We start from the raw sequence: 72089 nt of genomic DNA on the forward strand, positions 1-72089 counted from the left end.
CTGAAAGGTCAACGGTGACTAACCCTGACTCTGAAGGATCCACGAACCCCTGACTCGACTCTGGAAGGTCAACCGGAATCTGACTGGGCTCTGGAGGGTCAACCGGAACCTGACTGGACTCTGGGGGGTTCACTGGAACCTGACTCGATTCTGGAGAGTCAACAGGAACTTGACTCGACTCTGGAGAGTCAACTGGAACCTGACTCGACTCTGGAGGGTCAGGTGTGACTTTCATCCTGTGCAGCGGTGTTGGGCAAGCAGCTATCTTGGGCCATGACTCTGGACCAGTGGCCAACTTGGGCATTGGCGCTGGGTGAGTGGCCATCTTGCACTGTGGCACTGGACTGGCAGCCATCTTGTGCTGTGGAGCTGGATTGGCGGCCATCTTGGGTCGTGGCGCTGGCTCAGCAGCCGTGACGTGAACAGTCTTGGGCATTTCTAGGATCTTTGACAGCATGGAGAAATACTCCAAGAATGAGTCAGCGGCCATCTTGGGCGTTGGCGCTGAGCTGGCGGCCATCCTGCATCGTGGCACTGGATTGGTGACCACTTTGTGCTGTGGCGCTGTGCTGGCGTCCATATTGCCTCGTGGGGCTGGGTTGGCGGCCATCTTGTGCTGTGGCGCTGAGCTGGCGGCCATCTTGTACTGTGGTGTGAGGCTGGCTTCCCTCTTGCCTCGTGGTGCGGGGTTGGTGGCCATGCACCGCAGCGGCGCTGGGTTGGCGGCCATCTTGTGCTGTGGCGCGGGGCTGGCTTCCATCTTGCCTCGTGGCGCTGGGCTGGCGGCCATCTTGTGCAGTGGCACTGGCCCTGCAGCCATCATGGGTCGTGGCGCTGGCCCTTTCCATCCGCCATGGTGAGACGGCGGCTCTGGTCCCTCCCACATGAGCCCCGAGTCGAAGGGGGGCCATGGTGGAGAGCGATGCTGAGTCTCCTCTCGCCCACTCCCTCCTCGGCGACCTCCCCTGGTCCCGCGAAACACAACCAGGCGGGTTCCCTCAAACCGATTGCTTCTGTCCCGCTCGGTGGCTGGAGAAGAAACATCACTCGACATACCGCTGGATCTCGTGTTGACGGAGTCCTTCTGTCACGTTCGGTGATACAAGAAACACGGAGAGATCCAAGTGAAGGTAAGATATTTATTAAGGGGCAATCCAAAAGGGTAAACAGTCCAGGCAGGGTCAAAACCAGAGAATCCAAATAAACAAGAACAGACAAAACACAAGGCAGGATCAAGACTACGGAATGACAAGACATTAGACAAGGACTCCGTGACACATACTCAGACAGACCGGGTATAAATACACAGAAGGTAATGAGGGAACTGGAGACAGCTGGGGACTAATCAATTAACCCAAACAAGGAGGAAGGTGACCAAATAAGGGAACAGAAGGTTCATAAAGTGACAGACACCGTGGGAAAGGAAGACATCTAGTGGAAACCCAGGGAACACAACCCAGACACTGTGACAGCTTATCTAACTTGGTATTTTTGTCTCATTTCTAGTCAACATATCTTACAATTTTTAAATCAAGATACTTTTACTAGATAAGCCAAATGACTTAAGATATTTAGACTTGTTTTCAAGGGGAAAAAAAATAAATAAAGGGCATTTTGCTTAAAACAAGTAAAATTATCTGCCAATGGGGGACAATGGGGGACAATCCATTTCGTCTATATGAAAAAAGAGAAAGCCAGTCCACGATGTGAGAGACTTGGATATAAGCACTGATTTCAGTTGGATTCACCTGGATGAGCGTTGACATGGATGATGGTGAATATTAGGAAACATCATATCTCTGTATGATGTGATAACTAATCAGAATCAAGGATTCCAGAGAGCCATGAAATGTTCATTTAGTTATTCAAGATGGAGAAAATACAGAAAAAATCAAAAGCTGGATAATGTTGTTCAACTATTGAATAAATAATTTCTGAAAGCAATAATTGCTGTTGCAAAAATGTGCTGTTATTATAATATTCAAACGTCCTCTCACACCAATTACCTGATCTATTATTCTTTCCAAATCAACTTTAAACAGTAGGCTGTATTTCCCTCAAAATATCAATACACCAATGGTTGGCAAGAAAGATGTTATTTAGTACAAACGAGAGCTCCCAGCAGCCCGACTCCCTGCAGGAGGGTCCCCTCAGAGATGCCCCACTCTGACACCAACTCCTCAATCACAGCCAAAACTAATCTCAATATCACACAATGGCAGGTGCATTTATTCTCTCAATTGAGAGGAGAGGGGAAAACAGTTGGATGGCTAAATGAAAAAGCTGGCTCTCGCGTTCTCTAGTGGCCTCTCTGCGCTTCGCTTTAGTCCAGGCTGTGGCTGTTGGCCAGGCTTCAGTTGACTGGCTGGCGTCCAGCCCCTGTAGAGTCACTTTGGGCAGCCCCTGCCAGCAATGTCAGCGTGCCAAAGCCTCCTTCAGCGTTAGTGGAGGGCACAGCTACTGTCACCAGAGCCCCAGTGGACCCGACCTGGAGCACTGTGTTAATTCACTCAGATCTATTTAAAAGCAGGCAACAGCTCTGTTACGGATGGAGAGGTGACAAGGGCAGCTGTTCCTTTGCACTAATACACAAACACTGCAGCAAACATTCAAACTACATAAGGCCTGCGTGTTGACAAAGCATGCAGATCAATGTATACAGTGACTTGAAAAAAGGTCCATGAATTTAGATGTATATTTATATTATTATCTATATTTAAATATGATATAAAATATATACTATTTATATGACAGTTTTTATTATAAGTCTATTATGCTTGGTTGCATTGATTAGATCAAAAATATACTAAAAACAATAATATAATGTAACATTTTTACAAAGCTGCTTTCTATTGCAATATTATTTGAAATGTAATTCATACCCGTGATGGCAAAAAGTTGAATTTCGAGCAGTCACATAAACCTTTTTGATGAATAGAAAATGATTCAAAATAGAATACATAAAATAAATAATACACATAAATAAGAAATATGTAAATGTATTTACTGCCACTTTTGAGCAATTTAATGTATCATTGCTAACTAAAATCATTAAAAAAAACAGCGCAATGCAATACAATGAAATTTATTTTTAAGTGTAGCCTAAGTGTCTAAAAGTGTCAAAATACACATGTGTGATCTCTTTGGGCAAAACAGAATGGTAAAAGTAACCCCTGACATATACGCTTTAAATCCTAATTCAACCCAAATCATAAATTGAGCAGCAGAAAACTGAGAATTGAAGAGAGAAAAAGTGGCATAAAGAGATAAAGAAAGGGCCTCCTGTGATCTTGATTTATGAGCTTTGTTAAATTAACGTGTGGTTTCCAATCAACAGAGGCACGCCACAGGGCTTCTCATCAATGCGGACAGAAAAAAAAAAAAACCTCATCTGTCGAAGTCGAGCAGGGAGAAGCTGGGAAATCATCCAAATTTTGACTCATAAGTTTATACGCAATGACCTACTCCTGATGGGGGCCTCCAAGCACATCTAGGCCCTTTATCTTCTCTCTGGTGGGACCCCAGCACCATCTCCATTGGACCGGTCCTGTTATTGATCATTAAGGTACTACAAACATTTTTCAGTTATCATTCAATGACAATAACAGCAATATTACATGACAACAATCCATTAGTGTTCAATCTGAGCGCAAATGGGTACGCATATGAATGTGCATGTGTGTGTGTGTGTGTGCGCAAAATATGATGAGCATGGCGTAAACATAAAGAAATATCTGCTTCTTTTAACATGTCTTCACACGTTGGCTTATTTTTTTTCCGCTCTGAAAATGAAATCAAAATAGGCTGGAGAAGCTTGGTAACATGCAAATGTTCACCTATCACTTCTACGTCTGATGTGCAGTGAGCAATGAGACCTTGCCTCTGTCATATGCTGTGTTTAATTACATGGAAACTTTCCTTTCCTGAGGCCACGGCAGCACGACGGCAGCATAGTGTTTTGACAAGCAGACCTTCACGCTGACAACGTTTCTCATGGATGATTTGGGATAAACTACACTCAGACATAAAAGATTAGGCTATTAAGAGCAGCAAAAGGAGCTGTCTCATTGATATTCAACGACGAAAATTAAAACAGGTTATCGGTTGATGGAGCCTTCATTAATTCAGTTCAGTCTTCAGGTTGCCCGTGTCCTGTTTGCACCACAATTGTTACTAATCTAATAAAATCATGAAATGCAATGATGAAATAAATAAATACTTGAATGTATCTGACTATGACATAAGCCGACACCAGTGAATTGGAAATTAGCCACAAAGGCATAGTAAAAAATGCCATCGCTGACATTTGATTGGACTTAACATGTCTATGAACAGGTGCAAAGTTATCTCAGAAGTAAAATGTACCTACTAAGTATAAACTTTATTGTGATTTATTCAGAGTTGTTCGAAAAACTTTGATCAAGGGAAGAAAAAAAAAAAACCATGCAACACATTTAGCTCTGATTGTGCGAGACATTTTTCTTCCGTGGCCTTTTTGATATTCTAATAACAGGCAGTGAGCTGGACGCAGGTGTGGTGTTCTGAGCAATAACAAGGCCTGAATAATTACCGCCGCCATATCCATAACAGCCCCAAAGCTCAGAAGTGTGTTCAGTCTGTGGAGCCCCTTCTCTCTGGTGTGGAATCCGCCCCTTCGATGGTAAATGGCAGAATTGGGATCTCTTCCAGATTTAGTGCTGCCCAGTTAGAGATAAATAAAGCTGGCAATCCTCATGAGAACTCTCTAATGTCTCTGTTAATTGTGAGTTATGGGTAAACATTGCAGGCTTTCCGAGGTCAGACCTGTCAGCAATAATACTTTTCAGGAGGAATTTACGAGATGGCCCTGTTTATTCTGCTATAAAAGGAAGTAACAGAAGGAATTAGACACGGTTTGTTGTTGTCGCTTCTTTTCGCTGTTGTTTGCTCATGTCAATCCCTCTTCCAGTCATCTCCTGATTCCCATTACGCAGAGAGAGCTACTTATCTACACAGTGTGACAGTGCCAGTCTGGCTGGATGAGGTACTTGGGCACAACACGGTGGAGAACGATCTCTCACAGACATGTCCGACAATCACAGAAATAATGATAATTCAGAACTTTAGCCTCATTTGCAAAAACCTGTTATTCATGGGTCAATGACACGTAGCTAATTTTTTGTCTGTTCATTTATACCAAAAAAACATTTAAAATCCAATTCATTCATACAATGAACTGAATGCACTGCTTGATGAACAATGTAAATGAGCAATTTAAAATTAATGTGAATGAATGAATGAATGATTTTTTTTTTTTGATGGGAAATATCAAGTGAAAAATGTCAGGGTGTTAAACTCTCATTATATCATAATAAAATAAATAAATAAATAAAAATATATATTTTTCTTTCTCAGAAAACATATAATGTGATAACTTATCAGCCAACTCAAAGTCTAAGTATACCAAGTTTCCTAAAATATACAATTTGAACTTATGAATTAATGATTCAATGCATATTTTTCAAAACGATGATTAAAATGTATACACACGTGTACTCAAGATGTAAGATGTGTAAACTGCATGTGCCAAGTTCTTAGAAATGTATCGGTATATTATTTAACTAAAAGAACTAAACTAGAAAGTTTTCATCATAACGGACACCCATGGACATTAGCTGTGCTTACATATTCATACAAAAACATGGACGGAGAACACAGTAGAAAGATGCTTTAAAGGTACAATTTGTAAGATATTTGTAAGTTTATATTACCACTAGGCTAGTGTTATATATTTTTTTCAGCTGTTTACTAACAATATCTCTAATGTTTTCAACTACTTGTAGATCATGATAAAATTTCCATTTTAAACAGTGACACGGGGCAGTGCAGTCGCCTGTCAATGGCTACGTTCACACTGCAGGGCTTAATGCTCAATTCCGATTTTTTGAAAAAATTTAATTTTTTTGCAAGGCCGTTCACATTTCCAATTAAATGCGACCTTTTGTGATCTCCTGTGTGAACGTGAAATGACCCAGAAGTGACCCGCATGCGCAGAAGAGTACTCAACGCTCAACGACGTCACTCGTTGTTTGCAGAAGTAGCTAACGTTAAACATGGATGTCAACAACAGTGTAGTCAACAGCGGAGCTCTTTTTGCAATATTAAAGTTATTTTCCCAACGGAGCCAGCACAATTACAATCTCCTCGTTTTAAGAAGAAAATTAAAAAGAAGGAGGAGAGCAAGGTTTTTGGCCATGGCGTTTTGTGGAGCAGTGTTAGCAACGTCAGTACAGAGAAACGTGTGGGTGCGGAGTCGCAGCCAGGAGTGGTGGGATACTGATGTGAGTGGCTTCACTAATACAGAATTCATCAGTTTATCTTCTCGTTCCCGCCTACTTCAACGCAGAATTATGACGTTTGTAGCGTATCAATGACGTATGGGTCAGATACATGTGGCCTGGCCGTTCAGGCGGAGGTCGCATTTCAAAAGATCGGATACGTATCGGATTCAGGACCACATACCCAAGTGGCCTGGGTCACATTTGAAAAGATCGGATCTGTGTCGTTCAGACTGTCATGAAAAGATCAGATACAGGTCGCATAGGGGCAAAAAAATCGGAATTGGGTAGTTTCAGCCTGCAGTGTGAATGTAGCCAATGATGTTAGTACCCCTTTGTTACCACCTTTACTGACGTAGAAACCACATGACAACAGTGTATGGACAAATGCGGAAGTAGCTTCACAACAAACTTCAACTAGAAAGAGATGCCGATTTCGCTTGTGTTTTACTTGACAGGTGAGTTATTTTGATTCGTATCTTTACAGAAAACGTATGCTATTATAACGATCAACAAGATTAGTATTATGGGGTATACAGGCCAAACGCGGGTCATCGCATCTCTAGACCCGCGCGAAGATGTGTCTGATCCATCGTCTGATCGCGTCTTTGCATTGACTTTGTATGTAATCTACTCGCGCAAATCGTTGAACTCGCGTTAAATCCATGATTTATTTATCTATGGCTGTCAGCGGTTGGGTAGAAGACAACACATCCCATCATTCCAAGCTCCTTCTTAGCGTCATCAAACCACGCGATTGTTATTGTTTTGATAGTGCGCCCTCTTGCGGCAGGTCCTACAACCTGTACCTTTAACATGAAAAAAAAAAAAAGTATTGGCGTCCCTATTCAAAGTAGACCTACATTCTCACACAAAGAGTATTTAGGTGTGTTAAATGTTGGAGACCAAGGGACTAACGTGAAGCCTTGAATTGTGTTCGCTGAGGAGGCGAGGGCGGTACGATCCCTCTAGACTGAACCAAATAGAGAGATCTGAGGATATATGGTTATTAAGGGAACCGGTTCTTGGAACTCTTTCGTGGGGCCATCCTCTGTGGGAAAGAGTAGAATTAGAGGCGTCAAGATTCAGACCCGAGCCATAGAGAGGCTCTGTATGAGGTAGCAGTACTTTAACAGCTGTGTAAATAGCTTTAATTCCATTGCTGGCTGGGCTACTGGCTGCTTACCAGCTCACAGAGTCAACAGAGGGCTAACGATATCAAAGCCCTCCACACTTTCACTCAGAGCCCAGAACGGACAACTATCTCCTCTCCACCTCCTCCAAAAGAGTCCAGGCCATGCTGGCATGAGGTGCCGATGAAGACGAGAGCACACGGGAATTGTTAATAAACCCAAGGACACGAAGAACAAGTGTCTTTCCATCCATCTCCATTAGCTGCGGGACAGCAGACGACTGCATGAAAGACAACAGCCCCATCTATATTATTATTCCAAAGGTGCTCGATTTAAAGGTGTGTGTGTGTTGGTGGGGGGGTTAGGGCAACTACGAGAGGGGGAGACAAAGAACACAAAGCACTCTAGTGTGTGGATGTTTGATTAATTTGCTAAATATGTCACCAGTAAGGAAGTACACTACAAAAAATGCATGATGACAAATGTGGGTGCCATGCTACATGATATAAAATGCCTTGTCAATTGCCTAACAATAATAAATCATAATGAAATCTTCAGCAGACACAAAGTTATTGTGAATCTTAAGATAAAACTCATCGTGAATGCATGCCAGTGTTCTAATGTATGCAGGTCGGGTAGGAGGGTCGACTATCAAACTAATCAGTTACTGAGGATGACTAGTTAAACAATAATAATAATATAAATAAATAAATTAAAAAAGTAACAAACTGCTGTAAATGGCAATTTTGAAAAGTGAGTATTATCATACTATGTTAATTTTGACAGACACACACACACACACAAAAAAAAAAATATTATTATTATTTTTTTTATTATTATTTTTTTTTTATTATATATACATTTACTTTCATCTTTATGGTGATTTTTCACACTCTCCATAAAACCATTTTGAAAAAGAAAAAGGAAAAAAAAAACAAATAGAAAAAAAAGAAAAAAGAAAATATGTAGTTGTAAAAATTTACATTTGTTTAGTTATTTAACAATTTTGGTGTAACTACAAAGAATCACTAGCTTGTCAAACATACACATACAGTGACATAGAACAGACACAAAGGCATCACCTGTTCTTATGCTCCAATCTCATATTAATCCACAAAATCAACTCCATAAAACACCAAAACCCAACCCCTCATCACCCTGTCACCCACGTGTCCATCACAGGTCAAATTTTCCCAATCCTGCCTTCCTGCCAACCTCTCCCCCCTCAGAGATGAAAGAGACACTCAGGCCTCTAAATATATAAAAGATGCAAATGACTGACACAGCATAAATAATCCATAAAGGCACATGAGAGGGAATGTGAGCAGCAAGACTGACTGTAATGATAAATATCTACACCCTTTTCTCTCTAAATTTTTTACACTCTCCCAGACAAATTATTCCATGTGATTGAGAGCCAACCATAATTATCTGTCAGAATTTTTTTTTTTACATTGAAAATATCTAGTTATTTATCTTTACAGGAAAACTGATTTATAGGCAGTTAACCATAGTGGTTAGATTTATGCTTAAAACAGGAAAACTTTTGCAAATACGGTAATTCTCTCAATATGTTTGGAATACATTTTATATAATTAAAATTTTAAATAATAATATGTTAATAACAATTTAATATTTTTTTTCCTATAATAAAAAAAATATTGGTTCTCAATTAAATTGAATTTGTTTTAAGGATGGTGGAAGGATTTGTACTGGAAAATGAAATAAAAACTGAGATTAACATATGCATTTGAAAAAGGCAAGACAAACGCCATCTCATGACAAATTCATATGTATTTTATGAGGTGGCTAATTCGTATGAATTTGTACGACCTCGTACAATTTTGTACGATTTGTCGAGACCCCAGTGACAGGTAGGTTTAGGGGTGGGGTTAGGTGTAGGTCATTCATACAAATTGTGCAACTCATAAAATATGTACGATTTAGCACAAATCGGATGAATTTGTACAAATGAGGTCGTACAAATACATACGAATAAGCCACCTCACAAAATATGTATACGAATTGCCATGAGATCAGGCTGGCAAGACATAAAGAATCCAAATTCTCACTTTCAAATTGTGAAATGTAGGTGATAACTCATGTAAAATGTTCATGGGGGATGGAAATGAATACTGACGGTGATTGAAAGAATATTTATGTTGTGGAAAACAACCACAACAAAACATCTCTTCACAGAATTTAATTTACATCCCAAGGGAGCAGTATCTAGGTAACCACATCAGTCTGTGACTCTGAAATAGTGCTGATGGTGACAGTGTTAAATAAGCCCAGTGAAGTACACCTCAAAGGCTAACACACACACACACACACACACTTGCCACTCTGTGGCACGTCACTACTATCCTGGACACCCGGAGGTGTGAACCACGCATTAGGCTGAGAAGCAGAAAAACTGTGAAATGTCCATACAGAATTAGCAACAGCAATTAGTGGCATTTCAACACAAGGATGAAAAGAAACAGGCCGGACCTTAAAGAGCCTCATCACACAGACTGACAGCTCTGAGACAAGTGTGCCGAGTGGAAGGGATGTAAAAAGGCAAAAGCCCCTTCTTTGTCTATGATCTCATTAACAAAATTAGTGACGAGAATGTATATAGACAAAAGATTATTTGATTTCATGCAAGACTAAAAAGAAAAAGCCTGCGAGAACTGATCTAAATGATCCAGTAGTGTAGTTGGACCTGCATGAGCTGCACTGGATATCTTTGCATATAAATGTGAATACTGTGACTATGCCGCAGCACAGAAAACGTCATTTCGTGCTCACTGAAATGCATGTATGCTGAGAATTAATCACATGTACCCACAACATAAACATAATATTACACAACTCACATTTGCATCAACAGAAACAAATGGCCAAATAAGCTACATCCTAGTCAGAATATGAACAGTTGTGAACATGTTATTGCATTATGTGTAGTGTGTTGTTATTGCAACATTATAGAAAATATATTAAAAAAATTAAAATTCATGACAGTCTCTAAAATGTGATGAATTGTAACTGTAACTGTACAAACAGTCATTATATGCAGTATAGTCAATATATTATTTTCAGGAGCTTAAGTGATGTACAGTATTTTAAATAGCAATATATTTTCATGTCTGTTTGTTAGGCTTTTATTAATGATATAACTGATTAATGTAGATACAAAAAATACGTAATAAGAAAGGAAGAAAGAACAGGACATTTATACTTTTTTTCAGCAAGGATGCGATACATTGGCCTAAAACTTAAAGTAAAGACATTCATGTTACAAAAAAAATTATATTTAAAATAAATGTTTATTTTGACCTTTCTATTAAAATAATAGAAGAATAGAAAAATATAGTGCCATAGTTTTATATTATAAACAATATAGCTGTTTTCAACACTGAGAATGAGAAAAGAATGATATATTAGAATAAGAAAATATTTAATTTATTTTAAATTATAATATTTTTTGTCATCGGTTTCTTTCTTAACTGTTTTGTATTGTAGAAAAAAGTAAAAAAAACAAACAAACTATTACTCCAAATTTGCATATATAATAGCTTATATCTGTGCGCTTGGTAAAAAAATAAATATATTTTTGCACATTACTGACCAAAACTAAATGCCATTTTAATTTATTCAGTAGTACATTAGTAAATGTTAGTAAGAATATGCCAAAATGAGAAATAGCTAAATGTAAAAGACATTTATATTAAAAGTCTGTGTAAAAACACTATTTCTAACCAATCATTCTTAGCAAAGGGCAGCTAAAGAGCTCCTGAAGAGAAAATGGAGTTGAGAAAAACAGAGACTAACTAGATGCATTGAGCTGATTAAAAAAAAAAAAAAAAAAAAAAAAAGTCAACACACACAAAAAGAGAAGCAACAACTCCAGTAGGAAAAAAAATGGGGGCGTGTGTGAAATAAATCTGAAAAGAGAAGCATTTGAAAAGAAAGCATGCATGTGTGCGGGGGTTTGAAAAAACTGAGACAGAGAGAGATGGTGAGAGATTAAGAGAGGAAGAGAGTGAATTCCATCAACGGAGGGGTGAGATGATGGGGGGATATGGGGCAGTGGAGGGAGGGGGCACATCTTGGAAGGGCAGAGCAAAGCGTGCACAGGTGACTGTCATGTGTGATGATTATTATTACTGTACACCTGCTCCTCCACACTAATTAACTTTGGATATGCAAATCAGCCGTATTGCATCATGGCCTCTCTCCTCCCCTACAGATAAGAGGATGTTCAGCTGCTGGATTTAATTAGGATAATGAACGGTCGGACCGCTGAGGGAAAAAGAGAGGAGAAGGAGAGGGAGAAAGGGATGAAGAGAGAGAGAGAGAAACGAAGAGGGAGAGAGGTAGATGAATGAAAGTGAAGCTGGATGAGACGGAAAAGGAAGAAATATGTCAAGGGAGAGACAAAATTAGACAAAAGATAGCAACAAAGAAGATGATGAGGGGGAAAGTCTGGAGTTTTGATCGAAAGAGAGATGGATGGAGGCCGAAAAAGAAAGAAAAGTGAGGGCAGGAGGGGCCGCCCCCACACAGAAACCCCTCCCCAGCTTGAATTCAAACGATTTGTTTGAAAGAAGAACAAACAAACAACAAACAATACACTGAAGAGTGCTTTGACATACTTTTACAGATCATACTCACTAATGCACACACTTTGTGTCATGCTCTGATGTCTCCTTGACGGTGGGTTCGTTGAGCCCACAGAGCTCTGAAGGGGCTGGATTGATGAGATCTTTGGGGGAGGACTGGAGTAAGGCTGCGGAGGAGACGGCAGGTGTTCTGACAAGGACAACAGCCCTTGTGCCTCCATTACAAAGGAGAAGCGCAAAGTCTAGGGCTGACAGGCTACACCAGGCCTAGACTGTTAGCCAGTTACCCACTGCAAAAACAAACCTGTCAGAGTGACACGTCCGCATTTCCAAACAGCCAAGTTCAGGACCTCATTGTCCAGTTTTATAGCACTGGCTTTCTTTTTAATAGCAAATCTGCTGATGAACTGACGGGCTGCAGAATGATAGTGTTGCCGGGAGTTTAGAGATCTGGTGCTCAGACTAATTGCCCTGTCAACACCAGGACTGGAAATAGCCCTATCTCTGAAATGGCAAGAGAGAGGATGAGACTAGGACCAAGAGGAAAACGAGAGAGATGGAATGATAGACGGATTAGGAAGAGAGAGATGATGTGTGTTAAAGGGTGAGAGAGGAGGGGATGCCATTGGTTTCAACACTCTCTCATTCAGCATGACAAACGAAGCATCTCCCCCCCCCCCCCACACACACACACAGTTCACCCAAAAATGAAAATTCTGTTATATGTTGTACTATACCTGTATGGAGTTTTTTCTTTCTGATTTTCATTAAATAACAGTAATCCAATATGCCCAATATGAAAATTCCTAGCTGCTGTTAACTGTAAATATGTAAAACTGTTAATAGGTTATGAGACAAATGAGAACCAGTGACATCTGAATGCATTGTGTGAGTGCACATCTAACGTGGGATAGTTTTATATACACAAACACAAATCATACTTGTGAGAAATAGCAGAGGGGAAATTTGGTGAATATCAACTTGAATACAGTCTTTTTCTTCAAACAATATATATATATATATATATATATATAGAGAGAGAGAGAGAGAGAGAGAGAGAGAGAGGGAGAGAGAGAGAGAGAGAGAGAGAGAGAGAGAGAGAGAGAGAGGGAGAGAGAGAGAGAGAGAGAGAGAGAGAGAGAGAGAGCTTCATAATTATTTGCATATAGTGCAAAAGTCATTAACTTTTATTATACTTTTATTTTGTGACATTCTAAACCTGTAACTTTCTTATGTGGAACATATTTTTTATTTATTTTTACTGTCCATACAATGGAAGTCCCTCTTTGGTTACTAACATTTCTTATATTTTTAATATATTATATATATATGTTTGGAATGGTTTTTTAGCCTAATGGAAAAAAAGAGCAAAATTAACATGCTGCCAAACCTTTCCATTTTGAGTTCCATGAAAGAAAGAAATTAAACAATGTGAATAAATGAAGCCAGAATAGTTTATGGATGAATTATCCCTTTAAGACATTTAACATGTTTATTAACAGGAGGAAAATTGCTCTACTCTACATTCTGAGAAACATATGATGACAGCATGTGACTCATAGGTTATTTGAATGTTTTCAGAAGTTTCACACCAACAAACTCACTATTACAGAAAAAAATAGTATAAAAAAAAAAGTATATATCATCAACAATAATGTCTAATCAGAATTCCCCAAAAAACTGTTCCAGATCTGCTGTTATTGTTCTGCAGGAGGAAGATGGTTCAGATTGCCTTGCACCACTGCCTCTCCTGAGCGACCTGCAGCCCGGAGTTCCTCTCCCCCACTTTTAATCTTTCTGCTTCAGGTGATTGATTGGAAAAGGAATGAGCTGTTTATTGGATGCAAGGGAAACAAATTGCTGTTTTAAGTGTGTTGCCTCGATACCAGACATGACTTAAGATGAAGCATCTAACTCTCTCACTTGTTTTTTTTCTCCATCTCTCCCCGGTGTGTGCTATGCACAACCTTCATTTGGAGAGCTGCCAACACAATCCCACTTTCACCCGCTGCATAAGTTTGCACTCTCACATAGCAGCCATTTAACATGGCATCTGTTTCAGATGCCTTTTATCAACGTATAAAATCAGCCCTTAGGTTTCCTGCACATGCAAACAAACTTGTGATCTGGGTGAACGGTGGATTTTGCTTTGAAAATAGAACCGTAACCATCCTGAAGTCACTCCCAAATAATCAGAGGTTTGATCGAAGAGTAAAAACCGTGGGACGCAGAAACACTGATAGCCAGTCAAGGGTTATCATACAGGACAACTGCTTAGCTGTACAGTACATCCATTAACACATGTTGGCAGAATTCATGACTACTCAACATATACCTGTCTAGACACCTTGATTGTCTTGGATAACAGCCAGATCTCACACATTACAGGCCTTGTTGTGTGAAGGACATGTGGCACCATCTTGGCACGTGGTTGGCATGCACTGTGAGGGAATGGTGCACTGTGGACTGGCCATAATTACACAACAACGAACAGACAGGAAGCTGACTGGAGATGGACAGAACTCAGAATAACAGGCCCATTAAGACAACTACTAATAGACAGATAGAACTTTTCCTCACAATGACAGTTTATAGTGACTGTTAAACTCAAACTCTCTCTTTCCTACACATATGCAAAAACAACAACAACAGCAACAATTTAAAAGTTCATATCTCTTTTTCTTCACATCCCAACTCCATGAAAAAAAAAAAAAAAAAAAAAAAAAAAAAAAAAATATATATATATATATATATATATATATATATATATATATATATATATATATATATATATATATATATTAATGTGGTAAAACCACACTTTAAGTAAAATACACACCCTTATTATGCTCAAGAAACAAAATATATTGAAATGAAAAAAATATAAATTAATAAATTAATAAATAACAGTATACTTTTAAAATCCATTTTAGGAGCACTGTTCCTTTAAGAAAACTGCACCTGTTTCTACTGAAGTCCCATTTTCAACTATAGACAAATGTGGAAACTTTTCAAATAGGCGTAAGACCTGCAACAACTTGGGCAAGGTTATAACAATCGTGCATTTAGATGAATCACAGTGTCATTGTCAATCAGAACACCACCAGTTTTACGTTCATCAGATTTATGAGAAAACTCGAATGAACGAATGTGCCCGTTCTCTTGAGGAAATCGCCACGTGACCTACTTAATGACAATCTGTCTCCATGCTCACATTTCTCCACTCGGCTTATTTATTTGATAAAGTGTGATGCCTTTCCTTTTGTTGCCCTTAATCGGAGCTTAACGTCTTTACTCTGAGATCAATAAACTTTATGAATTATTTTGCCGCCGTCTATTTTTATGGTTCCTTTTGCTCATTAGAATGGCTGGCTTTATTAGCTGAGGCTGCCAGTGTCTTTAGCCGGTCCTGTGTTCCTTAGGTACACTAAATATCACTCATGTTGTAATTAATATGCACACCCTCAGCACTAATTAAAACACAGACCCCTCCAACCAGCTGGGCCCAAGCAGAAAGAGCGGCAGTCATGCCGTAATGAACTTGTTGTAAATGTGAGCCCAGCCATCGGATATCATATCCCTAGGAGCTGACAGCATGCAACGGAGGGAGAAAGTAATAAGATCCATGAACTTGTTAATACCCACCCAACCATCCAGAAGCATACCCCCACCATCTCTGGAAAGAGAGGATATTTTAATGACACATCTCTAATTAAAGCCTTACTTTATCTCCTGTGTTTGCTTAAGAGAGACTGAACACCAACGAGAGAAAGAGTGAGAGAGGAGACAGATCTCTAGCAATGAAATAAATGTTCATGAAGTTATAACTTTGTTTAAAGTGAAAAATTACTTCCAAATGAGTTGCAATGGATGCATATAGTAGACCTGCTATATGCATATCTTTCTTATGCATTAAACTGAAATATCCCTAGAGTTAATTAACACAGAGAAAGTGAATACACAGAGGTTTAACCCAATATATTAAAATGCTAATTATAACTCTAGAATGGCAGTTTTTCATTAGTATAGAAAGTTAACTTTCTGTGTATATAGTGTGCGACCTCTCCGTAATGACCTCTCCCTTACAGCCTAATGTGTTGTAAATGTATCTTAGATCATTGAGCAAACAGTGGGAAAGATCAAGGCTATAAAAGAAGAACAGTGGAGAGTCTGGAGAAAACCCACAAATGTTCACAAAGTTCATTTCTCGCCACTAGTCTCTGCTGTTGGATCACTTTTCAAGCTTGCTTTTTACAACCCACACAAAACCTCTGCTTTCCTCTGCCCTGAAAACGTGTTGTTTTACTCCAGAGTTTGTTTGAAGCTTTGAGGGGTTGAGAACGTATGGAAGAGAGAGAGTTCATCTGATTCAGTTATGGTCTTAAAGGAAGCAACATACAGCTATTTAGCTTAGACTTTTTATAGTTAAAGACATTTTCCTTAAAGCACACGGAGACAACATCTATCTGACGTCTGCATTTACATCTGCAAGATGTTTTTTTTTTTTAATGGTTTGCTCATCTGCAATGCCTCTATAGGACGCTTCCTATCAGATGTCAAATTGACACTTAGAAAATGTATTTAAGATGTTTATGATATAGAATACATCATCTTAAAGGCATATTTCAGATGTTTGTATACAGCAGATGTTTTCCAGATGAAGCTATCTTTAAAAGACATCTTGCAGACATACATGTGCTATCTAAGTGCTCACAAAACATGTTCATGTTTAAGGGTTAATTCAACCCAAAGTGACAACTCTGTCATTTACTCACCCTCTTGTAATTCCAAACCTGTAAGACTTTTCTTCTGTGGAACATTTTGAGAAAGTGGAAGTCAAACGTTCTGAAGAAGAGAGAAATACAGGTTAACGACACAAGGGTGAGTAAAATGAAGAAAGTTTGGTGAACTATCCCTTTAACCGATTTTACCAGCATTCTATTTGCTCAAAAACTTATAATTAATTTCCACCCTCTGAAAGAAAACTTTCCTCACGCAAACAAAATGCTAGGAGGTGCTGATATCACAGCAGTTTAATTCATGTTGCAGCTAAACATGTGGTCCAAGCTGAAACTAATGAAGTCTTTCTAATTCGGTTATAGTTTATTAATGTCAAAGACACAAGTCCATTAATCAAGTTATAACGCAACTTTATGCTGAGAGAAATGGCTGGATTTGGTGCGGTAATAAGATCACATACATTTTAAAGGTCTACAATTATCACCGTGGGTTCCCAGGCTCAAGTAAGAACTCCAAAAACGATTTTCATTCAGCACTCATTAATATGCAAAATTATTCAAATGAGATTGTAATTAAGCATCTACTCAGTGGAAACCCTTTTCACAATAATTTATGATAAACTCTGTAGCTCGTTTGATTGAGATTGATTTTTCGGTGCAGAGAAACTGTCATGAATACAAAACTGATTTCTTCCCCTTTCTCTCATCTGCTCAGGTATACAGATGCAACATACCCTATGATTATTATGATGTAGACAGTTTATAGAGATATGTTAAGCTAATCTGAATAAATTCATCTGATGAATCTGAGGAGAAATGGAAATCCTATTTTTCATGAATTTTATGTTAAAGCTATACACAACCTATTTCCAACCTGTTATAGAGTATACTATAAACATTGTGGTTCAATTAAAAAGTGAAAGGAAAAAAAAGAGAGAGAAGATAACTTGAGTATTTTACATTTGATGCACAGTTGAACAAGGGCTTGGAAGATGGAGGGTGAGAGCATGTAAAGAGACAGAGAGAGAAATAGAAAAAGAGGGGAATTATTATAGCCCAAGAGTTTCTGTTTCTCATAGTCATTCCCTTCTCTTAACTACCCACTGGAGACCAAATTAAAAAGTACTGTTAACTTATGAGATTCACAACTTAACCACACAGTCTAATGCTTGCTAATGCCTTTTGTATGTTCTGATGGTAGTGAGAGGCAGCTATAGCAAATCAAAGGCCAGCATGGGAGGTCAGAGACAGTTTCTTCACAGATGGACGTTAAAGTCTAAACAAACTTATAAATATAATACGATATTGATTTTATTGTAAGACTTCAAGTAAATATTTTCTATACTGTGTAATAATACTCCAGTGTATTCATATATAGAGAGTAAATGTTCAGTAATTTATGTGAAAGCATGGATTTGTTTGTGTTTATCCTTGAGGTGTGGTCTCCATATGCGGAGACAGAATGCACTGAATGTAGATGAGTTGTGGGTGGATACATGGATGATAATAGGCATCATAATTAAGCAAACCTAAGCGAGCACTTAAGGGACTCAATATCCATTGTTATTAAGGCAGAACATAAAAGGAAAAGGTAGTGCTAAGTAAATAATATTATTGTAATTGGCACACAGGTGAATAATTCAGCGTAATTCTCAAAGCTTGTTAAGATTCCCTGATGTGTACATCCTGAGAAACTGTATGCCTTTCTACTGTCATTCAACTCACAGATTTGGGCTTCTATAAATACCCAGAAAGATAAACAGCCGTTGCATTAGAACTGAAGATTGCACATCTATTCAATTTCTCAAAGTCTTTTACTTACACAATATAAGAAACAGTGTGCACATGTAATCTGGTTTTAGTAAAAACATACAGTACAATTTATTTTAGATCAGTTAATACTTTTTTAAAGCAAAGACACATTAAACTGATCAAAAGTGGCAGTAAAGACTTTTACATTGTAGCAAAAAAAAGTTTGTAGCAATTTTTTTATTATTATTTCACTTAAATATTAGTTACAATGTAAAAGTCTTTACTGTAACTTATTTAAATAAATGCCGTTCTTTTGAACTTCCTATTCAAAGAATCTTGAAACAATGAAATACACAAACGCAACACTGGTAATAATAAGAAATGTTTCTTGGACACAAAATCAGTATATTAAAATGGTTTCTGTAGAACACAGCATTAACGTCAGATGAATAAATTAACTATTTTTATATATAAATTTAAAATGTTTCATTTAAATTTTATATTTTACATTTACAGTATATTTTTAAATGTATTTTAAATTGTATTAATATTATTGTTTTATCTTAGTTTTGATCAAATGCATGCAGCCAATTGGTGAGCATAAGAGACTTCTTTCAAAAATATTTATGCTGACTCCAAACTTTTGAATTGTAGTGTAAACAATATTAGTTTTCAAAACCTCTTTCAGTAACACATTATAACAAATTTAACAAACACAACAATGCTTTTGTCTGTTAATGAAATTTAGCCCATTTTCTGTCTACAACAGTGGAACCAGTGCTGGCTTTAGAGGCAGAACCAGGCCTATACTGTATAAACAAAAGCAACTTATCTCTTTCAGCTGAAGACCAAGTATAAACATAAAGGTCACTGATATGCAAGTTGTTGATATGGCTTAGTTGTGAGATGTTGTGTCTGAGCAGTATGAGGGAAGACACTTGTGGTCAGGCTGAGAGAGCTAGAGAGGGGGGACATGGAGAGGAGAGGAGAGGAGAGGAGAGAGGAGAAGACTAAACTCTGAAGGGTCACTCGAGGTCAAATCAGCAAAGTAAACTACACCACAGCAAAGGCACTAGGCAGCCATATTTGCAATGCCTCTGGGCAGCACATCCAAGACCAAGTCCAATTTGAATAAATGAGGAATCATGAAATCTCAAAAAATGTTCGCTAAACTGTTCCTTTGCTATGGACATAGTAAGGCAAATTGACAATCTTTGTATATCAATAGTCCTTGACCACACTGACTGGCATATTGGTAGCAAGTAGCAGTAATTCTTGTACAATCAAACAATCATGAAACATCTTTTAGAAAGAGTAAAAGTAACTGGGGTTTAGAGCCATTTACTTTTCTTCCTGCCTATTGAACTCACCAGACTTTTTGTATGTTGGTTTAAACGATTCAGTTCAAAATTATTTTAGATTAGAACAAAATTGTTAATCCTGTCCTCTAAATTAAAAATCCATAATCTGATTATTGCAATTAAACACAATAAACAACATTGAATTTGATATAAACAGGCAAGAATACAGAGCAAATTCCCCTCCAGTGTGTGATTCTAATTGGTTGTCCTGCAGGGCAAAGAAGAGTGCACATGCCTGGGGAGACCATGTCAAAGAAGCACAAAACATGTGTGAGTGCACACACACACACACACACACACACACACACACACACACACACACACACACACACACACACACACACACACACACACAGTTTTAAACACAACTCCCTTGTGCCTGACTCTGTCCTCTTTCTTTCTTTTTTTCCCCTCTTACTCTCTCTGTCTACTTGACCCTAAGATCGATGAGTCGCACAGAGGCAGGGGCTAGTCATGTGGACAGCAGGGTTGACACAGAGCTAAAGGGGCTTCTTGCCATCTCACCAAACACATCCAGGCACAGAGCACCAGACAGCTTCATTAACCCTACAGCTGGGCCTCACTGCACTACAGAGGAAAAAAAGCTGCACCCCCATTATTAGAAATTGTAATAATGTATAACTGTTTACTGTCTTGCTTGATGAATCTGTGAGAAAAAAAAAATTATACGGGCAGAACTTTTAAACTGCAAAGCTCATATTACATATATACTGTATATACACATACACACAGGGCCGGCTCTAGGTTATTTGGTGCCCCCCCCCCCCCCCCCCGGGAAAAAGAAATAGTTATTCATTTCTTATTTTAAATGTTCACACAACAACTCTTTAAAAGCAACAACCTGGAAGATACAGTAGAAAACAATAGAGAAGCATTAAGATCTCACCTCAAGGAAAAGCAGTTATAGTGTTTTCATTTTATTACGTGTTTTCATTTACCCCATCATTTAAAGCCCTAAAACCAGCTGTCAGATGTTTTCGCGCCACTCCCGGTTGCTGAGCAACGCGCGTGAGTTTGACAGCTGCCTGTCAGAGTGACTCAGTCGTTTTTTAGGATTGTAAATCTAGTAAAAGAAATGGACAAATACAAGCAGTGTGTGGACAGTGCACAGTAAAAGTGTACAGCGTGTGCGCAGCTTTCATAATATGATACATACATTTAATTAACTTTTTTTTTTAATTCTGCAATTTTGCGCCCCGTCCAGCAGATGGCGCCCCAGGCGGCCGCCTGTGTCACTTGTTTTGCCCTACATACACAGTATTATCATACACACTCAATGATATCAATTAAAACTTTCTGAATTCTGAGTTTAATTTGCTACTGGCCTGAAGGACTCTTTGGTCACTTGAAAATCTATGGAAATATTATGAAAACATGTAAATGACTGTCGCCCAAGGGCACATCTTTAGGAAAAGAGAATGACTTAAAGGCGCATATTCCAATGAAGATGCCATTCCTTACTAAAGGTCTTGAGCACTCCAATTTAAAACCATATAAAAATAATAAAACCAATTTAACATTAAAGGAAGAAATCAAAATATCCACAAAGGTCTTGCTCTATCTATTGATTTAAATGAGTTGGACTCCGGCTAGATTGTTCCTATGCAAAATTCTCATGTTTTTGCCCCACTCTTTTTTATTATTTGTTTATCTAGGACAAGCACATAATAAAGACCACTGCAGAATGAACAGCTTTAAAAGAGAAAAAAAAATCACATCATAACCACCACCAATCTGCACAAATAGTGGCACATCATGAAGAGATATATAGCCCTAAATGATGTTTGGTTTGGAGTTTTAGATTTCAATTTAGCCCCAGGCCTTAGAAACATTAAGGCCCTAATGTACATCTTGGTCAGTGCAAGTTCCCTGGAGCAGTCTGCATGCTTTATTAGCAAGTATCTGGCCTCCTCGTAATAGCAAACCAGTCTCTCATTACTGGTCATTAGATTCATATTACTTGTATTTGAAATAGCAATACATCTTGCTACCATAACTAGTTTTAAAGGCCTCTATAATGCACTAAAGAGAAAGAAAATACTTGGAGCAAAACAGTTTGTAATTGGTACATGCTGTAGAGACTGTTTGCTTGTATGGACTGCTAATGTGGTTCTCTTGTATAATAACTTGTACAATCAGTACAGAAATGTGCAGGCTGAAATAATCTTGCATTTAAGGCATGCTTTGACTCAGAGGAATGTATAATTTCGCAGGCAATGCCTTGGGGTTACGATATGATAAGTCGACATGTTGCAGACAATATTAAACAGCTTCTTTTAGTGTGCTGAATGAACATTTGATAATGGAACTGATGCAATAAGACCCATACTGGAAATAAGAGAGAAAATTTCAGCATCCTCAATGCATTTTCTTTACAAGCTAATAAAGAACTACACACATGAAGAATACTAAACATGCCTGAAAGCCCCAACAGAGCCAACACCTTGACAGGTTTGCGTCTTGCCAACCGTGTATGTCAATGTAATGATCTGTGATAGGTCAAGTCATTATGCCCTTTTACATATGCATCTATAAATGCATTCATAAATACATAACTTTTTTATTGTGTAGGGTTATGCCGTGACATTTTAAAATGCATTTTCCTCATCTGTTTGGCATATTCATTTTTGATGCTGATGTTTTCCTTTCAGCAGAGTATGCTACCTGACCCAAAAAGGTCAAAACCAACATAACATAATCTAAAGACAAGCTGTCAACAAAAATATAAAATGAAGAGGATTATGCAACAGTTTTTTTTTTTTAATTAGCAAAACATTACTCAAACGATTTCTTATTTAATAAAATGTTTGACGAAAATTAAAGCTTTTAAATTAAAGTTCACTTAATTTTTATAATTTTATTTCATTTTTATACATTTTAATTTTAAAGCTCATATTGCATGCAATATGAGCTTTAAAATTGCAGCTCAAAGTATTTTTAGTATTGTCACTCAGAGATATCAGTTAAACTTTCTGAATCTATGGAAATATTATGAAAGCATGTAAATGATTGGCGATCTTTAGTAAACGAGAATAACTTAAAGGTACATATTCCAATGAAGATGCCATTCCTTACTAAAGGTCATGAGCACTCAGACAGAACAAATTCAGCATTAAAGAAAGAAATCTAAATTTACAGAAATAAAATATTGAAATATTGTAATTTAAAATTTTTAGATAGAACATGAGCGATAGAGAAGTTTGGCATATTAACATTGTCAAGACAGTTTCACAAGGGGCTGATCTGTCACTTCTTAATGGCCAAGGTGAAAATTACAGCTTGTTCCTTTACAGTTCATATTGAGTATACATAGCACATTAAGAGACTCATTATCTATTTTAGACCATATGGACCTAGGCTGAGGTGGGCCACTGCAAGGCCTTCCTAAGCTGCTCTTTTATGGAAAATGTATGGAATTTATGGAATTTATGGATTGTGCCATGGCCCTTCAAGATTGGTATCATTGTACTCTGGACTACAAGAGAGCCAAGGAGATATGACCTACAGCCCAAACAAATGTACTCAAATGTGCTCAGATTTGCCCTACAGCCCACACAAATGTACACAAATGTGCTCAAATGCCAATGATTCTGAGCTGAATGTGACACAGGGACATTTTCTACAGATTTCTATAAAGTTGCATGCCTGTTTGTTTAACATTTATTTATAAAGCTCTTGAAACCAAGTTATTTGATATATGGTGCACCATGCTGGATATCTATCATCAGTTTTAGCTGAATAAAAAGTACATTCCTTTAAGAGTCTTAAACAAATTGTTATTTTTATTAAGATCGTCTCAACGAATATGTTCAAAAAAACCTGCCAAAACGATTTGCTCACACGGAATGATTAAAAAAATTATAACAAAGGAAGTCTTTGCCTAGTGGTAAGAGAGTTTGACTCCTAACCCTAAGCAGGGCCGTTGCTAGAGGGGTGAAAGGTGGTGAAGATTATAGGGGCCCACGGCTGAGGGGGGGCCCCCGGCAATTTCAACCATCTGGCTGAGGCCAGCCTAAAAAGACGATCAGGACAGTTGACAGGCCACTGCTCCGTGTCGTCACGAAAACTTATAATTTTCACATGTTTTTAAGCATTGCAACTTGCCAATTTAAACATTCAAAAGAGTTAGAATCATTCAAACACAAGACGCGGAAAAGCTCAACACTGTAGCTGGTTACTCACACGCTGTGTTTGGTGTGACGCAGAGAGCCTCGTCTCACAGACAGCAACACTGAACCAAGCTCTCCTTTGCGAAGTTCTCCTCAAAGATCCTCCTGCACATGGACGAACAATTACCAATCGCAGTTGTTTAAACAGACAGAAAAAAGGATGTGAAAGTGCCCGCGGTGTTCTGGTGTTCAGGGCGCACGCAGAGAGACACGTCTCAAAACACTTGTATAACGAATTTGCCTCTTTTTGCTCTTGTACTGACGAATAAATACACAATATGTCAAAATACATTGGAAAGTTTGTTCGAAAAAAAACTGTTGGTTATGTTTTAAAGTGAAATTAAACAGTTGAGAAAAAAATTGGATATTTGTTATATTGGATGCATTCGTTGTCTCTTAAAAGGACCACACCTAATTTAGCTACTATCTGCTGTAATGTTAATCCAAAAAAATGAAAGAAATAAAATCACTCACTGCTCTTGACTGGATAACTTTGTAATTTTAAACAAGAATTAATGCACAGTCAAACCAACATTTATTCAGACAACAGATATAATTGTTTTTATATATTTTTTTTTTTACTAGTATATAGGTGCAGGACACTATAATTCATGTAAGTGAGTATAGCAAAATAAAGTGAACTGTGACATATTATACCCAAACATTATTCATACAGTGGACTACTAGTTAAATTGATAATAATAATAATAAATTGGGACCAAAAAAATTCAGACACTTTGAGCTGACCATGTTTTGCTTATGTGTTTTCCCTGAATTGCTAATGCAACCTTTTCACAACACAGACTGAACAAAATTAAGCATTGCTTGGTAATGGGTCAACAAACTATTGATAGTTGTGTAAATATTGTCATATTAGTTGTCTGAATCTTTGGGTGATTGTAATCCATTACATACCATTCTAAATTATCTGACATTATCAAGATTAATTTGTTCTGACAGGTAAACTCTGAGTTCTTGTCATATTTTATTACCATTTTCTAAACTATAGCAAATAAACTGTGATAATGTGAGAAATGTTGAAGATGTCTGAATAAAGTTTGGTTTGATTGTATATTACATTTTTACAGGAAAGACTGCATTGCTATTGTGCATTTGATTATTCGGTTTTTGTACCTGGACACCTACAAACTTGAAACCTAAACGCTGTTTAAATAGCAAAAATAAATAAATAGAACGAACATACAAATTAAACAATTTCAAACAGGAGCCACTAGTACAAACTGCACAGAGGCCCCGCAAACCCCAGCTAGGGCCCTGACCCTAAGGTTGTGGGTTTGGGTCTCAGGCCGGCAAAACCATGACTTAGGTGCTCTTGAGCAAAGCACTGAACCCCAGGTGATGCAGCATAAATGGCTGTTCACTGCTGTGTGTGTGCACTTTGGATGGGTTAAATGCAGAGCATGGATTCTGAGTGTGGGTCACCATACTTGGCTGTATGTCCCTTACTTCATAATAATACATTTCTAATCAATATATGTGTTTCTAATATTTATATAATTTATAACCTATATTTATATATAGGTTATAAATGACTTAAATAGGCTACCGTTGGAAGTTAGCTGGGGACTATTTTCAGGCACTGCTTAATATCATTACACCTTCTGCACCCATGGTAAGGCAGCAAAGTTCCTTGATTATTACGCCGGAATGAGAGTATAGTTCCTAGCTATATCGGCCTATAAAATCACAACTTTTCATGTTCCATTGGTCTTAGTACACGATGTAACTACAGAAGAGTCGAGTTTTAAATAGGAAAAATATCAAAACTCTTTGGTCATTTTTGAGCAAGATGCTGATGGTCTAATTAGATTCAATGATCTATGCTAAGCAAAGCTAAAAGTTGAGTCTATTTTAATAAATATACTGTACATATACTGTACATTTTCAGGAATCTCATTAAAATGGACCATTATTCTCAGAATTTATATTTTACCAACGAGCAACAAAGCTAGATACTAGTAAGGAACTTTGTTCCTTTTTAAACTTAAATTCTGTCTAAATTCTGTGATGGAATTCTGTTGTTATGCAAGACATAAAAAAAACACCATAAACACTCATTGTATTATTGCTAAAGGAGGTAGAAACAGATGCAGTCTTTAGAGTATGTCGAATGAAAATGCTGAAGACCCCTTATCTTCATCTGAGAGTTCTCAAACATGGAGTGCATGTCACTGATGAAGTGGCTATAGATGTAAATTAGCCTGGCTAGGCGTATTAATAAACCAAAGCAAACATGCACCTCTGTGGTCGTTAGTGCAATCCCAGCTTGTTTGAGCTCTAATTCAGAGAGAGTGACCAAATTGCTGATAATGATGCTGGTTTCTCCAAAACGCCCCGGGCCACCTGTAAATCTGGTGCACAGCCAGTCAAGACAGAAGTGCTTCTTTACGAGTGTGTGAGAGATGTGTACATATCACTTTATGTGTTTATAAAGCATGTGCAAATACATAAAATGGGCATGCAGTGTCAGGAGTTTGGACATAATATAAAATATATATATATATAAACTGGCTAAAATATTTTTAACTCTGAAATCCCTGTGAAAAACTGGAAGAAGTTCAAACGGCTGAAGTTTTTGCTTACTGGGGGTCTGGACTGACTGAAAGTAACGTTACAAGGTAGGCTACACTATGATACTTGAGTTTGACTTATATCATCTTACATCATGACATGAGCACTTCATCTCATGTCATTAATTTCTCATGAGTTCACGCTTACATATAATTAGCTGAAGTAGTATAATGCATATTTGGCTTGCTGTCCGGGGAAGGGCTCCGAGCTCGGGAATGGCCTGAACCAAGAGTATCTCCCATATATAAAGTGTAAAAAGAACTCTAAGTGGAGGATATGGGGGATGGAAGCGGGATACTGATAAACCGTCAATGGATAGAGGTAATTCAGCTGTATTTATACCATAGTTTTGATTAGCTTAAGTGCGCTCCACCTGTGCTAATAAGGCTAAGTATCTGACTTGCTCCTCCCGAACCTTGTTAATAAAACATCATTCTGTGAATCTCGATGGACCAAAAAAATTAAAATAATACTCTGAATAATAAATCTGGGATCAGTGCCAATGCAGTTTTAAAACGGTAAAATAAAAGTTTGTCTGGTACACACTTTTCTTATTATTTTTATCAGTCTCGTGTGTAAATAATATAAAACAATCCTGCCCACTGTTAAATGGCACAAAAAAATCTTTACCCATTGCCAACACATTTAAAGTCTCATAATATATGCTGTCATACTGCCCAGCCCTTTTTTTTATTTTATTTCAACTACATTTCAATTATTAGAATGATTTTGTTTTGTTTTAGTTATAGTCAACAATAACAACATTGCTGCTTGCTTCATTACAATATATCGACAAACTGTAATCTCGACCTATGAGTATATATAATGTGACCTCAGTTTATATAGAGGATTTTATTGAACATAATAAGTGTGACAAGGCAAAAAGTATTTGCAGCATTACTTAAACGTTCATTGCATTTGCTGATGTTTAGCTGCTTTGCATCCAGCTTATCTGCCTGAAGTCATTACAGTAGGTCATTACGAGGTTACTAAATTATTCATGTTAACCTTCCCCTCTGTCACTTTGCCCTCAACAGCTGGATGTCCTAGAATATATTCATGACAATGAGTACGTCCATGCTGACATTAAGGTTGCCAATCTATTATTGGGACACGGTGAGGCTGCATACACATCGACACAATTCCATCTTAAATGATTGGTTATCTTTTTGTGTATGCAATACCTATTCAAGTGCAGCACATACTCAAATAAGAGTGTTTCTTATTACTTTCATTGATCGTCTACTAAGACGGCGAGCCAGCATTGATGACATTTGGAACTCACTCTTGAGTATAATCAATTAACTTCTCAATCTGCTGTCACAACCTAAATACTGAACCCATTTATTTGTGCTTTGCACTAACATACCATATACAGTATGAAGGATTCATTTAGAAAGAAAATGTCTTTGGGATGATTTATGCTGACTTTATCTTCTGCAGGTGTACCTGGCTGACTATGGTCTCGCATAGATACTGTCCTAATGGTGAGCATAAAGAGTACAAAGAGAAGCCCAAGAAAGGACACAATGGCACTATTAAGTATATAAGCATTGATGTTCACAAAGGAGTATGTGAAATGTGTTGTTAGTTTTATTTTTTGAAACCACCCTGAGAAATTACTGAGATAGAAACATGTTACTATGCACAAATGTCCAACGTTTACAAGTTGAAATCAACATGAATTGCCATGTACAATCAATTTGACTTCCATAATTATATTATTTGCAAGTGAAACAGGATGTTTAAAAGAAGAAAATAATAATTGGGAATTGTAATAGGGAAAAGGAAAGTGGTTTTGGAAATGTGATTAATGATTACAAAGACGGCCCTTCTTTGGAATATTAGCTTGAATCAATGTATTAGCCACACAAGGAACATGCATTAAGGAAGGAAGTCAGTTTTAATTTCATGTTCACCAAAAACGATGAATTCTCTAGCCATTTTACTCACCTTATAATGTGGTCCTGTTTAAATTGCTGGGATTTTTCAGTACCATGTCCTCAGCTAATGGGTCATGCTATTGGAAACACATTAACTAGTAAATTGTGTACAGTCCTTTTCATTGGATATTGATTGTTCTATCCATGCTTACTTGGGCAGACTTAATTCAAGAAATCCCTAATTAGTCAAAGTCATAACCTGCATCTTGTATGCATTTACTATTAATTAAAGCTTTGGTGTGTTGTTGAACTGGGACTCAAAGCTAATATATCTTTGAACTCATTGGCCATAAGATATTACAGGAGTTCAATACTAGTACACAGTGGTAAAGCTTGCCAATAGCCATGTTTCTGTTGGTGTTAATTTTGAAAGTGCATGGAAAAAAAGACAAGATGCCCAGTCAGCAAAAAATATTTAGGCCTGGTTATAAGTTTTTAAGTATATTTTATAAAGTGCCTTAGAAAAAAAAGAAAAGAAAAACATTACTGGTGTGCATCTTGAGACAAATCAGTGGCATTGACATGTTTTAAGATCAGCCAGAACAAGTTTCTTTCAGTTAAAACAGCCCAGAGATGCATTTTATTATGAAACTAGGCCTTGTCTGTGAAACCGGGGGTTAAAGTTCAATATTTGACAATGGGTGATATTTTTTAAAGTTTATTTATTTTTATTTTTTTTTAAATGTTGCAAGTTGTAGCAAGAACCCCATGGTGCCGACTGGTCTGCAAAAATTTTTAGTAAAATATTAAAATATTTACATGGTTAAAGTTAATATGTTAGATAATTTATATATTAAATATGTTTAATGCAATACTATTTTACATTTACACATTTATTGAATTAGATGATATTACAGTTTCAGTATTTTAATTATTGTAAGTAGCATGCCTGTTTTTCTCAATTAAAAAAAATAGGGATACATACATCAAAATATATATTTGCCTTTATGTTTTTGGAAGTGCACCCTTTTAAAGAGAATATCATACCATGTTGTCAACAAGTTAGAAAATCACTGGCAAGAAAAAGAAATAGGCTTCTATGTAGAATGAAACAAGTTTAATTTCATATTTTTCAACAGAACTGTTATATTATGAAGATGGTTTTATATGTGAAAGATAAATAAGTGTGAATGTCTGTGTGTATTATTACTGTTTAGTGATATAAACGGAAAAAAAGTACACGACTCGTAGCTCATAGTGCGGACTCCGAACAACATATTGTTTGATACATCAGAAAGTAAATCACTTTTTGTCCCGCTGAACCCCATGCTAAAGGCCTAATTATCACCTGTGGGTTTGAAGTGAGCTGGCTGAAATTCAGAAGGAGAGGTTCAAGAGTTTGACATGGCGCTTTGGATAATCACAATAACAATAGGCCATAATTATGAACAACAGCTTTTATCTGATGGAAGGTGTTGTGCTCAGCCTGGAATACACTATTCTTGTGGTTCAGCCTTTTATAATTGAATCGGTGTCAGGACTAGGCCAGGCAGACCACCCCTTCAGCTCCCAGTTACAAAGGCAGACAAAATGTTTACAGAGCATGTCTTATCTTGTGCACTTTGGTATTTAGTCATAGTGCCCTTTTTCAAGGTCACCTGTGAGGGATTTTAAAATCTTTTCTATTAAATTGTGTGTTTGCTAAATTAGTTTGGTCAAGTTTAAAGAAAAATAAATAAAACCTATATACGTTGCATAATGGTGTGGCTGGCTAGCGGGCAATGAGGCTGGCTCCATGGGCATGGCAGGATCAATGATGGTCATGGATTTAGTCAGAGATTTTCCCTTTTGAAGAATGCAGTCAATAGGTAATTTCTTAGGATATGGGCTGCAGTTACAGTATTTAGTTAATACACTCTCTAGGCACGAACAAATGATGTGCCTTAATTTACCCTTATTGATTAAGTTTTTCATGAAGGGACATGCTTAACGAAAGGTTAACTCAACAAAACCTGTACCATTCAGATTTAAATTAAGTTGAATGCGTTTCATTGAGGATCCTTGGCTTAAAGTCAACCTGTAATTGGTCAGTCTGACCCAAAATGTATTTTAGTTTCATAGCTAGGATCCAAAATGAATATTTCATATCCAAATGCTGCTGCTGTCTGTCTGGTAGCGTAAGACTATCAGTCAGTTTAAGTGAGGCCATTTCATACTCAGTACTCATAAGTAAATGCTTTTGCTGTAACATTAGAGTGGTGTTGCTAAAACTGAACTGGGATAGATTCCCATTAAGCTTATGCAAGTGTGAAACCAGTTCTCTTGGGCTTATTTGAAGACCAAAACCTTTGTACTTAGTCCAAAAGAACTAATCTCTTCTGTTCCCAAGGTTAAGAACTGTTGCATATAGTTTAGTGTTGTTTAGCACTGTCAGAGAAATGTAATAAAAATGTAGTGCTGAAAAAAAAAATGAGGTTGAGATATTGAGATATTCTCACAGGTCTCACACAAAAACAAACTCAATATGATCAATGTAGTCTGACTCTTTTGTGAGCTGATTGTGCTGTTTAGTGAATCAAATATATACAACATGAAACCTGTAGTCTGATTCCTAAATTAATGACTCTTATAAACTGGTTATTTTCAGTGAAACAAAAACATAAAGTGTGACATTTTGCCAGATTCCTAACTGAATGCTTCAGTCCCCATTGAACCATCAGGCTCTTTTGAATTAGTTCTTGTAATGAATAGTCCAAGAAGATGAGTTAGTGATTTAAATCAGTCTGAAGCATGGTATAATTTACAGAGGTAGATATATGAAAAAATATGCGAGGACTGCATCCTTTCCAAAAGATTTGGAATTAAATTTAACCACATTAAAATCTGAATCAAATCAATAGTTTGTGAATCAGAAACAAACCGACTTAAGAAATCTGTATTGAAACCTTTTTATTTTATATATATATTAAATAAATGTGAGAACCATGACATATGACGTGGCTTTGTAAACAGTTTATAGTTTACAAAAGACATTTACACTAGATGGCAGTTGTGTAATGTGCTGTGGCAGAATTGGAGTAGGAGGAGGTTTAGGGAGCACATGCACACACTCTCAGACTCTTCTCTTAAGGCCAATGTAGACCCCATGGAATCCAGAAACATGTGGAAACTATTTGGGCCCAGACATTTATTTCTTTGTTTTTTCTGCTTGGCTCTCCATTGGAGAGAGTGTTGGGCTGGGCCACAGGCTGTCTGGATCATGTCAGAGGCCGTCAGGATCAGGTTCCTGGACGAGTCGCCAGACCAGACGAAGGAGGTGGGAGTGTGAGAGGGATGTGAGGAACGCTGGTGGGAGGAAACTGACCTACTCTAGTAGGTCTCTCAACTTTCAGCCTCTCTTGGAAAAGCCCATTAGCCTGTGAGGCATGCCAGGGAACCAGCTGAGAAAACAAAATACTCCTCTCTATCAAACCCCTCCCCACACCCCCACATACACATACACCTTTCTCAACCTTTTTTATAAGGGCATATTTCAGCAGCCAATGGACGGGTCATTCAATCAATGGGTTTTGACTTGCTTCTCAAACGACACTCAACTTATTTTCCTTATCTTCACTTTCTCCAACATCCCCATCCAGACAAGGAAACTTGGAGGTGTTGGGCTACTGCTTGCTTCACTGGCAGTGTGGAACCCTGGCTCTCATAGCCTGCACCCCGACGCCCTCGTCCTGAAAGCCTTTCAACTCGCACGTGTCAATGTTTATGAATAGATTAAATGAAACGGGACAAATTTAATCTTGCCAAACTATGTATCATTATAAAGATTTAAGCCTCAAGCATTGACGACCACAGGTCTAGGTCTTGTGCTCTGTTGTGTACAGTGGCTGCTGATCAGAGGCTTTCTGTGCTTATTCAGCCTGAATTATTCACTCAACTGCCTGTTCTATTCACTGTTAAAGCCTTAAAACTTTATCAAAGGTGCAAGGCCTCAGATTTTCTTTCTTGCCTGGAAATTTAAGCTGTGGATAAGAATCATTAAAATATAGAATAGAGTTTTTTTTGTGTATTTCCAGTTGAAAGCAAAGGTATGTTTTCAGATGCATTTTGCAACAGGACCTCTGGTTAACCTTTCCCTTCATCATCTCTTGACCACAGGCTGATGTCTAGCTTGCCAGATTCTGTCCTGAACATGTCCACCTCCGGCTCCAGCACGGGTAGGTGCACATGATTGTGCGGACCATTTGCATTGATCAACAAGGTTTGGGACAGGGACTTAGCTTCCTCACAATCCCCACAAGCGCTCTCTCCTTGCTTCTCCTTCATCAACGGACTCTAGCGTCCCCGCAGTATCTTTCCCTCCTCCACAGGGAGTGAGGGCATGTGCGTCTTCGGAAAGGGGGCTTTGTGATCTATGATTATGATGAGGCCTTATTCCCCCAACCTTGAGAGGTTGGCTGCAGCTGGACCAGAAAGATAAGACCTCTAACATGCATCAAGGCTGCGCATGTGGTATACATTCAGCTGGGCTGCCACAAAGAGAATGTGCACCGGCGTAGCACTGCATCTAGCATATTTATTACAGTGAAGAATGGAAGTTGCCCATATTAGACACACATTTGTGTTCTTGTATGAACAGAGAGGCCCTTTTACATTGTGCTTTTGCCACCGTCCATTTGTTAGGAAGATGTGGTTTTTTGTTCCCTTTGGAATGAAAATTAAGTTTACAGATGCAGGTTGTCATTTGGCCAGACTTTTGTGCATGCTTTAGGTAGGCATCTAGGTCAACTACAGGATAAATCAACATAAAATGCGTCCTGCTCAGCATCTGATTTTCAATATGCCAGAATGCCCACCACACGCCATGATGGTCAGAGGCCAATGGGCGAATTTAGCCATAATGCCTACAGTAGGTCACACCTCTACTCATCCTGGGATTTTTAATGACCACAGATAGTCAGGACCTCGGTTTAAGGTCTCATCCGAAGGATGGTGCTTGTTGACTGTATAGTGTCCCCATCACTACACTGGGGCGCTAGGACCCACACAGACCACAGGGTGAGCACCCCCTGATGGCCTCTCTAGCACCTCTTCCAGCAGCAACCTAGTTTTCCCAGGAGGTCTCCCATACAGGTACTGACCAGGCTTTAGCTTTAGTGGGCAACCGGTCTTGGGCTCCATGGTGATATGGCTGATATGGCTGGCTTTAGCTGTTGTTATCCATATTGTGAAAGTCGAAATCTTCAAGCCCTAAAAAGCACATAAAAGTAGGGTGAAATTAATCTAAACAACCTAAATGGCATAGTCCATTTTTGTTCTGTATGCATGCATGTACAGCTTACATCAAATATGGTAATATGAAGCTCAAACGTTTGGTCGTGTGGCATGCAAGAACCAATGAGTTTTGACATTTGAGATTTATGTTGCTATATTCGATGAAGTCTCTGTATCTCTGTTTGATTTTATTTAAAAGAGAATAAAGTCTTTCATTTTTATCAAATTAATTGAATAAATGGAGATGTTTAGATTAATTTCATGCTACTTTAATATTTTGGACCCCAACTTTCATTTTTTGAACAAAAACTTAAATGTTCTTAAAAATAACTCTGCGTTCCACAGAAGAAGGAGAGTCTTGAATGAGATGAGGGTAAATGGTGACAGAATTTTTGACAGAACTAGTCCCTTAGGTTTTTGTGTATTCAGATGTCCTTTTTTCTGACCCCTTGCAGAGATCACCGGGTACCTGTTCAGTTTGAAAAACCTTGGCTGCAATGAAAAGCCAGACTATCAGGCCCTCAGGAAGATGATGTCAGTGGCCGGGCCGCAAGGCTCATTGGACCTCACTAAGCTGAGAATGTTGGAGACAGCCAGGCCAGCCATACAGAGGGTGAGTGTGAGATGCTTTGGCACATCAGCCCAGTACTCTTAATAGAGACCATATGAGCCGGGGCTGGAGCATTCAGAGAAGCTTGTGGGCTGCGGTATATTTATCTGTCTGGGAGAGAGAAGGAGATGCTCAGGTATGGGAAACCTCCTCTGACCCGTTCCCTGCTTTACTGACTCCCACATTTGCTCAGAGCAGTCTGATTGGCCTATTGGCAGCGTTGCAGTTGGGACGAAGTGGTGCGGACCAGAAAAAAAGGAGATTTACACATTGGTGACAAAGCTCAAAGTTACTAAAGGCCCTCAGCCTGGGGCCACAGTTCAGTACAGTCTCAAAAACGTACAATAGAGCTATTTAATTAAAGCACTTTCAATTATTGCAATCACACGCAGTGTCAAAGTCTGTATGCACATACAGAATTGAACTGCCTAAAATACATCACATTTAATTCCTGCACTCTATTATGAGACAAGTAGTGCACTTTTCCTGCATAAGGGGAATGAGCTGTTGGATCTTGACCGTGGTGTCGTAGGTTAACCTTTGCTGACCTTGCCAAAAGGCTTATTGGATTTCAAGAGGTCTGGAGTGGAGAGACCATAATTCCTCTGGAATCTCTTCACAGCTGAACTTATGCGAACACCCGAGCAACACAATTTGGGGCTGTTGAGTACACACATTTTGCTGAGGCCAAAAGATCGCCAGTTAGAATTGCCTTCCATTTTTATGTGGAGCTGTCCAGCAATTTGATCTCCGTGTTGAGGATTTGGAGAAGGGTTGGTAAATACCCTCAGTGTTTAGGGTGTCATTTACTCTCCTTTGTACCCTGATATTGAAACCACTCTGCATTTGACATTTGCATTTTATAAATTTGTGTTTTATAAATAAATCATGAATCAAACAAATTATGATTTGAGTAATATAAAAAAAAAATCATGCTATGAAGGAACTGAGAAATTTAAGTGATATTTTACTTTTACATAATTTTGCACCAGACAAGTGTTAGACTAAGAACATGTTTCCCTGATAGGGGTTAGACTACAGGACAGTGTGTGACTGAACTGATAACCAGCTGAACTGGTTATACTGCAAGTTCAAAGTTGAGAAGATTTGATTGTTCCTTCTGTGAATACATAGATGTTCCTGTTGTGTGCCCAGGCAGTTGGGTGATGATTGCCGTATCAATGTATTTGTAATGTTCTACAAGGATGAATGGAGAGTCCTTACAAAACAGTGTGCAGAAGTGTCTTTTACCTCTGACCGTGACCACTTTTTGCACAGATGGAAAGCATCAGTGTCAAGAGCAAGAGCATTAAGATTTGAATCCTCTTTTCTTTGTATTTCTATTTTTCTCAGTGGTTCTGTTAATCTCCTTCTAGAAGATGTAGCTGAAGTTCCTTTGAATAAAAGCTAAAACAACACCATCAATGTCCCCCTCGTGCCTCAGCTCTCCTGAAACCATGTCAGGAAGCATGAGGCCAATGGCTTCTCGTGTCACTTCAAAACTCCTGGAGCTTATTTTGCCTACAGCTGACCTCGTTGGTGATCTGTGGTCAAATTTAGTTTGGACAGTTGCCACATTAGGGAGAGCAGTAGATGTCATTAATCAGAGCAGGTCCTCTCTTTTCAGGATCCAAGTCAGGGAGGGAACATTGAATGCTCACTTTCTCACTCTTGTGAATGCTGAGAGACAAAATCAAGTACATTCCTGTCCTTTAACTTAACTTTCCACAGGCTGCAAGCCAACCCAGAAATACTGAAAAAAACAACAAGATCAAAGCCTGTGGTAACGGCAGAGGAAGATGAACAAAGTTTGGAACAAGGCAAAACGAGAGATGCACAAACAGGTATACCAAAAAAATAAAATAAAAATGTTTAATTTAAGAAACAACTTATTTTATTCACAGTATAAATGTGTTTTTACAGTATACATGGAAATTTACACTACAATTCATACCGTTTGGGGTCTGCAAGGTTTTAATGCATTAATTGTAAATATTATTTAAATAAGATGACAGGGAAGAGAAGAATTGTTGGTCTGGAACAACATGAGTGTGAGTAATTAATGACAGAATTTTTATTTTTGAATGAACTATCCCTTTAACTTTTTTGTTGAAACGGTGATACTTTTTTTTATCTCGGTATTTGTGATAAACAGAAAGTTGCTCTTGCATACATAATTAAAATGTTCATACAGAGGTTTAATACACTCTTCATTGATATTATTCATTGTTGTCATCTTAATAGAGACCAAACAATGCCGACATGGCTGCTAAAGGAAGAGTTAGGCAAAGGCCTATGCCTTATGAAAGTGATGAGGACATCAGTGATGAAGATGAGCCCCTCTCTCCATGAGTTAATGTCAGAACTAGAGCAGAAGCACGGCAGAGACAGGAACTTGAACAAGTAAAACCAGCAGCAGAGTGCAGGCCAAATGCCAAATAGAGCACAGTCAATAATTTCCTTATTCAAATTAATCAATATTTTAAAAGCATCAAGAGTCACAGGAAATACAAATATTGTTTGTGGTTTTTATTATGTGATATAAAAGTCTATTAACAATTTCAACATACCAACCCTATCATTTATACTTATATTTTGAAAACATAAAATTTGATCCAACAACTCAGGAAAAAAGGAACACAGATGCTCTTGAGGGGAAGAACTGGATGTCCATAAGGGGACAACACAAAACACTCATTATGAGAACCAGCAAACACATACTCTGACACTAAATGACTACCATGCAGTAGTCAGCAGTGAAGTCGACTATTTGGGGGAACAACAGCAGGAAACACAGCTGGAATCCAAAGCAGTGGGAAGAAACTGACCATGAAGGAGACCACTGGGGAAGTGATGTTTGTGGACAGGAAGATGAATAGACTCAGCACCATTACAGAGGAGGAGATGGCTTCAGGAAATCAGAAAACAATGCTAAATTGCCTGTCAAAATAATGCTGATCTTCCTTGCTATTATGGTACTAAATGTTGTTGGTAATACCCTAGTGCCATGTGACCCCTACTCAGAATGAACAGATTTTGTTAAGCATTTCATGTGACCATATTCACAGTGATGGGCTAAAAATAGAAGTCATTTTTTGCACTATTCATGTATTTGTGGATTTAAATAGTGTTTTTTATTTTTTATTTTTATTTTTTATTTTTTATTTTTATTGTGTGTCTTATGTGTTTTTGTGATTAAGTCACCTTGCTGCAGTAAGGACATTCTCCAAACACAATACTGAAGCTTTATCGACTGTTCAGGCACTGTGAAGACAGATAAATCAATAAAATATTAAATAAATACTATAACAACTAAAAACTTTAGAAAATTGCATACTGGTCTTAGCATGGTAGTCTATATTTGTTCTGTCATTTACTGTTAAACTTTTGTTTGTATGGGCTGAGGGTCATTGTTTCTGATCATAAAGACACACTTGATGGAAAGGCTGGCCACAGCGCAGGTCATTGCAGACCTGATCTGGAATAGCTGACTCAAGTCGATTAGAGTAGCAGATGCCACATCAACACTGAAACTCTGTACACAACAACAAATTGAGATAAGCTTTCAATAAAGGAAAAATCTTAGTGTATCCAGTAATGACATATCTGTCGTCATTTACTCATCTTTGTGTTGTTTCAGATCTGGAGGATTTTCTATTTTTCTTTGGAGAACAAAAGGAGAAATTCTGACAAATCTAGCAGTTATTCTTACAGTATATTACAACGAATGTGGATAGAATCTTTTAATTTTCATAAAAGATGTGTATAAAAGCAGCATCATAAAAGTAGTCCACTCATATAATATATCCCGTCTTTTGAAGCTAGATAGCTTTTAAACTGATAACATTCCTTTCCAGTAAGCAGAATTGATGACAATTAAAACTAAAATGTATGTAATTTAATTAAAGCGGTAATAAAATATAAATATAAGATACAAATTGAACATTTAGAAAAGCTTGCCTTGGCCACCTAGTCATTGAGCTGAATTTGCTAATTAATCATTCAGATTGGTTTTGTGAACTGGATGAACTGATTCAACGAAAATATTCAGCAAAAAAAATATATATATATTTCGTACTTCACTCTAAGTTTTAAAAATCTTCGTAGGAAGTATGGACTGCTTTTTTTTTCATCTTAATTTTAATTCAGTCTCCATTCATTGCAAGGTTGGTAAATAATGACCAGTAATGTACATTGAAACAAAATTTCTTTAGTCATTCTGAAGTCATACAGGTTGGGAATTACACAATGGTGAGTAAATAATCACTGTTAATGTTGAATGCGTTAATGGTGAATATATATATATATATATATATATATATATATATATATATATATATATATATATATATATATATACTAATTATACGAATAATTATACATATATAATTATACAAATAAATGCTTCTGCTCTCTTCTCCTCCACTCTCCGTGTTTGCATATTGCTGTTTAGATAATTAGAGGCTTGTTTTTTTTATTTATTTATTTTTTTTAGCAATCCATTAAAAGGATGCAAGATAAAAAATTCAACATCTGGTCAAGTAAACTTTTTCTCGCTTCAGAATGTTAATGATGGTCAAGCATTAATCTGTGGTACAGACTGTGAATAAACACTGCGCCCTTTCAACCCCCGAGCTTAGAAAGAGAAAGCATAAAAAATGCACACAAGGAAAAAAGATAAATGGCGGATCTATGATTAAACAGCTCTTGATAGCGCCGAAGATTCTGCCGCCTTTGTTATTGTAATGATCTTATCTGTAAACAACCCAATTAAAGGAAATCCGTACCCACCTCTCCCGATGATAAAAACATAAAGAGAAAACGAGGTGAAAAAAACAAACCCTGCAAGCTTCAAATGTGATGGTGCTGTGGAACTAATTGTAAGTGTCAGTGTATGAGATGAAAATATGCAATGTACAGATTTTTCGTGGGTGTAAGGCAATGGAAATTCTATCTCCAACACATCCTTCATATTCTGTAGGACACTGCAGTCAGGGTTCCTATGAGGAGAGAAAGAAATCAGACCTTCATACACTAATTAAACGCATACAGTCAAGTCATGATGGTATAATGAATACACCTCAGTGATTACTGCCCCAAAAAATCCAGGCTATCACTGTGAGAATCAACATTCTGGGCCAAGACATTCTCACCATGTGGTTTCTGATTCATTTTACACTGTAATACAGATATCCACTGAACAATATGTGTGGCATGCACATAAAATGGCAAATTTGCATTAAAATACGAAACATCCACTTTTATTCCTCGTTAATCATGTTCAACCTCCTTCGAAAAAAAGTAGTCGCAATCAAACAGAAATATATAATTGTTTGCTTACCATAAATGCATATTAGCATTCAACTCATCCATTAAAGGAGTGACAACTGAAAGAAAGTTATAATTACAGAATAATAGTGACAAAAGTCAATATTTTAATATTTTTGGTAAGATTTTGTTTATGGAAGAAGCTCACCAAGACTGCTCTTATTTGGTCAAGAATACATTAAAACAGTAATATTGTCAAATAATATTACAATTATTATAACAATTATATAACTTTATTTTAATACAGATTTTAAAATGCAATTTATCATCAGCAAAGCTGAATGTTCAGCAGCCATTACTCCAGTTAGAACGTGATCCTTCAGAAATCATTCTAATATGCTGATTTGGTGCTCAAGAAACATTCTTATTATCACTAATGTTAAAAACAGTCTGTTATACACCCCATGAATAGAAAGTTCAAAGAACAGTATTTATTTGAAATGCAAATCTTTTTTAACTCTATAAATGTCTTTACAGTCTCTTTTGATCAATTCAATGTGTTTCTGTCGAATAAAAGTATTAATAAAAAAAAAAACATTTTTGAATGGTAGTGTATATGGTTTACAAATATATCCGTATGAATCCATAATCATTAATTTAAATAAACTAATATATTTAATATATATATTATGTCAACTTTATTTTATTTACTATTTAATAAAATGACATGTATGTACATTTAACCTTTAACTTTCATTGACAATTGTTAAAATAAGTAAGCAGTTATCGGTTCTGTCACATCTTCAATGATTCAGCATTAAAACATACATACTTATTTATGTTTTTTGTAATAGCAATCCACACTAGACTTCCTAATGTTTGCAAAGCACTGAGGGACAAAAATGCTATCAACATAAATCATATCAATCAATCTGCATGGCAAAAACAAGCCTGAGGGAGTGTTGTATATGAAGGCAAGAACAGCGCTCACCCCCCTAATGTAGCCGAGCAGTTTCAATTAACTCTACCTCATCTCTCATTCAGCGTTCCTCACCTGATCGGAGAGCACTGACAGACAATGCAAATCTGCATCATTTCTTACCTCTAATCTCCATTCTCTCAAAGAAATGCCACAGCAAAGCGGGAAAAAGAACAGGGCATTTCCCATTGTGACGAACACTCTGACAGAAAGGGAAATATTCAAATAATTCAAATAAAACGTGCTCATCATGGCTGTTCCACCCGAGAGATCAACCTGGGAAGAACGTGATAGCCACACTCTCTGTTTGTCATTTGTACATGCAAAAAGCAATATTTCTGTCTGACCCCACGCTCGGAGGGCCCGTGCCTGCCACATTCTTGACTGCTGAAGTGTAGATTTAATATCAGTGAATAACATTGCTAGGCAACCGACAATGTGTTCTGTGTACTATTGTCACCCAAGCATGACCTTGGATTTAAAGAAGCAATCACGGCGGCTTAAATAGTGAAAACTGACCTCCATTTTAGCACCATCTCATGCAAAATCTAAAAGCACACTGCTCCTCAAACATATTGCGGGCTGTCAGCTTGGTCGCTCCAGCTCTAGCGGTCCTGTCTAAATGCAGTAAAGCATTTACAGCACGTGCACTTATGTACGGAGGTAATTGAAAAACAAGAGCGTGAGAGGGAGGTACAAGTTTCTCACATCCGCGCTGCCTCTCACATGCAGGAAACCGTAATAAAACCTGTATGCAGATAAACAGAGAGATTTGCAGATATGAAAAATGCCTACTGTGCTCAGCCCCGAGCAACAGGGGCGGGTCTATGTGGTGGCCAGGGGAGGCACCGCCCCCCCCTAAAATTTGATTGGCCACCCCAGGTGCCCCCCCCCCATAAGATGTCTTGTGATTGGTTCATTTTATGGCCAATCATTTTATAGACTCTACTGAAGTTTGCGATTCAAAAAAGTGCAGCGTCGTCAGAGAAACAATGCTAGTCGCGATCTTGGACTTTTACTTTATCAAGTGTGGGAAGTTGAGACACAAGTGATGGGAAGTTCGGATCATTATACCGACTCGGACTTTTGAGTCGCGTTCAGCAAAATGAACAAATCTTTTTTCGAGTTATTTCGTTCATTTTAGCAAAATGTAATTAAAATGTTACGTGTTACTTCCCCAACACATCTAGTACTTACGCAAAAGTTGATCACACTACAAACTATACAAAACTAAAATTGTATAGGCCTAAGATACAGAAAATATTAATTAATTATTTGCCTGGGTCTTCAGTCTGTGATAAACTCACCTCTTGTCTGACAAGTCTTCGGGTTCAAATCATTCCTTAATCACGTGACAGATCCATGCGCTATTTCTGACATTTCTGTGTTTCTGTTACTGTTTTTGAGGATATGTGGTGTGTTATTATTTTATAAATAAATAAAACATTGTTAGAAATAAAATATTGATTAATTTGTCTTTTTGACTGTCTATCAGTAACTAAACACTAGGCTATATAATAATATAATAATCCAAGTATTTATAGCCTAGTTTAATTTTTAATCCAATTTTGAGTTTGCTGGTATAATAATTGCTTTTCATAGGCAGACTTGACAAATTGGTCTAATATATGTATAAGATGCTTGCTCAAAAAGGACATAATGACATAAATTAAAAGCAAATAACATTTTGAATCCTAAACAAGTAACACTACAGTTCTATAGTCTAATCTGAAGGGTGAACTCAAAAGTCATAAATTATACAACAAGGTCATTTTTGAAGATTAGTCCACTGGAGTCCATTAGAATCCACTGTAAAAAAACAAAACAACAAACACCAAACAAAGAGCTGGTAGGTAACCTTTATGTATGGTTTAATATGTTTGTATGGTTTTCTCAGAACAATGTTTTTACCCCGTCAGGCTCTGCTCGCGTTGGTCTTGGTTGATTTCAATCGAATGTTCAGTCAACGTTTAATAAAACACAATAAAAGTAAAATACGCTGGGCCCTATCAAACAATAAACAGTCATGGTGATTTGCATATTTTGTATCAGTTTATTTTGTGACAGTGACCACAAGATTGCACCAAATGGCAATATGCAAAGAAAGTTCCATAATAATAATTGTCTGGTGACACGTTACTTGTTAATGCATGAGAGTAAGTTAGATAGTCAGTTAAATTGTCAGGCCTAACTTAGTCATTTACACGTGAAATGACGTGGATGCATTCTGTGCATTTCATTCACATTATTTTCTTCTTTATTTTTTTTTTAGATTGAGAATAACAGACACACATAAGTGTTTCTTTTGAAGGCAGGGAAGCGAGCAGTTCCAAGCCATAAAAAAAACTAAAGCTATAGGAAGATTCTTTCAAAGAAAAAAAAATATATATTTATTCTCAAATTTAACTTAATAGATATATACAGGGATGACAAAAAAAAAAACAAAATTAAGCAAAAATGTGCTTTATTTTGAGGTGTCTGGGGTCAAATTGTACCTTTATTGAGACATTGTTTCCTGGGGAAGAACAGCGATATGGCAGCTTAATATCACAGGAAATGATTGTGGATGGGCATAGTTGGACGGGTAGGGGTTGATCTGCAAATAATGAGATTCAAATGTTGTAATATGAATGTAATGTTACCGATGGCGATCCTTCTTATGGAGTCTGCTTTTGTGGGTTTTTCAGGTTCCAGTACCCACATCTGTTAATATTTTCTTCACCCTCATGTCATTCCAAACCTGTCTAACTTTCTTTTTCTGTTTTTTTTTTTTTTTTTTAGTTTAAGCATACTGTTAAGGTGTTGTAACATTAATTTCGACGAAAAGTTAATTTCCCTTGCAAAAATGAGCTGAACTGTCTTAAATGTGACCTCACCTTTAGTTGATTAGCCTGCTATCTTCATCTGTACCCTATGACTTTTTCTTTTGCATATTACATTTTTGTTTGATCAGACATTACAAACATCTACCCACTGGGGTCTAGACTCAACCAAATTGTTAAACAAACAGAACTGCAACCAAACTTGATAGCCAGTGATCATCATGCATCTTCATTGCATGGGAAAGAGCTTTTTTTTCACAAAATAAAAGTCAAATGGCAACATTAGGGAGGTGATGATAGAATATTTAGTTTTAAAAAGTTGCAAGGAAACGAAAATAGCATCAGATCTTTTCTTCCTGGCATATAGTATGACTTATATCCGAGTGTAACATTATTAGAAAAGAACAAAAGTGCAGGATGGGGACCTGTGGACTAAATGAAGAAGTCGGCCATACATCAGCAGAAACAAGTCTGTCATTTTACCAGAAGATCAAGTTTTGATCAAAAAACCATCGGACCAATAACATCTATTAGAAAACAGCAATTTAAAATGATCTGCAGAAAGAGAGAAATGATTGTATTGACCAAATTTATATATGTGATGTGAGTGCATTATTTCTGCCACAGCATTTGAAACTATTTTTGCCAATTAACAATATTAATGCAATTAATCAATTATCATATTTTAATATTAGATTTTGTTTTGTATTTAAAATCCAATTGGCTCAAACATTTCAGTTTGAAGGGACATGAAGCCTCTTGGTCAGTGGTTGTACTCTTAAATGTTTTTTCCGTCCCTAGACACTAGAAATAGAATCCTTTTAAATTTGTGTGCAACTCTTGATTTCTGTTTTCTCTTTTTTTTTTTTTTTTTGTCTGACATTGCCTAGGCTGTCTTTAATAACTCCTGAACACTTCTACATATGGAAAATGTTGATACTGTCCACATGTCTGGTTTCATATCACTGCTTTATACAAACTCTTCAGCCCTCTGCCATCAACACTCGGAGAGGAAAAAGAAAAAAGAAACATTCCCACTGAAGTCTTGCCAAGTCTTCATCAACTACCTGTCAACAAACCATTGATTAAAGCACCAACCAAGAACAAATCAAATATAAAATGTGACTGAACAGGAAAAGACCAAAACTCATTCATCAGCAAACAAGAGAAATTCAGCAATAGCGTTTGATCACAGAGAACCACAGACGACCCATCTACAGTTCAGCATTACGGCTTCCTCTAATTCTAACATACACAAACACAGTAGGCCTCTGTTTCCTTTGGAGCTGTCCAGTGGTGAGGCAGAGCTAATGGTTTGAGTATGACCGCTCATAAATCACAGCTGATGATTGACAGCTGATGGGCTTTGGCCCTGTTTCACTCCATGCTGTCAGAGTGAGAGAGCACAGGTCACCCACACCGCTGTGACCTCAGACCCACACTCCTCGCTTTCCACCAAGCTGCCAATTAAACGTCTTGAATCTCAGCCCAAAATCTGAATGCTTTAGTCTGGACACCAGATCCTCTCTGCTCAAAGCCACGACCACTGCTTTATTTTTATTGATAATAAATATGAATATGTTTATTTAGCATCAAAAAAGGCAACATCTGAAATGAACTTTTTGTCATCAAAACTTTGAATATTATCTAAACTGATACACTATATATATATATGTATATATATATATATATATATATATATATATATATATATATATATATATATATATATATATATATATATATATATATGCACATAGAGTATTTTCATTGGTATGTATATTTTTGCTATGGTTCAAAGGAAAACTAGATTGATTTTAGATTGTGAGATGTTAAATCACATTTGTCGACAGTAATTTTGAAGCACTGTTATATCTCAACAACATAATACAACCAATTTCAGCTTATTTAAGAGGGACAGGACTAGCTGCCTTTAGAGGATGAGATCTCATGCATTTTTCTTTAGTCACATAATTTGTGTGTGCTGATGTTGATTATGTGCTTGATTCTCTGATACATTACCATACATGTTAAATTGGAGAGCACAGAGTCACAGCTGAATGGAGCAGCCAGAGCTCGTAATTGAACATAACAAAACAAATGAAATGACTTCAGGTTTTTTTTAGACAGGCAAGGGATATGCAGATAGGAAAATCCAAAAAAAAAAAAAAAAAAAAAAAAACCCTGCACATTAATCAGGATAAATCGTGTCTTTCTTACGACTAGAACATATTAATGTGAATTAGTTTTTTACTGATGCCACACAGGACAGGATGCTTCAAAATAGGAAGGATAGCATAAAACAAATATGATGAGTCATTGTGCCAATACAGCACACACAATTTAGCATTGCACAGGTGCAAAGATGCAGCAATCATTTCCCAATTAATGCCGGTTGTGTGATTAGAGTTATGCTTTTATTTAAATATATGGTGCAGGCGAGATGTCCTCATAATCAAATTTCTCTTGGAAATGTGCCCGAAATGTGGAATGGTACAATGGATTCCTCCCCAGTGAGGTGACAGCATGCTAACTGTTCTGTTAACTCTCGCAATTAGGTCCCTCCTCATAATGTTCAATGGTGCATTTTCAGTCACTTAGTGAACAAGTGTCAAGTAAATAAATCAATAATTGCACACAGAGAAATATATATTCTTTAATGCTCATAGTCTATAATTGTGATGGATAAGGGCCCACCACGTAACGAAGCAATGCTGGGCTAAACAAATGATTATTATATAAATCTATAACACACAATGCATAGTGGAAATGTCATAAATGACCTCTTAATGAGTACTACCATTCTTTGAAGAACAGTACCTTAAGAGTACAATATAAACATAAATGTGCATGAATATGGTAATCATTCATTATCATTGTATAGGGTTGAATCAATAACACAGTATTGGTCATTGGTATATCAGTATAGCTAATAAATGGATACCTTTGACAAGGAATTTAGATAATTTAGCGCTCATAAAATAAAATTATAGATGTAAATATATTCCATAATTAAATGGAAATCATTTACATTTCATTTAGATTTCTAGTAGTTGACATGTTTAGGAAAACAAAACAAATAATAATAATAATAATAATAATAATTAGAAGAATGTCAACATTGTTATCTCTTATGACAATAATATCTTATAAACAGCTTTTTCGTTTATTTGTCAAGCATCTACTAAGGAACTAAAGGAAATAAGTGATATATAAATATATTTATATGAATATAATAATTATATTTTTCAGTTCAGATCATATGTATATGTCTAATAGATAAATATCTTTAATAAAACGTGTGTGTGTGTGTGTGTATATATATATATATATATATATATATATACACACACACACACACACGTTTTATTAAAGATATTTATCTATTTTATCTACGACCTTTAACTTTTTTATGTATATGCTATTTCATTTTTTGAAACAGACTGAGGGGGTTAAAATTCATGCAGTGAGTATTGTTTCTCTATGTGCACTCCAGGAGTCGGGCTGGGTGGCTGGTTGAGTTTAAATCCCGCTGAGACACACCTGCACTGCTGTGTCCGCCACCAAACAAAGAGCACACCCCGCCAAATCTCCTGATCCGTATAACATTACTCACAAACTCACTGACTCTCTCACACACACACAATCAGTTGAGCGCAGGTAATCTTTACGCATTCAAAAGTATGTGAGGCAGGCAGACAGGCCTTTCTCTTCCCTGAACAGAGGAGATGCATCAAGACATCAGCAGCACAGCGGGACTTCAGTCGACAGAAGGCTGCTATGTGCTGAGCTGGTCTTCTCTGTCAGAGAGCCATGTTCCACTGCCATCCCTCACCCAACACAATGCACAACCCTCCCTAACTCACACCACTGCTCTGCAATATGCCAAGTCTCTTTCATCCACCTCAAAGTAATTGGAGCAAACGTACGAGTGAAGAGGAGCCTGTTTTTCAGGGGAGGAGGCGAAAACATAGGACGATGATAAAAAGAAAACGACAGTGAAAAATGGGTCTCCATTCTCGCTTTTAATTGTTATACATAAGAGGAAACTCGTCGAGGCTCATTAGAGGCTGCGAACATATGTAGCTTTCCAGATCACCATCCTGTCAGTTTATTTGGCACAGTTTGAGCCTTTGTGAGGAGTGTTATTGTTTTTTTTATGGATCGACATCAAAGTGGTGGTTAGAACGGAACACCTTTTATCAAGAAAAACACACCTTCAAATGCCAATTTTTTTTTTATAAATGAATAAACTTTGTTAATTAAAAACATTGTTATTGAATGGTTTTCGAAAAAAATATATAATTTTGTTAATATGATAAAATGCCAAATCAAGTTTTCAATAACAATTTGATCTGTTCAAAATGTTTTTAGTAATTTATGACTACCTGAGAGGTCAACACGAGACCAATGGAACAGGGAGATCTGCAGAAAATTCTGGGGCCTCAGTTGGATACTAAAAAGATAGAAAAAAAGAGCGATATAATCAAAGTTTAAAATAGTATACATGGTAAGCAAGTAGTAATTTATCAGATGCATCTTACTTTTATCAATTAAAAATGTTAATGGAAGTCTGGAATGGTGTATTTCAAATATTAAAGTGTAAAAGGTAAGATGTAGGCAAGCATTAATGCTTATTACTGTGTTTTGCTATGTACACAATTTTTAAATACCATCCTTCCTTGTGCTTATTCAGTGAAACACATAGTAAAAATAAATAAATAAATAAATAAACATGCTTAGATTATTTATATATATATATATATATATATATATATATATATATATATATATATATATATATATATATATTTTACTTTTAATCTATTTGGCAAAAATGGCAATTTGACTGAAATTATGGTAAAGTGGTAAAAGTAGAAAAAAAGTAACTCACAAAAAAAAAGAAAAAGAAAAAAAGAGATTTTTTTTTTTTTATTATTATTTTTTTAAGTGAATTACAACATTACACTCTCTATTTCAAATAAATGCTGTTCTTTTGATCTTTCTAGTCATCAAAATATTCCTGAAAACAAAACAAAAATGTCACAATTTCCACAATAATACTGAGCATCATAACTGTTTTTAACATTGATAATAAGAAATGTTCCCTGAGCACCAAATCAGTAGATTTTTTTTCTGAAGGATCATGTAACACTAAAGACTGGAGTAATGGCTGCTGGAAATTCAACTTTGCCATCACAGGAATAAATTAGGTTTTAAAATATATTCAAATTGAAAAACAGTGATTGTGGAACTATTGTTCTTCATTTTGGTAAGGATCAGAGCATCAGAGATCAGAGATTTGGAATAATGACAATGGTATATAATATGAATACTAAACAGCAGTGCATATCATATACATACATACATACATACATACATATATATATATATATATATATATATATATATATATATATATATATATATATAAATATATAAATACTGTTAAAAATGTTAATAATACACTTACTAATAAAATTAAAAGGAAAACTTACCACACCTATACGACTATCTGTATGACCCCACAACCCATATTTCCGCCAGCAGCAGAAATGCCTTTACTGGTTCCTGGGTGACGGAGGGCCTTGTGAAAGGTGCCCGGCTCTGGAAAGATGAGCAGATGTGAGGTGGGTAGATCACAGCTATTTTTAGCACCCAGCAGGCCGGTGGGCAGGTGGGCACAGGAGGCTTCTCACGCCCTGCTGAATCTCATCAGGATCCCGTGCAGTGTCCGCAAGGAGACACTGGCATCTATACCATGTCACCACTTGCAATACCAAGCAGAGCTCTCTCACAAACAGCCCGACTTTCAGGCTAAACCACTCACACGCCACAATTTTCTGCTTCTTCTGTGGCCCCTGTAATCAATTTATGAGGATCACTCATGGTCTTATCTGTGCCACGGCATCCCCGGAAACTCTCTCACCTCTCCTTCAGTCCCTGCCACAATCTCACAGCTCCATCTTTCAACATAATCTTAAAGTCACAGTACATTAGTGCCACCTGCTTAAAGTTAGATACTAAGCCAAAGTTCTGCTCCTTCTGAAGTCCAGCTGAGTCTGACGATCTTGATTCAGAAAGCTGTGTGAACTAGTCCAGCAATCTGTGACCCACAAAAATCTGAAATTTGCAAATTTACACACACATACATTTATATATACACACACACACACACACACACACACACACACACACACACACCATTCAAAATTGTTAAAAAATTCACCATTACTAAATTATTATTTAAATTGTATTATACCAAAACGGTTATCTTAAATTGTAGAAATGTTTCACAGTATTTCTGTTTTTATTGCAGACTTGAAAAGCATAAGAGATAAATAAATCTTACATATATATATATATACTAAATTATTGTGCTGACATAGTTGACAAAACCTTTTTTTAATGAATGCTAATCACCTAACATTTAAAAAAGGACCATGCAAAACTGATCATAATATAAAAAATGAGAGGAAATAAGAAATAAAATAGGGCTTGACCCTCGGCTTCACCTCGGACTTGAGCTTGAATGTAATGTCGTGTTGACGACCTGCAGAGTCCTCTGCCTTCAGCTTGAGTGTGCGGAACTCTGCATCGATGAAGAGCAGTCTGCCAAAACAGATCAATAGCACCGCAAATGGTTTTAGTTGATTTCTTCATTTAAAGATGCTCTTCAGACCTACACAATTATTTCTGCCAGCCAACAGTGCTGAAAGTCTTGAATCGACTACAGAGGCCACCTAATTTATAGCTAAAATTCCATCACTACAAATGACACATGCATTTCAGCAGCATATTTATGAGTTGTGTAACAGCATATCGCGGTTAGTCCATTCATGCACACTTTGCTATGAGTGTTCCCATTGCTTAAAACTGCAGGATCACATTTCCACATTCTGTCCCTATCCACATAAAAACTCTTTTATTTAATTTGGCCCTGAATTTTATTTTATTTTAATTTGTTTTCTATTGCAAATGTCAAAATACGCTTAAATCAAGATACACTTACTTGAGAAGTAAAATGACGTAAAAAGTTTTGTTTTCTGTGAAATTGATCAAAATTAACTGAGTTTAATTAAAACAAGAACAATGTTGTACGATATCTGCCAATGCGCTCAGAAAATGTATTTGATTCAAAAGGGAAACAAGTTCTCATACCTCACTAACTGATATTTGCTCATGTTTTAAGCGTAAAATTTTGTTTAATTTCCCAGAAAACAAGAATTAAGGACAATGGGATTTATCCTTTAAAGCAAGACACAATACTGAGGAAGATATTAATGTTTTGCAATGCAAGCAACATTTAATGTCACGACTATTATAATTTAAAGGCCTTAATTTGTAGAAAGTCAAATTAAGACTTTTTTTTTTTTACCGACAGAAAGCCTGAATGTAAGCTAAGTGAATGCAAATGTAATGTACAAATGTACAGCTGCTATTTTATAGGTTTTTATGAATGCATATAAAATTTTTAAGTCTAAAACCATTAATGGTGACTTTTTGATGCAGACATTGACAGATCCACCTACAAACTATCTTTTTTTTCTGTGTTTTTCTCTCACAACCCATGAAGCAATGGGATAAATCTTTCACATCGCATTCAATTACATGAGCTTTTGGCACAAAATCACACCAATCTTTAATTTCCTCAAAATTTAGATGTTTTTTTTCTGAGCTGGAACCCCATTCAGCCACTCTGCATTCTACAGGGATCTCCCACTACAGTATCGGGCCATGCTGGCACTCACCTCAGTTGATTGAAACAGCTTGACGGCTTGATGTCTTGCTGGGAGGATTGATGAGAGCATTATATTTGCAACTAGAAAATCAGCTCCCCTCATAAATGGCAAAGGAACATTTGGCATGTTTGCATGCAAACAGGCCATAGATGAAAGCGTAAAGCTATATATAAAAAAAAAAAATCGGAAGAGTTAGATGGGGAAACCACAAACTCAAATACCGTCAAGGCCACTTTAGCGAAGACTTCTCGTCACAACTTTCCAGATATGCAAAAAGCCAGCTGCTGAAAATAGTACAGTTATTCCATTCTCACAGGTGCCACCAGGGATCATGGGTTTTAAGATATAACTGCTGGTTAAAGTGAGATGGTGGGAAGACCAGCCAATAGGAAACCTGCTCAGGTGTCATTATCTTGGCGGGGTGTTAAAAGACCACAGTGAGAGGCCCCGTGCTTCTCTCTCATACATGTGCAAGGTGTGACAACCTCTCACCACGGCTCCCATGCACCAATTGTCTAAAAAAAATCTGAACCGTTTCAGATGACAAACGCAATATCTCACAGTAAAATGGGGGCAAAATGGGATCAAAGTCAAAATATTCAAGTTTCATTTTCTTATGACCTAACGCTTTGCTGCAATATTCCAAATAGCATACTTGGACTGCACTATAAAGCAGCCAGAGACTAATGTTTTGTAGTTTTCTAAATATCTAACTCTTTTGAACTATTCTAGGGATAAGAGGGGAGAACAGACCTGACCCCATCTATACAGTAATTAACAGTAAATGTGGCTTCTTCAAGGCAACTAAAACTCATTAAAATGACCAGGTTCTGCGGCACGTCCCCCTTCCTAAACCAATCAGGGTCTGCAACTGTGCCAGACTTGAGGCTATTAACAGAGACACGAATTAAGGATCTTAATTAATCTCAAGTGCATTTACAGATAGTGCTGGTGTATAATACTTCTGACCGCAATTCAGGTCTGAAACGTGTACCTTATTTCCAGCCTAACTTTTCAGCCTACATTTCCCCCATTAAACTTGAGAGTGGGTCTCCAATTAGATCAATTTGCATTTGCTAATATCATAATTATATCTTTGGACATTAATAGAAAGTGGAAAATGAGAAGCCTAGTGAAATCACAGCTTGATACATGGCTGACAGACACAACATTAGCCTCTTTTATTACAAAGCAAGAAATCTAACATGCTGTTTTTATGAAACTGTTATAACTATAGTTGATTGCAGAAGTGCGTGCTATTAATGTCCTACAAGTTTACAGTAATGCAAGATTTGTACTGTATGTAATTAAAAGAGAACACAATGCAAGGTGAAAAGCACTAGGCCACTAAAAACATCATACTTATCCCATCCTAAGATCTCCATTTCTGTTATCAGCTGGGAATAATACTGAGGCGGTGTTACGGCTTGTGCCTTGTGGGTTTCCTATGTACAACGTCCTGACTTTTCTTTCTTTTTCTGCGTCTGAGTTTGATTGCTAGGTCCACCCTGTGCACCTGCGCGTCGTTGCACACCTGCGACTCATTGTACGTGTTGATGAACGCCGCTATAAAGGATGCTGAAGCGGAGCATGACGGTGTGAGGGAGGAGAGAGGAGACTCACCTGCAAACAGCTTGCTTTTCTTTTTGTTTTTCTTAATTGGAATTTGTGGTTGTTTTTTTGTTGTTTTTCTATTTTGAAGTGTCTCGTTGTTCATTTCTGTCTATCATAGTTTGGTAATTTTTGTAGAAGTATTTTGGGGTTTATTTCGTTATGATACGTGTTTTCTTAGTTTTGTTTATTTGAATAAATGTTCTAGCATTTCATTTAGGTCTCACGTATCCTTCTTTATGTCATGCAACCCTTTTTCTCTACTAATTCTAAAGAGGGGTTCATAACAGGCGGTAAGAAAGACTGACATCCTGGTTGGCTCTTCAATGCCACTTCCTGATAATAGACAAGTTGTTAATGAGAATCATTTATTCTATCTGCTGGACTCATGTGCTTATTATGGTAATATGATGCTGAACATTACATCATGTATAACATTTGTCAACATGAATATGGTAATGTCCAACCCCAAGGATAAATCCAGCAAAATTTTAAGGATATTTACCAATACTGTCCTGAGTTCCAGGATAAAAGCCATCAAATTAGCTGAATGCTGTAACCTCTGTTCAAAGAAAATAAATACAGATATTGTGATTAAAGTATAACATAGAGAACCAAAACCAGCACCTGCCATTTGACTAATGAGAGTGACCATTACAGTTAATTATTAATCATTTTAAATTCATAAGAAAATAATGAACTTTAAATAGTTAGGGTACTGCATAAATCTAGGCAGGGCAAATCATAAATCTAATATTTTTTACCCTAGAGGCCTAGGGAAAAAGCTTTTTTCCCCCATGCCAAACATTGTGTGTTAATTTAGACGTATTTCTATAATGATGAGAAATAGCTCCAAAGTACTGTATTTCTTTTTCCTATTGTACCTGCTTCACAATATGTTGATAACCATGAACTAGCCGTTTCATTTAGCAGCAACAATGCAATCTGCAAAACAATCAAGACAAGCACAAGAAAATTAAATAATAATAATACATTTGTTGGAATTTATATATAAGTATAAATAAAAAAAGTTAAAATCACAACAATAAAAATGTACTGTTTATGTGTGACTTAATTATAATGCCTCAATATTATATACACAAAACTGGAATTAAAAAGTTTTTCATTAATTTAAAAGCTATTTGAAAACTTTATCAAAAAGTACAAATATGAAATTGATTTTACAGTATCTTTGCTTACAAAATAAGTGCAATTGAGTTTTATTATTTAATTATTTATGATATTTACAGATGACCATATCCCTTGTTGACCCTTGACCCTTGTTGTTTACATTCTCTGTTATCTTAATTAAAAGGCAAAGACAATATACACAGATATAACATTCAATGAACATCACATACAAGAAAAACGAGAAGGGTCTGGCTGCAGACTTGCACTTGCACTCTCAGACTTGCATTCTCAGACTTGCACTCTCAGACACTTGAGCTTCCACTTGAGCTTCCGTGACATCACTTGCAGTCTTTATTTTTTTTATTTTGTTCTATTTGTTGATAACTTTTTGTTTGAATCTCTCAAATTTTTGCAACAGTAGCCAGGTGGTGAAGACAAGAAAAAATAAACTAAATTACAATGTAACTTGCAATCGCCACTTGCACTGTTCGCTACCTGTGACGTCACTTGCAATCAACACAAATCGTGCATGTTGCCAATGGAGACAAGATGCTGTGGTGGTGATTAAATGATTAAAACTAAATTAGTAGGCCTACTACTATAATTTACAGGGTCCTGCAAGAAAAAGACAAGACCAGCAAATCCGTGGCCACAGAACAGCAGAATATGAACGCAATGCACAAAGTCTTTCATTAAGCGTTTTCCTCCTGTAGAAAAAAACAAACACTTAATATGGCATAATGTATTAAGATATATTAAGTTCAATTAAAATACCAAATTCAATATATAGTTATTATTTAATGTACTACAAGTCAAGCAGATGGCTATGAACACAATGCGCAAACTTTGTCCTCCCATACAGCAAAACGCTTAATGTGGCCTAATAACAGACTAAGATGATAAAGACCAAGTAGGCCAAGCCTATATGTCTTGTTGTTGACTCAACGTATATACAGACCAGCAAATATGAACGTGCATTATGAGATGCATTAAGAGATTTTAAAAGGATCAACTCCGTACAGGCAAGCAGACGAGTAGCCTACAGAACGCACTGCGTTAAATTGTACATTAAACGTTTTCCTCCTATATAAATAAAACACATAATGGACAATGACAGTGAAATAAATGAGTTGTAGACAGTTTATTCTATATGGAAAAATGCTTAACGTGAAACTTTGTAAACATTACAGCTGAGAGCCCTGTATTGGAGTGTGTGATTGTATATTGCTTGTGTAGAGTGTCAAGTGTGCGTGCTACACATTGTGCCTGCATGGAAAGATTGATGTTTTGTCATCCACCTGCTTCTAAGCTGTAAAAGCAAGCGCAGCAAAGGCAAACCTACCCAGCTTCAAAATCCAAACAAAGAAATCTTAGTGGGCTGTTTACATATCTGTGCAAGGATATCTGTTTTTGTGTTGACGGGGTGCACAATGGGTAAGTGTTAAATGCTTTTTTTGTTTGCGACAGTGAGGAACAATTTAAAGCGATTTTGGCTCTGGCTGTGGTTTGGAGAGGGTGAACCTGGCAACTTCACATAGGGAGAGAGAGAGGTTCCTATTACCCTTCACATGCAGATTGTTACAGACGTACACTGCACAGGGTTAATGGCAATCCTGAATAAAAGATTCAAACAATTATGCCTTTCGGAATTGCTGGAGAAACGCGGATTATTTCTTTTCTCCTGCTTTTGCCTTATTCCTTAGGCATCTGCCTTTCTTTTATACCTTTTGAGGAGCGTGATCCATTGTGCATTGTTTATTTCCAGCCATGGTCACTTTTCTGGAATGCAATTGGCTGGAACTACATCGTGTGGGTCTTGCTCCTTGCTTTTTTCCCCCCTCTCCCTCTCTTTCTAACAGATTCTTTTGAAGCGAGACAAGAGCAGGGGTGGCCGATTTATCGCACCTCTCTCTCTCTCTCTCTCTCTCTCTCTCTCTATCTCTCTCCTTGCCATGCATTCATCTGAATGAGAATAAGGAGCTATTGTTCTTTTCCGATCTCGGTAGACAAGCGTTTGTTTTGCTGTTTTTTATGAACCGGTTTGAAAATATATTGTTATTGCTATATTGTGGATCGTGAGATGAAATCCTTTTATAGGTGATGATTTATCTAAGCTTCCTCCAGTTTCTCATATATGTACAGATAAGAATATGCTTGATTGTAATGTGTTTGTGCAGTTTTTATTCAGTATTTGAAAGTTTTAGAGGACATTTCCGAAACAAGTTTATACTAAGAATATTGTTTATAAACATTAGTCACATTTAAATGCAGACTCAAAACGAATCTGTTTAGCAGTGCATTTATTGAATGAGCGCTGTGCAATTTCTGAACTGATTGCACTATATTTTATGTAAAATCATTTTACATTTACATTTATGCATTTAGCAGATGCTTTTATCCAAAGCATCTAGAATATATAACATTGTTTTTTTATGGGGGGGGGGGGGGTAATATATATATATGTTAATTTGAGAAATTCTCACATAAGTATATTTTGCTATTTATATAGTTTTGAAATAAGCTTTTTATATCTGTTTATGTAATTTTATTATAGTATGTTAGAAATTAAAAATCTAGATTTATATGTTTATTTTCTCAGCCCTGAACACCTGTGCATACTAAGCAGACAGCGAGAATGAACCACTATGATGTAGACTTTGGCATGTGTATTGGTTGTAGCTTACCAGAGCTCCCATAGCTACCCGTTATTTGAATGACTGGTGTAATGAGACGGATCAAACCTGGTGCTGAGCTGACCAGGGAAACCGTGCATGTCAGCTATTTGGCCAGTGTCCTGGACCATCATTACACTTTCTAAATGGAGCCATTCAGACTGTACATGAAGCACAATATGTCAGTGGAAATTAAAGTGTCCCAGCACTCTCTCCTCGTTCCTGCTAATTTACTGTGCGCACTGGCCGTTAGCCTTTGCATGTCTGTAATGGGACACCTTCCAATGGCTCACCACCAGCCAAATACTCCAAAGTTATATACTGCTTGGATATAGTTCACAAGTGGTTACAAGTCAAATAAGTATATATATATATATATATATATATATATATATATATTCTCATTCAAAGAGTTTTCTTTATTTTCATGACTATGAAAATTGTAGATTCACACTGAAGGCATCAAAACTATGAATTAACACATGTGGAATTATATATGGAATTATATACATAACAAAAAAAGTGTGAAACAACTGAAAATATGTCATATTTTAGGTTCTTCAAAGTAGCCACCTTTTGCTTTGATTACTGCTTTGCACACTCTTGGCATTCTCTTGATGAGCTTCAAGAGGTAGTCACCTGAAATGGTCTTCCAACAGTCTTGAAGGAGTTCCCCGAGAGATGCTTAGCACTTGTTGGCCCTTTTGCCTTCTGTCTGCGGTCCAGCTCACCCCTAAACCATCTCGATGAGGTCATCTGGCGCAGCACCCCATCACTCTCCTTCTTGGTCAAATAGCCCTTGATGCCTTCAGTGTGACTCTACAATTTTCATAGTCATGAAAATAAAGAAAACTCTTTGAATGAGAAGGTGTGTCCAAACTTTTGGTCTGTACTGTACACCCCAGCCCAGGACCTCCACATCTAGCATCTTCACCTCCAAAATTGTCTGAGACCAGCAACCCGGACAGCTGCTGCAGCAATCGGTATGCATAACCAAATAATTTCTGCATAAACTGACAGAAACCGTTCAGGGAAGCTCATCTGGATGCTCATTGTCCTCATCGGGGTCTCAACCTGACTGCAGTCAATCGCCGTAAACCAACTTGAGTGGGAAAATGCTTACATTCGATGGCAATTGGCACTTTGGAGAGGTTTTCACTGTACAGGGCAAATGGCAGACAGCTTGTATGGCATTGTGTGGGCGAGCGGTTTGCTGATGTCAACGTTGTGGATCGAGTGGACAATGGTGGCGGTGGGGTTATGGTATGGCATTTTATTGATGGCATTTTGAATGCACAGAGTTCCCGTGATGAGATCCTGAGGCCCATTTTTGTGCCATTCATCCAGGACCATCACCTCATGTTGCAGCATGATAATGCATGGCCCCATGTTGCAAGGATCTTTACACAAGTCCTGGAAGCTGAAAACATCCCAGTTCTTGCATGGCCAGTATACTCACCAGACGTTTCACCAATTGAGCATGTTTGGGATCCCCTGGATCACAACAGCGTGTTCCAGTTCCTGCCAATATCCAACAACTTCGCACAGCCATTGAAGAGGAGTGGACCAACATTCCACAGGCCACAATCAACAACCTGATCAACTCTATGCGAAGCAGTTGTTTTTCACTGCGTGAGGCAAATGGTGGTCACACCAGATACTGACTGGTTTTCGGACCCCAGCGAAAACCAGTCAGTATCAGCTATAAAATCTGATTGTACCTTGATGAATATCTACAATAAGGGAGACTGGGGCTAATTGTCACAACTTTCAAATATCTAGTTTAAAAGCCTCTTAAACCATTTTTTGTAAATTATGTTCACCAAACTAAAATCACAGCATCATATCTTTGCCTTGGTTAATGTTTAAACAAGTGAATATAATTAAACATTCAGACAAGAGTCAAGTATATAATAAAGGCAGATTTTAATGGAAAGATTAGGTCAGGTTTAGGCAAATTGTCATGTTTTCGAAGTTGATACAGTTTATTAATTACAGTATTTGTGGCTAAAACAATGGTTTGGTATATATATATATATATATATATATATATATATATATATATATATATTGTTACTGTTTATTTTAATTTGAAAAAGCATGTGTTTTTATTGTTTTATGCATTTTATTGCACCTGCTAATATAAAAAATAAACGTTCAAAAATACTATCAACAATAAAAGAAAAAGAAAAAGTGTGACAACTAGCCCCATTCCCCCATATTGTATGTGCCAACAGTAGCATCGACTATAGTAGGAGTTAGCTAAATTGCTTATTCAATTATGCTTAGTTGTTAGCACACTGGCACCTATCCACTGCAGCATGTCTGAATGTACACTACAGCTAATTTGCTGTATCACACACTGGACCAAACCCTTTTCTTGTGGAGTTGAAGCAAACAGTGTGAAGACTTAGCCTGGATTACAGGACTTCAGAGATAGCACTGAATCCAGCCTCCTGTCTGACATGAATTGATCGGATTAGAAAGGGTGGATTCCATCCTTAAGGGGAATCCAAGCATGTTGTATATAATTGACTTTTTTCCTCCCTCCATGTCTTGTGGGTTGGCAGAGCTAGCATAAGGGAATACTTTAGTGGGTAAATATCAGAAAGACTCGGGTTCGACCAGGTTGGTGGAGGCTTAGGACCGATCGATATCGCTGGTGTTGAGTTGCAGCGGCAGCCCAGGGACACGGCGCAGAGAAAGTGTCTCTGCACTGTGATGCTCGACTTGTGCATCCACTGAGGTCCAAACCACTCTGCCACGGTTCTTCTTTTAGAGGGTTTTGGTTGTTTACCTCCTTTGTGCTCCTTTTCTTCCACTTCCCCCATCATCTGCTCTCTTAAAGTTTCCTATTTGCTCTTTCATATTTGAATAGACACACATGCTCCAGCTCATCAGAGTGGCTTGGATAATGTTTTTTTGGTTAATCTTCGTGTTAAGACACAAAAGTAGAACTCTCATTTACAGCTATCTATCTATCTATCTATCTATCTATCTATCTATCTATCTATCTATCTATATGATGTAATGATCCCATTTCATCTTCAATATTGTGTCATTAGACCAGAGTCTCTGTGAAAAATTGCAATTCTTCATATAACCATGTGTTGAAAACTGAGCACCTCTCCCGTTTTGGCAAAGAATTAGGTCGAGCTTAATGGATCAATTTTTTGATTATTAAAGCCAAGTCTCTGTGCCGAGGCGTAATGCGTTCAGCATTGATCCCTCTCCAGCCTTTTATTGCCGTTACTCCAGTGGCTCTCACATTTAAAAGATATGTTCACACGAATAAAGATTTTACAAAATGACATGGTTATAAATAAGATATTTGAGAGCAGAGATCACATTCTTAAAGAATGGTACAGACTGGAGAGAAGTCAAGGAACCACTCAGGGAGCCTTGAGGGATGCCACAAATTTTAAAACTCCAGTATAAATGTGATTCCTGGAAAATTAAAGCTGAATAGACTTGAGACACCGGCCAATTTGAAATTGGATTTACTTATGTACTACTGAAGTTTTAGTGTTGGTGGAAATCATAGTGCACCGCCAACACATAAAGATTCTTATTTTCTATGTTATATTACACTGATATAAAGTATCAGTTTGTCCAACATGTTTTTGTTTCAGCATATTTTGATTTATGGTCAGTCGGATGTTGGAGCAGTGCTACATTTGAGTATTTCTTCTGACTCATCCTGTGACAGTAGAGTTTTATTTAAAGGGCGCTTTGGAAAAAGCATCCCAACATGTTGAAAGGGCCAAGAGCATTTGAAGTCTTTATTGACCATACGAGTTGAAATGAACCCAAAAGCATGCCGCGTAATGATTGTTGCACACTGGGCCCACGAGCTGTACTGTGAGCTAACCAATCAATATCCCATCAATAGCTTTTTATTAAAATTGTTTGCAAGCAAATCAAAATCTATATTGTTTTCACTGAAGAAAAGAGTGTGAAATATTCCATTTGTGCGTTATTTAGATGAATGGTGTGAAATATTGGTTCCCTTTCAAAAGCTACTCTCGATGCTGCGCTCAATAGCGCTAATGAGAACATTCTTTGTTGACCGGTTGCGAAGCACGTGTGTCAAACACGCCAAGAATTGGCTTATATAACCTCGGTGAAAACGTCATTGATTACGTGCACCTGCAGGTTATAAATAGACGTGAAACGGAAACATCCCCAGGTTTCTTTGTCTTCGAGACCGCTTTGTGTGTGTGTGTGTCACTGTCTAGTTTAAAAGAGAAAATATATATATATATATAGAAAGAGAAAAGAAAAAAAGAAAAGAGAAAAAAAAAAGAAAATAGAGATCATGTCTAGTGCAGTCAGGAGATGCTTGCCACCTTGTGCTCAAGTTATCCCAGACGATGATTTACATGATTATTGTTTAGAGTGCCTTGGGGAAGAGCATGCGATCGCTGCTCTCGAGGACGCAGAGTGTGAGCACTGTGAATTGTTCCCCATCGGGGTGCTCCGCTCGAGGCTTGCTTTCTTTCGCGAGGGGCGAGCCTCTGCGTCCTCATTAAGATCATGGGGCTCGCGCGTCGACATTGCCGAGAGACGAGGAGTGCGCGAGTGTCCTCTCTCTCTCGCGCTCTCCCCTGATCGCGAAGTCCCCGCCCCCGCTGCTGAAGCGCGCCCCGGCGCTTCTTCAGAGCGGGACGAGGACGCGGGTTCTCTTGCCTCCGGCGATATGGAGACAGAGAGCGCCGCCTCTGAGCGCTCCTCCCGCGATGATAAAGCGTTTGGGGAGCTTCTTGAGGTCGTGACTAACGCGGTGGCCAGGCTTAAGTTAGAATGGCCACAAGAGGAAGAGAACCTTAAGCACTCTAGATTAGATGACAGATTTTTGTCAGGTGGCCAAGGGGGGAGCTCCCAAAATCGATCTCTCCCCTTTTTCCCAGATCTCCATGATGAGTTATCCCGTTCATGGAATAAGCCTTATTCTTCACGTATTGTGGTTCCCACGACGTCAATTTATTCAACTATCGTGGAAGCTAAGGCAAAGGGATATGTGGCGATGCCTCAGGTCAAAGAGACGCTTGCGGGCTATCTCTCCCCTGGGAGTTCATCCTCACTTAAAAAGCCAACTCTCCCCACCAAGCCATGTAGAGTAACATCATCTCTGGTGGGGAAGGCATTTCAAGCAGCGGGTTAGGCTGGTGCTGCCCTGCACACCATGGCGGTTCTGCAGGCATACCAGGCTGACCTGCTGAAGGACCTGAGCACGGGCGGGAGTGTTAGTGAGGAAGCGTTTTCAGAGCTACGCCGAGCCACAGATCTGTCTCTTCGTGCGACCAAGCAGACGGCCCGTGCCATTGGCCGTTCTATGGCTGCACTGGTCTCCACGGAGAGACATCTGTGGCTCAACCTCACAGGCATCAAGGATAGAGACAAAGTGTTCCTCCTTGATGCCCCAGTGTCGCCCTCTGGCCTATTTGGCGACTCCATGAATACAGTTGTCACTAGGTTCAGGGAGGCTAAGAGACATGCTGAAGCCTTTGATAAATTCCTTCCCCGCCGTGCTCAGACGTCAGGGCTGTCGGCCACCCAGCCCCGACCCAATCCGGTCTCTCTGCGGCGAGAGTCGCAGAAGCAGAGTGTGGCGAGCCGTGTGCCCCCTCCTCGTAGGGACTGGGGAGCGGCTCGCCGAGCTCAACAGCCCAGCAAGAGGCCGGATCTGAGGACGATTATTTTATCGAAAAAGAAGTCCTGACGGTCAAGCGACCTGGAACGTGGGGGTGTGCCCCCCCGGGGAGGGGCACAAAAAGTCCTATCAGAAACTAGATGTTCCTTCCTGGCACCCCCAGGGGGCCGCTGTACAATCTCCGCCGCCATTGGTGTTTCGGGGAGCAGCGGCCTCCAGCGAAATGTTAAATGCTCGGTTGCTTCCTGCCACGTTTCAGGACACCGGACATCTAACATCCCCCCAACAAAACGAAGTGTCAAAATTACTGCCCCTTTCGGAGAAACTGGCAGCGTGGAAGCTACTGCCAAATATCTCCCCATGGGTACAAAACACTGTAGCGAGGGGCTACAGGATTCAGTATTCAGTATCGAGCATATCGTCCTCCGCGTTTCAACGGCGTGGTATCCACTTCCGTGAAACCGGAACGAGCACATTGGTTGACACAGGAATTGCAAACGCTGCTGGAAAAAGGGGCCATAGAACATGTTCCCCTGCCAGACAGACAGTCAGGCTACTACAGCCGGTATTTTCTTGTTCCCAAGAAAGATGGGGGTTGCGTCCAATTTTAGATCTTCGCGGGTTAAACCGCTACCTCAGAACAAACAAGTTCAAAATGCTGACAATCAAGATGATTGTGTCTCAGATCCAGTCAGGCGATTGGTTCGTGACTATCGATCTCAAGGACGCTTATTTTCACATCGAAATCTTGCCACAACACAGGAAGTTCCTGAGGTTCGCTTTCGGGGGCGAAGCTTACCAGTATCGGGTTCTTCCATTCGGCCTAGCTTTGTCACCCCGCACGTACACGAAATGTATGGATGCAGCTCTGGCTCCTCTGCGACTCCAGGGCATCCGCATTTTGAATTATATAGACGACTGGCTGATTCTGGCTCAGTCTCAGGAGCTAGCGCTTCGACATCGGGATGTCGTTCTAGCTCATCTCGAATCTCTGGGGTTGAGACTCAACGCCAAGAAAAGCGTTCTCTCACCCTCCCAGAGGACAACGTATTTGGGGGTGGTATGGGACTCGGTCGTAATGCAGGCACAGCTGTCTCCTGCACGTGTCGAATCCATTCTAAACACCCTAAAGAACATAAAGCTAGGCCAGAAAGTCACAGTTCATCACTTTCAGAAAGTTTTAGGTCTCATGGCAGCTGCATCCACGGTGATACCTTTGGGCCTCCTGCACATGAGATCGTTTCAGTTGTGGCTCAGAGCCAGGGGATTTCATCCAAGGGCCAATCCCCAGAGGCAAATAAGGGTTACGCGCCAGGGGCTTCGTACCCTAGCTATGTGGTTCAGACCCCGGTTTCTGACTTTGGGTCCCACTCTAGGTCCGTGTTGTCGTCGCAAGTTGCTAACGACAGACGCTTCCCTCACGGGCTGGGGAGCGGTCTTAAATGGCCGTCCAGCCCAAGGGATCTGGAGAGGTCATCATCTCGAATGGCACATCAATTGCCTCGAAATGAAGGCTGTATTTCTGGCCCTGAAATACTTCCTCCAGCAGTTGAGAGGCTACCATGTCCTAGTGCGGGTGGACAATACATCTGTAGTCTCTTACATAAATCACCAGGGCGGACTGCGTTCGCGCCGCTTGAACAAGTTAGCGCAGCAGGTCCTGCTTTGGGCACAGGACAAGTTCCTGTCCCTCAAGGCGATTTACATTCCGGGGCATATGAATGTGGGAGCAGATTGGCTGTCCAGACAAGCTGTGACACACGGGGAATGGAAACTCCACCCCGAAGTAGTGGGTCAAATCTGGGAAAGATTTTACGAAGCAGAGGTGGACCTCTTTGCTACACAGGAGACAGCACAATGTCCCCTCTACTTCTCTCTGACTCATCCAGCTCCCCTGGTTCTGGACGCGATGGCCCATGCGTGGCCAAGACTGCGTCTTTACGCCTTTCCTCCAATTGCTCTGCTCCCGGGAGTCCTGGCCAAGGTCCGTCAACAGGGGTCTCGCCTCTTACTGATCGTGCCCCGTTGGCCGACCAGAGTCTGGTTCTCAGATCTAATATCCCTCCTCGACGGCTCGCCATGGGTGATTCCGATCAGGAGGGATCTTCTCTCTCAGGCGCAGGGGACAATATTTCATCCCCGGCCCGAGCTCTGGAACCTTCACGTCTGGCCCCTGAGAGGGACCAGCTAAGAGAGGCTGGCCTTTCAGCAAGCATAATAGAAACTATTCTAAGTGCTAGGGCTCCCTCCACTAGAAGAATCTATGCCCTCAAATGGCGTGTTTTTGAGGACTGGTGCATGACACACCATGTAGACCCAGCTCACTGCCAAATTGTTTCAGTACTGGAGTTTCTGCAAGAGAAATTGTCCTCAGGCACAGGCCCCTAGTACTCTCAGAACCTACGTGGCCGCTATTTCGGCTTGCCACGTCCTGATTGACGGGGTTTCTGTTGGAAAGCACCCTCTAGTCGCCCGCTTCATTCGTGGAGCTAAGAGGTTGAGGCCACCCACTAGAGCTACGGTCCCTTCATGGGATTTAGCCATAGTGCTCGAAGGGTTGGCTGGCCCCCCATTCGAACCATTAGAATCAGCGCCTGACAGGCTTCTGGCTCTAAAGATGGTTTTTCTCATGGCCATTACCTCTCTAAAGAGAATTGGGGATTTACAGGCTTTGTCGGTCCTGCCATCCTGCTTAGATTTTGCCCCTGGGCGAGTCAAAGTTATTCTGCATCCTCACCCTAACTATCTTCCAAAAGTTCCTTTCTCGACCATACATCCGGTCATTCTCGAAGCTTTCTGTCCTCCGCCATTCACGACACCGGAGCAGCAAAGACTTCACTTACTGTGTCCAGTACGTGCTCTTCAGATTTACGTCCACCGCACTAGCCAGTGGCGTAAGTCAGAGCAACTTTTCATATGCCATGGGGGCCGTAACCGGGGGGCGGCTGCAACCAGGCAAACAATTTCACATTGGGTGAGGGATGCTATTGCCCTAGCCTACGAGGCGCGTGGTCAAACTTCGCCTCTAGGAGTTAGGGCCCATTCAACCAGGGGGGTGGCATCTTCAATGGCTTTAGCAAGAAGTGCACCCTTGCAGCAAGTGTGTGATGCGGCAGGTTGGTCCTCTCCGCACACATTTGTCAGATTCTATAGCTTGGATGTCCATGCTACTCCGGGCTCGCATGTCCTTGAGTCCACATCCCAGAGTCATGTCTGAGACCTCTTCGATGTTTGTGCGCACACACTACACAACCTTGGGGGTCCAGACACTTACAGTGCGGCGGCGTTGGTATTCTCGTTCCCATTAGCGCTATTGAGCGCAGCATCGAGAGTAGCTTTTGAAAGGGAACGTCTCGGGTTACTTGACTGTAACCCTGTTCCCTGAAAAAGCGGGAACGAGATGCTGCGCCTCAATGCCGCACTGTTGACGTGTCCGGACGTCTCTTCAGACAAAGGGGTAACCTGCGGATGTTTCCGTTTCACGTCTATTTATAACCTGCAGGTGCACGTAATCAATGACGTTTTCACCGAGGTTATATAAGCCAATTCTTGGCGTGTTTGACACACGTGCTTCGCAACCGGTCGAACAAAGAATGTTCTCATTAGCGCTATTGAGCGCAGCATCTCGTTCCCGCTTTTTCAGGGAACAGGGTTACAGTCAAGTAACCCGAGACGTTTCTATGCATGATGGAATTAGCGTTCGTTGCCTATATGTATTGTTATTAGAATATCTCACCCGAATTGATTTTTCCTAAGCGATGCATTTGTGATTAACTTATTTCCATTCATTTCAACTGAGCTGAATTAACTATCATATTACTCCTGTATAAAGATGAGATTAATAACACAAGTATTCATTATACTTATGAGATGAATGATATGCTGCACATATCGATTCAGCTGCAAGGAGAGAGTGTGGGGCGGGTTGCTTATCGCTAAGCTTTTATTGTTTATTTACTGCTATATATTGGACAGTACAGGCCGTTTAAATGACTCTATTTCACCAGCTTAAAATATGAGCCACTGAAATTCTCGATAGTGCATTTGTCACCACAAAAGTCCTTTTTTTTTCCGCTCCTCCTTTCCACTCAGCATTGTTTAGCCGTTTAAATCAGATCAGTAATCCTCCCTCTGTGATAGACCATTAGACATACACTGGAATTTGAAGAGCATCTTTATTTAGATCAGCCGTTCTAAATATTTCTGAATAAACTACCCACCTCTTCATTTTCCCCGAGCTCAGAGATACACGAGGGAGGGAAAAAAAAGAGAAAGCAAAACAGATACCGTAGTAGGTGTGGAGGCTGAAAAGGATATTCACTGAAAGTTCCCATTGCTGGGGTTTGTTTCTTATCTTTGCAGACGAGTAGGAAATCAAAGACTGGAATTCTGGGAGAACGCTGGGGAAACTGATGAAGGGGCGAGCTGGAAAGGAGGACGGGTAATTCCTGTTCCTGCTGGAGTGACCCGCAGGTCTGAGAAGTGAGGGAGAGGAGGGCGGAGAAAGTGAGTGAGTATGAAATGAGACGCAAGCAATGAAAGCACAGGAAAAAATGTATTAGGAACAGAGTTGGTATGAAAAGGAAATATTCATTAATAGTCCTTTACAGCATAGTTTGGCCTAGTGTGCCGAGTACAGGTCACTATTTATTTATTTTTAAATCATGTTTGACTTTCTTTTACAGGTTTTCTTTTTCAAGTTTTCTTTTACAGGGTTTCTGTTACAGGTTTTCTTCAGGTGATTGCAGTTGAATTCATCTGTGAAATCCAGTCCGACGTTTTTGTACAATACTGCTTAAGGCAACCGCAAGGTCATTGCCTTTAGATTTATAACTTTGTCACATCTGTTTGATTTTTCAAATATCTCACATTCATATTCTATATTTTTCAACATCGTATCATGATATAACACCTTTATTCTTTTTTAAATATCTGCCCATTTTCAAGAAGTTGTAATTATGTCAGGAAAGAATCTGCAGTCGCACATGCCAGCCAAAAGAGGGCAACATGCTTTCAGAATTCCTCAGCATACTAGGACAGAACAGTGTCTAGAGGGTTAAACGTGTAAGTAACAATAATTTACATTTGCGTTTGGAATGGCTTCCCTATTCTGTCAGTCGGCAGTTCAAAGCAGTTCAACACTCTTGGCAACAAAGGAAGGTGTTGTCACATGCGTGAGATATTCCAGGACTGAAATGAAGTTGCTTACCATCGACGTGTCATCATGGAAGGACATCTCCTCCGTGATGACTGAATAAAAACAAAAGAGAAATTACGTTAACCTATCATTGCTGAAACAACCTGCTGTCAAAGAGATACTGTGGCTTGAGATCATAAGCTTCATTATATATTTAGGCAGTTCCTTTAGTTAAGAGTGATATGATTTAATGAGATTTTTTTTTTTTTTTTTTTTTTTGTCAGTGTAGCATTAATGTAGATTTGGTGGTTCTTGTAAATGCTGGTGATATTACATTCCCAATTCAACGTTATCACTTTTTAATATAACTGCATGTGTGTTTGCATCAGTCAAACGAAGCCTAATATTCAAAGCAGAAATATTGCAAGATTGTTTTTTTTTCTTCTTGCTTCCAACTTAGAACTATTTTTATACAATAAAGCACATGTGTACCTTTGCATTATAAGTACATAATTGCATACACGTGAATATGTTTATATCTGTGTGTACCTTTCCAGTCTGAGCAAGAAAAAGGCACATAAGCATAATCAAGAATATTATTATTATTACTATTGTTAATTTATAATAATTCTTTCATTTTAGACTTTTGATCCTGTTTTATCGAATCACTTTCTGTGTATGATTTTTCCCCCCTTTCTTATTTTAGCCTAACAGTTTTATTCTCCCATTCAATGTCTCTCATTCAATCTCTTATCACTCGTGTCAGTATTATTTCCATAACAGTAATGCACTTGTAGAACAATTCAATTAGGCTGGACATGCTGTACAATTAGGTTTTCCTGTTATGGAATTTACCGGTAAATTATTTGCATATTTCTCAGTCATTTACAAGTATGCAGGGCCCATTTCATTTGTCTCTGAATAGGGCCGGAGAGAAATCATCTTTTTTTTTTTTCTTTTTTTGAAACCAGCAGCTCGACGTTAAAGAACTAAAGGTCAGACAGAACTCTTAAAGTTGAAGGTGACCTATCTGAGATTCATTTAGACTTCATGTGGCAGTGCAGTTCTCCAGATCATTGTGATTATAATATGTCTGTTTCATCAATATCATCATTGCCCTTTGAGAGTGCAGCTGTGCTTGTGAGATTCAGATCTGTCACAGAATGTCATATTAAACAGGTGTGCAAAAACTCATTCTGCTAATAAATGAAGTAAATGTGTTCTTATGCACATCCTTGCAATAACTAATAATGAAATTTCAGTTTTCTTATTTTGCTTTTTGTTGGAACTGGGTTAAAGTGTGAATGTGAGATTTGCTGATGTCTGCCTTTTGTATTTTAAAGCAACAACAGAGAAGCATTTGTTTGTTTCTTTGCATTAAGCTAATTGATCATTGCTTGCTTTTGACTGATATGCAAACCTTTGTCTTGTAGTTAATGAATTCAAGTGAAGTGTAGCTACTAGAATATTCATGAGACTATAAACACATGTACATTTTTATGCAGGATAATTATGCTCACTTGAAAGTAGATTATCTGTCTTTATTTTGAGTTGAATAACACTTGTTCACTCAAAACATGCTGGAGTCTATTAATAGTTTTGAACAAAACGTTCCACAACTTTTGTTTGCCGTTCCGTCTCGTTTCTAATTGCCGGCTGGTATTTTAGTGCTCTGAACCAAAAAAATATTGTCAAAACTGAAAGTCAAAACTATTCTCGCCACAAGTCTTCTCGCTGTGTGCCACAGATGTGAGTCGCTTTCTCAACCTGCCAATGTAGACTGTCGCAGTGAAGCACGTTTCTTCTCAGAGCTGTAACTGACATGACACCTTCTCCTCAGCGCGGATCCAGGGATGTGTCTAATCGGCACTGGCAGAACACTCTCTGCTTAATTTTAGCCATAATGGCTGTGATGGGTGAAATAATACTTTAAAGAGGATAGAGAGAGAGAAAGGGAGTGAGAAGGAGAGCGAGAGACAGTGAGGAAGAAAAAGGGAAGAAAAAAAAAAACCTGAGAGAACTTGAAGGTGATTAGTTTTTCTGGAGAATCGTGGCTGTGGAGGCAGGAACACAAATCCTTGCTTTGGTTGGAGCCATTTTGCGCAATAGGTCCCTGATTCCGCCCCCTCTCAATTTTAAGACCCGTGTCAAGCTCAAGCTCCTCTCCTGCGCCTCGCTGCTCTCATTTCCTATGCCTTCTGGCGAAGCCTGCTATTTATAAGAAATCATTTTTCTTCTTGCTTTTATTTAATTCTTTTCTACTTGTTTGATTTTATGCCCTGCTTAGGAAGGTGGCCAGATGAGTAGCAGGGATCCAGAGGGTTCCACCACTTGCATTCTCACACCCAGAATCCTCTGTTGTGGCCCAGCTGCCTCTCTGGCTACCTGAACCTCATCAACACAACACCCCCCTCACATAACATCAAACATGCGCAAGCATAGGCTCTAGTAATAGTATAGTAATCTATATAGCCCAGAGCTCAAGACCTCACTATTCATATGCCTTTGTTAAAAGCGCCTACATGACTTTCTTTTGTCTTTGCTATAGGGTTCTAGTCTGGTTGTGAGCGAGCTAACAAGCTTTCTGGTCCAGATCCATTATATTTTTATTGATAGGTGTATCCCCATCAAAGCAGAGCTTAAGGCAGTTTCTCGACATTTGCTTTGAATGCGCGCATGATTTATGTGTAAAATAAAAGCAGTTTGGTTTTGTTTTGTTTTGCTGCAGAACTGCTTTATTGCCTGATGCAAGCCTTGTTCATGATTGATTTTAGTTAATTCTTGAGTGGACCTTTTGCTGTGATGTCTATTGGTATATTTATAAAATTGATGCATATCTTCAAAATAGCCTGTTTGAAATTCTTCAAGTATGGAAAAAAATATGCCTTTAAATGAGTTTGTCACATAAAACATATTTGGAATTTGGTGGAGAATTTCTGTTTCTGTAGCCAGGTGAAGTTCTCATTGCAGGTCTCTCGTCCAATTCAGCTGTCGCTGCATGTTCGAATCCTCATGCGAATGATATGCAAATTTAAATTTATGGAACACCGAATACTGAATTATCTGCCGTTGAAATGTTTTGTATAGCAGGAGTTTTTATTGTGGTTTCACTTTTTTTCCACTCCTCGCCTCCACAGGCAGTAAAATTAATTTCCCTGACCTTTTGAGTTTTTAAAGCAGCAGGACTCAAATTCAACATACTACTATTGTGGCTTATTATTTTACTATGAAATATATGAAACGGGATAACGAGGGCTTGGGGAATCTACCTATTGATTTTTATTTCAAGGCTAGAAATAATAATGAAAACAGAAAAAAAAAACAGCACCTGGTCCTTGGCTGAGTGATTTTAGAATTACATTTGTGTATAAAGTGCTATTTTAGTTTAGATGTGTTAAGGTGGTAGAGCTGATAATGCCATGCAGTATTAAGATAATAAAACACTGTAAACTTTGAAAACAAGTCTTTGAAAAATGAAACTCTAAAAAATGACAATATTTAAGGGTGGTGGGGAAGGAGATTGCTAGCCAACATCAATAAAACTTTAACTGTACAACTTTTGTAAGAAAGAAATTTCCTAAAAAAATTGGTCTACCTGGATAAATGATCTATTATTATTTTTCACTAGCTAAAAAAAAACAATAGATAATTTATCCAGGTAGACCTATATCAGGTGTTATCTATGAAAAATTACCTTTGTGAAAAATGCTTGTGACCATCGGACCATTAATAATATAATGAATTTAGTAATGCTTTTGACACCTCCATCGAGTCAGGGCATGAAGTCTCTATTTAAGAGTGTTGTCTTGAAGCGCTGCTCTGCTGTCCTTGCCAGCCACGTCCAATCAATCGTCAAACGACGGGCAGGAGTGGCAGGAAAGAATTAATGAAGGAAAAGTTTCTCAGACCAGTGTCACTTCATGCCAGGAAACTTTTTCTGAAACCCTAATGTGCACAGGAGAGCACCAGGGAGGGAGGTGGTGAGAGAAGTGTCCGCTGAAAGATAATGCTATAGATTTTAATAAATGTAATGGCGATGACACCTAAAATGCCACTTCCACAATGCAGTTTGACAGTGTATTTGTACTAATAACCCCTAAGAGTGGAGATGAAATAGTGGCTGTTCCACCATGGCCATGATTAATGTGGTTGAAGTAATTAAATTCCATTAGGCCCCGGGATCACCTGCCAGTGGAAGCGGGTGGCGGGCCACGGTGACACAGCCATTGTGGACCTGGAGACTAATGCTTTTTAAAGCAGCGCTCCCAAGGATACAGTAACAGGGGACATCTGCTCCCCGTTGATGGCTGAATGTATTGATGCATTGGATCATTAAGGGGGAGGGGGGTGCTTAGCGGATGGTGCCAGCGCAAAGCTGTGTTTTTGCTGTTGACAGGAGTGATGCGCCAGAAGAAATGCGTCCGCCGTGCCTGCGCTGGCAGTGCGCGGTAATCTCTGGGCGTAGAAGGCAGCAGAAGTCTGGCTGCAGGCTGTAGCGTAGCAGGGCTCAGTGGGAGTAGCTTTGCTCTAGGTGCAACGTTGGGCTGTTGTTGTTGCCTCTTTTTTCTTCTTCTTTTATTCTCTGCAGCGGTACTCTGTCCTCCCGGTAGATGGGTACA

At 38.4% G+C, this 72089-nt stretch overlaps 2 pseudogenes; one reads left to right on the forward strand and one right to left on the reverse strand.

Annotated features, from left to right (window-relative positions):
* The first annotated feature begins 1678 nt into the window (after positions 1–1678).
* On the forward strand, positions 1679–37534 carry LOC132110314 (serine/threonine-protein kinase VRK2-like; annotated as a pseudogene).
* A 116-nt stretch (positions 37535–37650) lies between these two features.
* LOC132110315 (E3 ubiquitin-protein ligase FANCL-like) lies at positions 37651–53803 on the reverse strand (annotated as a pseudogene).
* Between the last annotated feature and the right edge of the window lie 18286 nt (positions 53804–72089).

This window comes from Carassius carassius, chromosome 30, assembly GCF_963082965.1.
Source record: "Carassius carassius chromosome 30, fCarCar2.1, whole genome shotgun sequence".
NCBI classification, from domain to species: Eukaryota; Metazoa; Chordata; class Actinopteri; order Cypriniformes; family Cyprinidae; genus Carassius; species Carassius carassius.